This window comes from Gorilla gorilla, chromosome 21 (genome assembly GCF_029281585.2).
Source record: "Gorilla gorilla gorilla isolate KB3781 chromosome 21, NHGRI_mGorGor1-v2.1_pri, whole genome shotgun sequence".
NCBI lineage: Eukaryota > Metazoa > Chordata > Mammalia > Primates > Hominidae > Gorilla > Gorilla gorilla.
The window spans coordinates 16,330,468-16,402,556 of NC_073245.2; the positions used below are offsets into that span (position 1 = coordinate 16,330,468).

Genomic DNA, 72,089 nt, shown 5'->3' on the forward strand with positions numbered 1-72,089 from the left:
TCTAAATCTGTGACTTATTAGTGTCTAATATAAATTATGTACTGATATAAATTACATATAATATGAATTCATATTTTACCACTTCCCTGATCATTTACCACTGTCATGTTTTATATTATTCTCTTTTTTAATACCATGTTTATTGAAGTATACTTTAAGCCAGGTGCAGTGGCTCACGCCTGTAATCCCAGCACTTTGGGAGACCGAGGCAGCTGGATCACTTGAGGCCAGGAGTTGAAGACTGGCCTGACCAACATGGAGAAACCTTGTTTGCACTAAAAATATAAAAAATTAGCTGGGCATGGTAGTGGGCACCTGTAATCCCAGCTACTAGGGAGGATGAGGGAGGAGAATTCCTGGAACCCAGGAGGCGGAGGTTGCAGTGAGCCAAGATTGTGCCACTGCACTCCAGCTCGGGGGATGGAGTGAGACTCTGTCTCAAAAAAAAAAAAAATGGAAATATATTTTACATGCAGTAAAATTTGCTGTTTTTAGGTACATAGTTGTGTAAGTTTGACAAACATAGTCATTTAACCACCCACATCAAGATATAGAATATTGCCATCACCCTGAATACCTCAGGTGTTTTCCGTGTCCTCTTATGATCAACATTCTTTCTCATCCCAGCCTGGCAACTTCTGATATAATTTTTAAGTTTTGCTTTTTTCCAGATTGTCACCTAGGCAGAATCAAACAGTTACAGAAGTTACACAGTAAAATATTTCTTCCACATACATAATGCAGTTTTTGGATTCATGCATGTTGTTGCATGTCTCAGTAGTTCATTCCTTATTAGGACGCAGCAGGATTCCATTGAGTGGGTGCATCTCATTTTGTTTATTCACTCGTTGGTTGATAGACATTGTTTAAAGTTTTTGTTGATTATTAGTAAAGCTGCTATAAACTTTCTGTAGAGACCTTTTATAGACTTTTTTTTTTGAGATGGAGTCTCCCTCCATTGCCCAGGCTAGAATGCAGTGGTACAATCTTGGCTCCTGCAACCTCCACCTCCCAGGTTCAAGTGATTCTCTTGCCTCAGCCTCCTGTGTAGCTAGAATTACAGGCGCCCGCTACCATGCCTGGCTAATTTTTGCATTTTTAGTAGAGACAGGGTTTCATCATGTTGGCCAGGCTGGTCTCAAACTCCTGACCTCAGGAGATCTGCCCACCTCGGCCTCCCAAAGTGCTGGGATTACTGGCATGAACCGTTGTGCCCGGCCAGACCTATGTTTTTGTTTCTCTTGCAAAACACATATCTGATAAAAATGTTATATCCAGAATAAAGAAAGCACTGTCACCATTCAAAAATAAGAAAATAAACAACTCACTTTAAAATGGGCAAATGATTTGAACAGAAACTTCAAAGAAAACATATGGATGGAAATAAGCATGTACAAATAATAATTTTAGTCAATGAAAAATTGCAAATTAAAATCATGCTATATTAGACACTGATATATACATTTGAATGGCTAAAATTAAAAAATAAAAATGACAAGTTTTTATGAGAATATGTAGCAACTGGAACATTCATACATGGTGGGAATGGAAAATGGTACAATTTATTTTCATTTATTTTAATAAAATTATATAGTTTGGTATTCCCACCCACATATCATGTGGAAATGTAGTACCCAGTGTTGGAGGTGGGGCCTGGGGTGGGAGGTGTTTCTGTCATGGGGGCAGATTCCTCATGAATGGCTTGGGTCATCCCCTTGGTGATAAGTGAGCTGTCTGTGTCCATACAAGATCTGATCCTTTAAAAGTGTGTGGCACCTCCCCATTCCCCTTGCTCCTTCTTTTGTCAAGTTAAGTGTCTGTTGCCGCTTTGCCTCCCACCGTGAGTAAAAGCTCTCTGAGGCCTCCTCTGAAGAAGATGCGGCTATGCTTCTTGCACAACCTGTTAGAACCATGATCCAATTAAACTTCTTTTCTTATAGATTACCCCAGTCTCTGGTATTTTTTTTAGCAATGCAAGAACAGCCTAATACAGATACCGTAATACATTATTATTATTTTTTTACAATTCGTATTCATTTGATTTACCCACACATTTACAATTTCTATGGCTCCTCATTCCTTCACATCTTTCTGTGTTTCTGTTTGGGATGATTTTCCTTCTACTTGAACAACTGTCTGCAGTATTTCTATTAGTGCAAGGCTGCTGGTGACAGATTCTGTCTGGTTTTGGTTGCCTTGAAGTCTATTTATTTCACCTTCACTTTTATAGAATATTTTCTCTGTGTGTATAAACCTAGACTTACAGTTATTTTCTTTTAGCATGTCTAATAATTTATTCCATTGTTTTCTGCCTTTGTTTTTAAGAAGTCAGTCAAAATCTCATTGTTTGTATGGATTTCCTTGCCACGGGCTTCTGACTTTAAAAAAGTGTTTAATTCATACCTTAATTGTTCCTCATATTTATTCCTATAAGAAGACAGAATATGCTCAATATGTGTTTTAAGTCTACAAGAGCACATTTGGTGGCTTCATTCTCCCATGAGTGTCTGCCCAGCTTTGTAGAAACCCAATCTTCCTTAGTTTCACAAGATCCCTTGAAGGTAGGGAGTAGCTGATTTTCTAAATGAGAAAGATATAGAGTATAGGGCTTTCCTGAGTCCACCCAAGGTGGTTGAATTGAGAGTAGAACCCCGCAATGGAACTTGCATTCTCAGATGCAAAACCTTTTTCTCTTCTACTATATAATAATAATGAAAGTCTCTATCATTGCCATGGATTACAGAAACTACTCTTTCATTTTTGCACTTATGAGTCTAAATGGAGAACTTAACAGACCTGGGTAGAATGTGGGCGGGCTGCCTTCATGAACACACAAGAATGCATGTGTTAGTCATTAATCCTCCTGGTTGATCAGAGTAAATCTCAACCCAACTGCCTTATCCAGGGCTTCTTTACTTAAAGGTGCCAGGTATACCTTTGGGATTAAACTTGGACTCAGTTTTTGGTACACTATATACATTTGTTTTCTATTCTCAAAAAGAAACCTAACTTAATTCAACTCTCATAATGAAAATATCCTAAGTAAATTAATAATATCCTAAGCAAACCAATTAAGGCGGGAGAGTTGTAGGCATGTATGTGTTAGGGGAGAAGGGTATTGCATGAATGCCTGAAGGAAGTAAGTAAATCAAAGTTTATAAAGTACAGCTAATAAAGTGAAAGGCCTGATCCTTTAAAAGCATTCTTATAAAAAGATTATAGACATTGGAGAGACCTGGGTTGGAAGTGACTCTTCCACCTTCAATGTGTGTGATTCCAGAAAGTTGTTTCACTTATTTGAGTGCCAGTGCCTTTGTTTCCTCATCAGAGAACTGTGGACCATAATAGCTACATGGAGAAGAAGATGAAGGTAAAAAAGTTGGTAGAGAAAATAAAGAAGTAAAGTAAATATGGAGGAGTAAGAAGAAAGAAGAGATAAGAAGAAAGATAAAAACCGGAAGATGGAAAGGATGAGATAGCAAAAGAGTTGTCACAATTAGGGAGGTGATACGAAAATCACTGTACCTGGCATTAAGCAGGCACCTAATAAATTGGTGTTGATATTACTACAATTGGGATTATCCTTCTTTATGTAGCATAGATTAGAACACAAAGTTGATCTGAATTGTGACTGCAACTTTGAGGTATTTGGACCCTAAACTATTCTCAAATTGTTCTTGCAAAGTCATAATTACTTAAATGTTGACATTTAAAGAGATTGCTTGGACTTCCTGCCTACCTTACACATAATTCTATGGCTATCATAAAAAAGTCAAAAAATAATTGGTGGCAAGAATGTGAAGAAAAGGGAACTCACACACTATTGGTTGGAATGTAAATTAGTACAGTCATTATGGAAAACAGTATGGTGCTTCCTCAAAAAACAAAAAATAAAACTACCATATGATCTACCAATCCACTATTGGGTTTGGTAGGTCCTCACTTAATATCATGAATAGGTTCTTGGAAATTGTGAATTTAAGTGAAATGATGTACAGCAAGTTCTCAAATACATTGTTTCATTCAACATCATTTCATTACAACATTGATGGGAAAAAATTGGTTTCATTATACATAGTTTCACTCAAATTCACAACTTTCAAGAACCTATTCATAACACTGAGGATTTACTGTATCTATTCAAGGAAAAGAAATCAGTATGTGAAAGTTATATCTGCATTCCCGTGTTTATTGCAGCACCATTCGCAATAGCCAAGATATGGAATCAACTTAAGTGTACATCAGCAGGTGAGTGAATAAAGAACATGTGGTATATATAAACAAAGAAACATTACTTAGTCGTAAAAGAAGTGAAATCTTGTTCTTCCTGGTAACATGGATGAGCCTAGAGAACATTCTGTTAAGTGAAATAAGCCAGGCACAGAAGGATAAATCCAGTATGTTCTCTCTCATATGTGGAAGCTAAAAAAGTTGATCTCATAGAAGCAGAGAGTAGAGTAGTGGTTATTGGAGGCTGGGAAGGATGGGGCAGGAGGATAAGGAGAGGTTGGTTAATGGATTCAAAATTACAGCTAGATAGGAAGAATAAGTTCTTGTGTTCCATAGCACTGTTCAGTAAATACAGTTAAGAATAATTTATTGTATGTTTTCAGATAGCTAGAAGAAAGCATTCTGGGTGTTCCCAACACAAACAAATCATAATGTTTAAGGTGATGGATGTGTTAATTACCCTGATTTTATCATTATACATTGTATATATGTATTGTAATATCACACTGTAACCCATAAATATGTATAATTATGTATTAAAATAATAAAATATTTTAAGTTAGACGCCATAAATAAATAAATAAAAGTATACTTATCTATAAGAATAAGAGGATTATCATAGAAAACCAAAGCCAAAGTCTTCTTATATTTTTTACCTTTAAAAAAATAGTTTCTGAATCTTTGACGTTATGGAAATCTTCTAGAGGTTGTTTCATCTTCTGACTTAAAAAAATTGACATTTAACATAAGATCCTTTCCTTGTTAATATTTTTATAATTCTACAATATGAGACCACGGTATAATTAAGTTTAAAAAGCCCAAGTAAATAATTAGGAGAGTGTTGTACTTGAGTTAAAGAAAAAATCAGTCTATCATTGAGTAAAACACACTAGAGAGGAAGAAAACAATTAATAAATGAGATGAAGTACCCTAGGAAAAAATTAGCTTACGATGGCTTCTTGAGAAGACAGTCAAAATAGGCAATTGATGCAGTGACAGACTTTACAGGAAACATTAAAAAGCCCAGATGGCTCAAGTTTACATGTTTACAGATAAGCTTGGAAAGCCAGTTAAATCTTGCAAGTGCCACTCAGTTAACTAGAAGATTTTCCATTCTGAGGATGAGAAAAAAGTTGAAAAGGGATGGGACAGGAAGGAAGAGAAGAGAAAGATGTAGGAAGAGAGAATAAGATGAAAAGATGAGGCTGAAATGATGATTGAGAAGAAGTAAAATGAGTATAGAAAAGAAAAAGAGGGAACAAGAAGGAAGAGAAAAGTGGAATATGGAAATAACAATTAAAATCACTGAAAGACTTGTAAAGATGCTCAGGTTTTCTAGTAACTGATACCTGTTTTACTTCTTTAGTGTTATATTAGAAGTAAATAGTTTGGGGGAAAGTGGAAAGGAACTATTTTAGGGAAGTTCAGCTCTGTTCTATTCCATTGGGCAAAGAAGAACCTGGTTTTGTTGGTAAATTGACCTCTGTTTATTATACAATAGTGACTTTCATGGTGTAGTTAGAATAGCTTTGGGATTCACTGGCAATGTGGTTTGCTACAGTTCTCCTACAAAAACAGTGACAAATGCAGGGACAATGAAAAATAAGATGTTTGTGGAGAAATACTTCAGAGTATTGCCACAATGACCTCTCTAGCCAATGGTCGGGGTGAAATTAATTCTCAAAGAATAAAGGAAGCAACCATAAACTCTGAGCAAAAACAATTCTGTTTACAAACCTAATAATGACATAAATCAATTTAATTTTTGGACTTAAAAGCAGGGTTTCCTAACAGTGGCATTATTGACATTTTAGACTGGATAATTCTTTGTTGTGGGAATTTGTTGTCCTCTGTATTATAGGATGTATAGCATCTCTGGCCTCTACCCACTACATGCCACTAGCACCCCCACGTCAGGCTGTCACAATAAAAAATGTTTTCATACATTTCCAAATGTCCCAAGTGGGCAAAATTTTCCCCAGGGGAGAACCACTGCTTTAGAGGCATTGACTAAGTTCACCAATTTGTTACATCAAAAAATATGTTGACGATATTTAAATAAAGATACTACACATCTCTACACCCTTTATTATTATTATTTTTTTAAAGATAGGATCTTGCTGTATTGCCCAGGCTATACTCAAACTCCTGGGCTCAAGAAATCCTCTCGCCTCAGCCTTCTGAGTAGCTGGGACCACAAGTGTGCTTGTGCACTTGACTACTCAGATCTGTGCACCCTTATTTAAGGTTTTTTTTTGAAACACTTTCATAAATTTTGTTCTTTCTTATCATGCACATTCTAGGGAGAAAATCAGGGGAGATTATATTATACCTCTTTCCCCAGGGAAACTGAGACACTGAGGAAAAGTGAAGTCCAAATTATATAGGTCCTAGTTTGGGTTCTCCAAGAATCAGACTCTGGAACAAGTATCTGAGTGCAAGTTTATTTAGGAGTTGGTCCCAGGAAGCTTCAGCTGAGGATGCAGAAAAAGAAAGGGAGGCAACCATTAAACAAATGATACGTACCAAAGAGTTCCTCGCTACCTCAAACTGAAGTTTAACCCTGCTGGAGAACTTTGAGGGCCAGTGCAAAACATGTACCTCAAAGATATTCTAAGGGGCAAGGGAGCTGGATTATTTGTACACTAATTCTTTCCAGTCACTGATTAAGAGCTGATCCCAGGATGAGGCAGAATCATGGCTCCTCCAAAATATCCACATTCTAATTCCTGGAACATGTGAAGAGCTAGCCTTACATAGAAAAAAGGGATTTTGCAGAGGTGATTAAGTTTTGCACCTTGACGTTGGGAGATTGTCTGTGATTATCTGGGTTGGCCCAATATAATCACGAGGGTCTTTATAAGTGAAAGAGGGAGGCTGGAGTGTGAGAGTCAGAGAAGGAGATGTGACAGTGGCATCAGATTGTCACATGTAAGGAAAATTCAACTATCTGTTGCTGGCTTTGAAGATAGAAGGTGGCCATGAGCCAAGAAATGTGAGAAGCCTCTAGAAGGTGGAGAAAGAAAGAAAACAAATTCTTCCTCAGAGCCTCCAGAAAGGAATACAGTCTTACTGGCACCTTGACTTTAACCCAGTGAGACCCATTGCAAACTTCTGACCTCCAGAATTATGGGATAATGATGTATTTACTTAAGCCACTAAATTTATGGCAACTTGTTACACAACCAATAGAAACTAATACTGATTTTGGTACCAGAGTGGAGTGCTGCTGTAAAAAAAAAATGTAAAAATGGTTTTGAAATTGGGCAGTGGGCAAAGGTTGGAAGAATTTTGGCTGGCAGGATAGAAAAAGCTTAGATAGCCTTGAACAGACTTATAGTAGAAATATGGATGTTAATGACTCTGTTGGTGAGGACTTGAAGGATTTGAGGAGCACAATAGAAAAAACATATCATCTCAGAAAATACCTAAATTTTCATGAATAGACTTTTGGCAGAAATACAAATGTTAAAAGTTTTGCTGGAAAGGCTTCAGATAGAAACAGGGAAGCTTTTTTTTTTTTTTGGAAGTGGGAGGGAAGGAGATCCTTGTTATACAGTGACAGAAAACTTAGGTGAATTGTGTTTTGCAGTTATTTGGAAAGCAAAATTTATAAATGATGAATTTGGAGATTTAGCTGAGGAGATTTCTAAGAAAAGGGAAGAAGGTGCAAACTGTTTACTTCTTGTTGCTTATAGTAAAATGTGAGAGAAAAGAGATAGATTGAAAGAAGAACTGTAAAACGAAAAGGAAGATTGTCCTGGATTTTGAGTGGGCTCAATGTTATCAGAGTCCTTATAAGTAAAAGAGAGGGCCAGGAGAATCAGTATCAGAGAAGGAGATACAATGGAGTAGAAGTCAGAGTGGTGTGATATGAGAACAACTGAATATCTTTGAAGGTAGAAGGGAGCCATGAGCCAAAGAATGTGGGAAGCATCTAATAAGGTAGAAAATGCAAGAAAATGAATTATTCACTGGAGCCTCCAGAAAGGAATGCAGCCCTGTTGACCTTTTGGTTTGAGCCCAGCAATACCCATTTTGGACTTCTGACCTCCAGAATTTTGTGTCTATGTAAAAATGTATATATATGTAAATAAAATTATATACACATATATATTATACAATTAATATATGTATTGCACTAATGCAAGGGTAATTATTTCTCTAGGTCTTCTGATCTGCTGTGTGCTCATGTAGAGTGATATGCAGATTTTGTCATTGAAAATTTGGTTTGGCAGACTGCAATAAAAGGGGCCAGAGGGTTACGGAGACAGGTTCTAGTCTGTCTACTAAACAACTTGTGGTAGAAATAAGTCTTGAGTCTATAGTTTTTGATTCCCAATTCAGTGCCCATTATGTTATACTGTGACATAAATGAAGCCTCCAAATCATGAATCTAAAAAAATGCCTATTTTTTAAAAAAATGTTTTATTCCTTGTCCAACGGTAAAATTTTCTCCTATACCTGGTTGTTTATTAAAGGGAATTTAATATGAAAGTGAATTAAGAGGTTGGAAGAACTGAAAGGACAAACAGCAGCAGTTGAGACAGCCCATAGATCAGCAACATCAGGAAGCTGCTGCCACCATTAGGTCTGCAGCAACAAAGGGAGGAGGTGGTGGTGTCAGAACCCAAGGATTGGGGTCACACAAAAGGAAACAGGACAATGCATATGCACTCTATACATTTCTGAAATATTGTATTAAATAATTTTCCACTGATGACCCACTCTGATGGAGAACAGCAATGGCACAATTCATCAAAACATTTTAACAATAGATTAATTTGGGATTAATAAATTAGTTAGTGGAGCACCTCCTTGGTACTTGTTTTTCGAGATAAAGCAGCAAATGAAAGAGATGAGGTCCTTGACCTTTTTGAGGAAAGTACAAAAGCCTGAGATGGGAATGTACTTGGAAGATTCAAGAAAAATCAAGAGGTCTGTTGCTTTCTGAGCTGGGACACATGAAAGGAGAAGATATTAGAAAGGCTTTAGGAACCTACCATTTCTCTATCCAAAGCATCCAGAATGATTCTGTAAATGGGGAACATCTCAAGAGATGAATGAAAGAGGGCAGAGAAGTAAAATCATGGGTGCATTTCTTTTTTTTTTCTCTCAGTTGCATCTTGACTGTGTCAGTTAAGACACTGAGCATCTTTGCATTCCTGGAAGTCTTTGTCAGCATTCTATGTAGCTACTCCATTTCTTTTGAGCTTGTGGGCTGCAAAGAATCTAAGATAACACCTGAGGTTGGTTCTCTTCCAATATTCCAGTATTGCAATACTCAATTCTCACTTTAGTTACACTCCCATAAAGGCAGATAGATCTTGGAGAAAGACATCTTCAGTTAGGCTTGTTTCCTTTAACATCTCAGCAGGAAACAGACACCACACTTAAATGGCATATTGAGGAGAGTTTAATGGTGGGGTTCTTTGTACAAAACTACAATAGGTTGAGGAAAACCAACAGAATGGCAGAGCATCTGGGGCTACTAACATCAGGGTGTGTTACCACTCCTAGACCTGAAGGGGTAAAGGGATGGAGACGTTGTCAAAACAGGAAGGCTCTCTAGTTGTGGTTGTGTTTATGAAGAAGGGATCACTCAACAAAAGTCACGGCTTTTGACAGAGGAATGCAGCCACTGCCTACCAAAGCCTAAAGGGAGAGAGCTGGAAGAAAAATACCTTGATCCCATCGTGCCCTCTTCCTCCTTCACACCATGCTTCTGCTTGTTAGTGCCTCCTACTGGCCAAGCCCAGGGTTCCCAATGTAGCCTTCTGTAGAGGTCAGTCCCTGGGATGCAGAGCAGAGTAGAAAAGGGTGCACAGTGGATCCAGAGGGGCAAAGTAATATATGGGTAATAGTTCTCTTGAAGAAGATTAACTTTATATTAACAATGATTCCTCCAACAATCAAAATCATCTTGAATTTGTGATCCTTCAGAAAGAACCCAGAATTAAGCTAAACTTTGCTCTGTTAAAACAGAAAAAGATTTGCTATGTAATTGTATAGCATAAATAAAATTGCTTTGGGTGGGATTGTATCACTAAATCTTGATATAAAGATATGAAAGCACTTTGAAGGATTTTACCTGCATGTAATTGCTTTGGTAGTTAAATAACCATTATCCTTTTTTTTTTTTAAAGCAAATATACTCCCAAAGACCTGTCAATCCTTATTTACCTTCTCAGAAATGAATGTACCAGAAATCTTGCTTTAAAAAATATTCTTTGAATGCAATTTCCCTGTCCATTTGGTTTCCCCAAACCCAATCTGACTGAGCCGGGATTTTCTGTAGTCACATGTTTACCTCTGGTGTGTCCATTATGGACATGACAACAGCCATTATGTAAGTAAACCATAGAGGGTCTGATTTCTCACTTGATCTTGTATATTATTTCTCTTTCTTTGTGTTAGCTCTTCTGCACCTGTGTTTGAGTTAACTCTTGGCTCTGAGGACATTTAGGGGATGATTAGAATATTTAAAACCAGCGAGTAAACAGATCTCATAATTAGTTGATTGCCTGTGTAGACAAACAGAAGAGATTGTTGTATTGTTACAGGATCTCAAAGCAAGCATCTCTTTTGGGAACTTAATAAACTTCCCCCTTTTCAGGCCTGCCCTGGTCATTTGGCGTCAGAGACCACGAGGTCATGCCCATGACAAAAAGCTTCCTGCAGAACCTTTGTTGGAAGTATTTAGTTTTGAATGGGCAAGTATTAAGCTGGCAGACTTAGTCATTGGGAACAAACTTGAGGAATAGATTGGGCAGGATTGAGAAGGTGGCATTTTATTTTAATTTTCTTTGGGGATGTGGGGCCTACTGCTCCCACCAGCCAGGACAATGAGGAAGGGGAAGGACAAGAAGAGGCAAAGTAAATAGAGAAGATCAGAGAGACAGCCAGAAATTCTAATACAGATGGAGTTGATGGAAGCAACATTTGTGTTTATTCCCTGACATTTATTATCACCTGGAATAACTTTTTTAGTGCTCCAATGGTTGCTGAACTTCCGTATAGCATTATACAACAACTTGCATTGTAATTGCTTAATTTCCTATCTTCCCCTTCTAGATAAATGCTTCCAATAGAACTTTCTGTGACAATGGAAATTTTCTGCATTTGCAGTGTGGCTATTGAGTACTTGAAATGTGGCTAGTGCAATTAAAGACTAAAATTTTAATTTTACATTTAAATAGCGACATGTGGCTAGTTGCTACCATATTGGACCCCAGAGTTCTAGACTATAAGCTTTGCGAACCTAGGGACCACATGGGCCATCATCGTGTGCCTAAATAATAGTAGGCAATCAAGGGATATTCGCTGTATGTAGGAACAAAGGAAGGAGAAGAGAGAGGGAGAGAGAAAAGGGGATGGAATCTCACATGTGGATGAATGTACAGGTAGAAATTTGGAAGGATGGGGAACAGTGGGACTGTGTACTTCTTGTGTTTGGGAAGATATTTCTACCCTATAAGAATCACTTAAAAGCACTAACTCAGATAGTTGAGATTTTGAAAGACTAAATCTCAGTTTAAAGATTTAACTTGCTTTCTTCTCTCCATTCTATTTTCTTTGAGCTTTCAGACCATCATACAGCTGAATGCTTTTTAAGCATTATAGTGTAGAACTCTACATGGATGTTAGAAGTCTTCCCAGCAATTTGGTGGTTTATACAGGGCGTCCCATGTGAAGGAGAATCACCTGGGCTGTGGTGGCGCCTCTGTCCCTCATAAACTGAATGACATTAACACTTAATCTCCTTGCATGTCGTTCTACTTTTGTAAGACTGTGGGGTTAAATGAGCTAGTTTCTATGTTCCCTCCTGGTTCTGACATTGTAAATATGTATCAGGGTACTTGTCAACCTTTAAAAAAGTAGAACCATTTAACTTTATTTATAAAATACATGTGTTTAGCTGCCTACTCACCAGTATGGGGGATTTTTCATCACACTGATGCAGCTTTCAGTTGGATATTACTTACAGACAAACTGGGGACAATGCAATTACTTGAAAAGAGAATTTACGATGACCAAAACTTGCAGTAGCATTTTTTTTTTTTTTTAAAAACAGCAGCTAAAACTATTTTAGAAGCATTGGCTTGACTGTGTAAACAAACACTGACTCATTTAAGTAATTGTAACTACTGAATTCAATATTTACAATGCTAAATTTAAAGACATTCATTAGTAATGTGTAGCCTTAAAAGAAGTATGAGTCATTTACTTTATCTCTTAAAAGACAAAACTTCTCCTATTAAAAGATAAGAAAACATGCAAATCAAATTTTATAGTTAAATTCATACATTCTTAAAATGTAAAAGTAATATATGCACAGTAAACAATATTTGGACATGAAAGGAAATAGGAGAAAGATTCGCCAACGGCTTTGGTGCTTCACTGATATCACTATGTTTAATATTTTGGGGTTTTTTTGTGCATGTTTCTTTTTATATATTATAATTTTAATTATACATATATGTAACATGTATATGTTGCTTAAATTATAAATTATGAAATGTTTCAGACCTCTAGAACAATATAGAAAATAATATAGGCCACATCATATGCTTATTACCTAGATTTCAGAGGTAAGTTTTGACATGTTCGTGTCAGATCTCTTTCTTGTTTCAGATCTTTTTATTTTTAAATAATAAAATACTGTGGATACTGCGCCACATTCATCCTATTCCTTTCTTCTCTTCCCTCCTGAAATTGGTCTCCATTCTCATTCATTCTTTTCTAGTTTTCTTACAAATATATGAATCCACAAATAATTTATAATATTATCTTACATGTTTCAAATGTGCATAGATGTTATTATATACAACACATGGTTTTCTTTCATTATAAAGGTTTTGATATTTATATGTGTTGGTACATATACATCTAGTTCATCCATTTTAGCTGCTATGTGACATTCCATTTATGAATAACCCACAATGACTTAACCTGTTTGTGATATGTAAGTTGTTTCCATAATTTTTACTATAGTGAAAATTTTGTAAGAAACATCCTTTACAAATTTCTTTGTGAATACATGTGAGGAATTTTTTTTAGGGTATAAACCCAGATTGATAGATTGACTGGTAGAACATCTTCAAATGTGCTAGGTATTGTCAAATTGCTCTTTCAAGTAATTGAACTAATTTGCACCCCATGTCAGTTGTGTAAAAGTCTCATTTTACCTTATTTTTACCAACAATTGGTACTTTCAGACTTTTGGCTTTCAAAGTTGGTTAATTTGATGAGTATAAAGTCATATTTTACCATTGTTTTCATTTGTATTTTGTTATTTCACTGATTTCTGCTGAGGCTGAAAAATCTTCATATTTGTATTGGTCATTTGGATTTCTCCTTCTGTGAGCTGCCCTGGAATCCTTCACCTTTGGTTGTTTCTTTTCCTTACTGATTTGAAGAAGCACTCTTTGGACCAATTTATTACAATTTTGTGAAATGAGTACTTAACAAAAAGTATATTTATTTACTCATGTGAGCTTCATTCGTGTTTAACAACCATTTATAAACAAATATGATAAAAATTTATCAAAAGTTTAAGATTTTAAGGTGACTCAAAGGTCATATTTCATGGGTATGAAATCTAAACTGTGAAAAGTAACTTTCAAAAAGCATTTTTTTTGAAGAATGTAGAGAAGACTACACATAGCTGTTACAGTGTTGGAAACAATTCTATAGGATATTGCAAAAGACCAGCTGATGTCATCATTTTACCTTCCTGGAACATCTATTTGTTACACCCTGAAACCGAACTGATCCTTCAGAAAACATTTTCACTGTATTTTTTTTTCTTCAGCTGAGGTCCTCTTTGGGCCCAAAGACTACAAAATCTAATTTCTAGAGAAGTATAGAGGCTGGTCTAGACTTCTTGCATAAAAAACTAAATCATCTTATGTATTAGACAGTTTACAAAGGCATAGATATTTGTGATTAAAGTCCTTTTTACTTGAAAATCAAAGCTTATCTACCTATGGTTATTTGTCTGTCCTTTTTGCTGTCCCTCCTCCCATTCGGTTCATGCTTCCTTTTCCCCTTGGCAGCCCACAGTAAACACCCTCCTGGTTACTTCCAGGGAGGCAGAGTGAAGTGATGGAAGTAGTGTTAGGTTGAGGCAAAGACTCCTGGTGTTCTTGGAATCATTTAGGCTTGGAATAAATTCTCATGCCCTCTGTAGCTTTCTATCTAGATGGGCTTGTAACTGACCTCCAAAGTTCTGTTTCTTCATCCATAAAATGAGAATTATCATAACTTGTTGTAAGCCTAGTGATGTCACAGAGGGTGCCTCATTAAATTAGGGTTCCTAGGGCAATCAGTAAGGAACAGGAAAAGGAGTGGGCAGGATTTAAGTGGTGGCAGACACAGAGGCAAGAGGCCAGTGGGAGACTTGGAAATTGAAAGGGATATGAAATAGGCAAGCAACCCAGAGGAAATCCATGGTGGAAAATGAGACCAATGACTTGCAGAGGCCAAAAGCCTCTTCTACCTGTGCAATTGTTAAGGCAGACTTGTATTTCTGAGGGAGGTGTTGGTATTTTACAGCTCAAATACCACCAAGGGTAATATGGTGGTTTGCTTGAAGGAGTTAAAATCTTATTAACGGGGGAAAAAAACGCTTTTCTGGAACTGGCCATTCCATCATAATGGTGGGTAACTGAGATCTTGTGATGCAGAAAGATTTCAACTGTTTCCACCACGTTCAAAGAGGGCATTGTTCATAGCATTCGAGTATTCCAAGCAGTTCAGGGTTTAATACCTTCAGGCATAAACACCTCTTTAAAAAATTTACCCATTATATATGGAAATCATTCTAAAATATATGTTTTATTACTTTGTCTTTTTAAGCAAAACCTACTTATGCTTATGTAATTTAATCTTTTCTTCCTGCATCAAGAGAATCGTTATACCTTTCAGTTTTTATGTCGTGTCATAATAGTGATGCTCTCGGGATCTATTAACAAATAAACGTCTGTTTGAGCTCGTCTGTTTGAATCCCGCGTATGCCTTTAAAGTTTTATTCTGTTTTCCCTCTTGCTTTTATTTGTCTTCTGATATACTGTCAAACAAGTCACAAATGTTTATAAAGTAAAAGTAACTACCCTCTGAATAAAGGCCCATAGAGCTCTCCTTATAGTTCAAACAACTTCACTCCAAACGTGTTGAGTGCCTAATATGTGACAGGCACTATGCTAAGTGCTCAGGATATAAAGATGAATAAAACCTCCATCCCCAAGGGCTGCACATGCTGATGAATTATAAACTTCCCTGTGGATAATAGGCCTATAATTTCTTCGTAAACTTTGAGACACCTGTTTTCATTTTTTGCCAAGTGCTCTTTCTCAATTCCTGATTCTCAGCTGTATTTGTGCTACTTGAAGTTGATGAATATTTAAACTTCCAAGAGTTGAGAAATTCCTTTTGCATGTTAAATGGTGTTGCATGATACGAATGAGCAGAGATAATACTGAGAGGAATCAGTGGCCATATAGAGATTCGAAAGACTCTACAAGGCTTTCAACTGGCATGGTGTTTAAATGTCTGACTTTTATGATAGAGGTTTTTGGAGAAAATGGTTTTGTGAAACTCAACTTTACCTTTAATTCTACCTTTTTTTTTTTTTTTCAAACGAAGATATAATAGACAATAATTTTTAACTATTTAAAAGATGTGGGTATACTGAGAGATAGAAAGAGAGCAGGGAATCAGTGGTAAGGTGAGCCTGACTGAAGCTATAGGCCCACTGTTCTCTCAATCTGGAAATAAGCGTGGATAGTCAGGAGTCTGGCTCTGGAGGGTGAGTGGTTATAGCACCAACTTATGTTTGGGGATTGAGTTAGCCTCCTTACATAAAATTGCGGTGGCATTGGCATTCCTCTGTCATGAAAAAGGCTCAGAAGAGACAGGATCAATGCTTAAAGCTCAGGGTTGGAGAGAGAGCCTTGCAACCAGGGCTGGACTAAGCCTTTTGCTGGTTCAGAAAATGTATTGTTTTGTGGGATAAGAGCCTTCAGCTGCCAATAGAAGGCTTAGTTCTAGATGTACCAGTCCTTCTTACAGAAGACGGGAGGGAGGCAAATTAAAAACCATTAGCCAGAGAGAAGGAAGCAAGCATCCTCTAAGAACACCAACTCTTGTTAGTTTGGCTGGGGCTTTTCCAGTTTTACCATGGGGAGTTCTACGCTCCAGGAACACTATTAGTCCTGAGCAAATCGGGATGACCGGTAATCGTAACCTCCCCCAACCTTCAAAATAAATCTGAAAACTAAAATGCTGAAGCACACAAGAGTAACCAGTGCCAAGACAGACACAGCCACAGCAATCAGAACTCAGATTAACTCCTGATAAGATGAAAATTGACTTCATAATAAACAAGTTTAAGGAAAGTAACAAAAGTTATAAAACAAAGGCAGTCAGCTGTGTATTAAGGCGGATAAGTACAGAAAAATATGTTAGAAATCCTGGATATGAAATAAACACACAGTCATTGAAATTTAAAAAAATTCTAGCTGGTTATTCACAGTAAAAGTAGGATTTGTGAATTGAATGATGTTACTGAGGAATTCACCCATAATGCTGCTTAGACTGGGTAAAGAGAATAAAATCTTGGAAGAGAAATTAGGGTAATGAACAATAAATTGAAAGACCCCTAAATATATATAATTTTTTGTAAGGAGAGAAAAGAGGAATGGTTAAAAAATACATTAAAATGAATTATTACTGATGCTTTCAATAATGCCAGAAAGACATGAGTTTTCAGATGGAAAGTGCATACCAAGTATTGAGAAAATTACATCAAGTAAATTCAGAAAGATTAATTGAAGTTGCTGAGCATCAAGGATATGTGGAACACTTGAAAAGTTGCCAAAGAGGAAAAAAAAGACAGATTACCTACAATGGAATGACAATTAGGCTGATGGCTGACATCTCAGCTTCAAAACTAGATGCTTAACAACAAAGGAATAGTATTGTCAAAATGCAAAGAAAAAGAAACTAGAATTCCATATTGAGCTAAACTGTCATTTAAAAGTGAGTATGAAATGAGAACATTTTCAGATGTGCAAAAACCCAACAGAGTTTGCCAAGAACATTCCCTCATTAAAGTTACTCCCTAGGAATTCGGTATCAGCTAAACTACCATTTGAAAGTGAGCATCAAATATGCAAAAACCAAGAAAGTGTACCAGTCACACTCTTCAATGAAGATACCATCTAAGAAGATGACCTTTTAAAGAAGCAACTGTGAATAAGCAAATTCATAAATTGGATTGGTAAATGTTATTTTTAGAAGTTTTTGTTTATGACTTTTTTTTTTTTTTGAGATGGAGTCTTGCTCTTGTCGCTCAGGCTGGAGTACAGTGGCGCAATCTTGACTCACTGCAACCTCTGCCTCCTGGGTTCAAGCAATTCTCCTGCCTCAGCCTCCTGAGTAGCTGGGATTACAGGTGCCCACCAGCATGCCCGGCTAATTTTTTGTATTTTTAGTAGAGATGGGGTTTTACCATGTTGAGCAGGCTGTTCTTGGACTCCTGACCTCAGATGATCCTCCTCCCTTGGCCTCCCAAAGTGCTGGGATTACAGGCTTGAGCCACCACGTCCAGCCGTATTGGTAAATATTATTAATATTTTTTAAAGGTGGAACTAAAATTCTGGATAAAAATGACAAGGAGAGGGCAGGGAGGGTTACAGAGAAGGGCTCCACAGGTGATTGCACCTATGGATTCTACCTATTGCACAGGCTATTGCACCTATGTCAACAATTGTAATATTGTTGACATCGCAAATATTTACTTGTTTTGCATTCAGAAAAGACCTTTGAAAAATGCTTGACTGTCTTCACTTTCTTTTAAGTGAGGGAGATTTGAGAGAAGACAAATCTTTTATCAGATTATTTCCAGTCAGGCTGGGAGAGGAAAGTGGAAAAAGGGTAAGAAATGGCAAGTATGAAAGATTTTGGGCCAGGTGCAGTGGCTCACACCCATAATCCCAGCACTTGGGAGGTCAAGGCAGGTGGATCACCTGAGGTCAGGAGTTCGAGACCAGCCTGGCCAACAGGGGGAAACCCTCTCTCTAATAAAAATACAAAAATTAGCTGGGCGTGGTGGCACGTGCCTGTAGTTCCAGCTACATGGGAGGCTGAGGCAGGAGAATCACTTGAACCCAGGAGGCAGAGGTTGCAGTGAGATCATGCGCCACTACACTCCAGCCTGGGTGACAGAGCAAGACTCTGTCTCAAAAAAAAAAAAAAAAAAAAAAAAAGAGAGAGAAAAGACAAGAAATATTTTGGACAACCTCTAAACTTGTCTAGGTCTTCGTGATCTGGTGTCAGGGTTCTATTTGACATAGAATTCCTGAAAAGCTTGGCACACACATATTAAAATGTTAGAACATATTTGAATATCAAATTTAAATAATTGTTGCTTATTTATTACTTGGGGTTATTCAAATTTTGTTTTTTTTTAAAATATAAATGCTTGAGAATTGACAGTAGTGTTTTTTTTCCAAAGGACTTAAGAATGAAAAGTTTAGAAGAAGTATGTCAACATTGTGACAGAAGGCATTAATTGATGCCCAAGCGTGACCCTAACGTGATTTCATATGTTTTGATGTCATCTCTTTCTTTAAGCTGCACAATATGTTAAAGTAAAAGCTTCTGTTTGAATTAAGTGAACACAGAGCTTCAGTTTTTCTTTTTTACCATATACGTATAGTTGAATACTGATATAGTCTTTCATTCATTTTTGTACTGTTTCTCAATATCTGATTGCCAAAAGAAATAGATTTCTTATAAAATAGGCTTCAGACCACAGAGCTTGGATTTTAAGATTACATTTTTTTAAATGAGGAGAGAGTGGTAGTTCTGTGAATAAAGTAGCAAGAATAAAAAGGAAGAGACCAAAGATGACATTTTGAAGGAAGTAATTGCCTTGGCATGGCGGTTTTGAGCCCACATTGCTAAGTGGTTTCTGGCATGATATGTGATTTTCCTATATGATATCCTGAATGTTTACCAGAAAAATTAAAGACACATGCTAAGAAGTCAAGGCAAACCTGTGAGAATGAAGCAGACTTTTTCATTTGCTCGTTCATTAAATGTGGATTTATGTGCACACACAGGCACTCATATATGTATATATAATACGTACACTTATAATGTGTATATATACTCCTTAAATATGTGTATGTACACATGTGTATATATTTATATGTGTATATATATACACACACACCCCCTCTTTCTCTCTCCTCTCTTTTCCTCTCCCCTCTCCCTTCCTCTCTCCTCTCTTTTTTCTCTACCCCCATCTCCAGTCTTTCCCCCTTCTCTCTCTCTCCTCTTTCTTCCCTCCTTTCTCCCTCTCTCCCTGACTTGCTCCCCTCCTCCTCCTCTCCCACTCCCTTCTTTTTCTCTCTGCCTCTTCTTCCACTTTTCCTCTCCCCTTCTCTTTCTTCTCTCTCTTCTCTCCCTTTCTCTTTCCCTCTGTCTCTCTCTCCCCATCCTCCCTCTCTCTCCCTCCCCTTCTCCCTCTCTCTCTTTCTGTCTCTGTAGTATTATGTTGTCCTAAATTCTGTGAGGTGCTAAAGGAAGTAATACAAAATATCTACTCTTAAGAGCTTATTTTATGTCAGGAAAGAAAAAGATATGTTAACATATTGCTATTTAAGCAAAAACCATTTATTATAATACTAATATTTATGATGATGATAATATAAGGGATGACAGGAAGAGTATATGATTCAGACCCAAAAGAACAATATAAATAAGCACATTTTCAAAAGTTATTAAAAAGAAGAGGCAATGAGAGTTAGAGACATTTGAGGAAGTTGTAGAGGAAGAAAAGGAACAATCAGTGGGGGAAGTGGTGAGACCAAATGTGCTGAGGCTGAAATGGCCTTGGTGTGCTTGGGAGACAGTGAGTACATGAATCTGCCTGCAGAAGTTGGGAGTGGGGGGAATATTATTAGGATTATTAGGAAGGTAAGCTGAGAACATAATGTCAAGAGTCTTAAATGCTGGCTAATAAGTATCTTGAAAGTTACTTGAGCAGGAAAGTGATGCAATAAGGTCCTATTTAATTGACAGCTGATTATAGAATGGACTGGCAGGGGAGTGCCTAGAAGTAATATCAATTGTAAATCATCCAAACAAGAGCTTAAAAGAGCCTGGCCTGTAGGTGTCATGGCATATATGAAAAAAAAAGAGACACACAGAGAGAAGTAAGGAGATAATAGTTGACAGTTCCGAGTTAAGGCCAAGTTGGTGCAAAAGTAATCGTGGTTTTGGACTGTGAATTTTAAATCACTATAAACCAGACTCAAACACATCTTTATTAATCAAAATAGGAACCATTACAATCAACATATTTTTGCCAATGATAAATACGTTTGTTTATTCCTGTAGCATAAAAATCTGTGCTTTGGGATTTGATGAACTCTTGGAAAGCATTTTCTGCATTTTGCTGGTTGTGGACACATTTTCCCTGCAAAAAGTTGCTGAGATGCTTGAAGAACTGGTAGTTGGTTGGCAAAAGGTCAGGTGAATACGGTGGATGAGGCAAAACTTTGTAGCCCAATTCGTTCAACTTTTGAAGCATTTGTTGTGCAATGTGCAGTCGGGCATTGTTGCGAAGAACTGGGCCCTTCCTGTTGATCAATGCCAGCTGCAGGCCTTGCAGTTTTTGTTGCATCTCATTAATTTGCTGAGCATAACTTATCAGATGTAATGGTTTCACCAGGATTCAGAAAGCTGTAGTGGGTCAGACTGGCAGCAGACCATCAAATAGTGGCCATGACCTTTTTTTAGTGTGAGTTTGGCTTTGGGAAGTGCTTTGGAGCTTCTTCTAGATCCAGCCACTGAGCTGGTTGTTGCGGGTTGTCCTATAAAATCCACTTTTCATCACATGTTACAATTCCTACTAAGAAATGGCTAATGAGGCCAGGTGCGGTGGCTCACGCCTGTAATCCCAGCACTTTGGGAGGCCAAGGCGGGTGGATCAACTGAGGTCAGGAGTTCGAGACCAGCCTGGCCAACATGGTGAAACCCTGTCTCTACTAAAAATATGAAAATTAGCCAGGCGTGGTGGTGGGCACCTGTAATCCCAGCTACTCGGGAGGCTGAGGCAGGAGAATTTCTTGAACTGAAGAAGCAGAATTTGCAGTGAGCCGAGAGCATGCCACTGCACTCCAGCCTGGGCAACAGAGTGAGACTCTCTCTCAAAAAAAAAAAAAAAAAAAAGAAATAGTTCATTGTTGTTGCATAGAGTGAGAGAAGATGACACTTCAAAATGACTTTTTTTATTTTTTATTTTCGCTTAGCTCATGAGGCACCCACTTATCACGCTTTTTCACCTTTCCAATTTGCTTCAAATGCCGAACGACCACGGAATGGGTGATGTTGAGTTCTTCGGCAGCTTCTCATGTAGTTGTAAAAGGATCAGCTTTGATGATTGCTCTCAACTGGTCCTTGTCAACTTCTGATGGCTGGCCACTATGCTCCTCATCTTCAAGGCTCTCTTCTTTGCAAAATGTTTTGAACCACCACTGCACTATACATTTGTTAGCAGTTCCTGGGCCAAATGTGTTGTTGGTGTTGTGAGTTGTCTCCTCTGCCTTACGACCCATTTTGAACTTGAATAAGAAAATCGCTCAAATTTGCTTTCTGTCTTAAACATAATTTCCATAGTCTAAAATAAACATAAAATAAAAAGCAAGTAATGTCATTATCAAAAAAAATGAAGTGAGAAATCCTCATTAAAATGATGTATAACATAACCACATTTTTTAAAGAATGTATTCCCATATCAAACAGTAAATTTCAACAATGCAAAAACTGTAATTACTTTTGTACCAACCTAATATAATGGGCAAAAAAGGAGAGAGAATCATAGATAACTCTGTGGAGTTTGCAAACCTGGCTGAGCTGATTTTAGTAATGGCAGATGATGAGTCAGACTTAGTAAACTAGAACATCCTTTTTGTCAACATTATTGGAAAATACTTTTTTTTTATACTTTAAGTTTTAGGGTACATGTGCACAGCGTGCAGATTTGTTACATATATATATACATGTGCCATGTTGGTGTGCTGCACCCATTAACTTGTCATTTAACATTAGGTATATCTCCTAATGCTATCCCTCCCCCCTCTCCCCACCCCACAACAGGCCCCAGTTTGTGATGTTCCCCTTCCTGTGTCCATGGAAATGTAAAATTATTTGGTTTAATTACAAATACTTCTTAAGGAGTTGTGTGCCAGGCAAGAGTGCTTCAAACATGATGAATCAGAGTCTCAAGGTTTATAAACAGATTTTTACAAATAAGATGTTTTGGGAAGCTTCACACTATTTTAGAATACCTTAACAGAAGAGAATTTGATTATGTATTTGAATGATTCCTCCAAAGCATTCCAACAGAATGGGATAACTGTCAAAAAAAACTTTCTGCAATGATGGAAATGTTCTTTATCTACGCTGTCAAATATGATCTCCACTAGTCCCATGTGGCTTTTGAGCACTGGAAATGTGTCTAGTGCAACTGAGAAACTGGATTTTACATTTAACTTAAATGCAAATTTAAATATCCTCTCATGACCAGTGGCTACGATATTGGACAGTGCAATTCTAAAGGATCTCTAAGTCATCATGTTTGACAATATGTGGTTGCCCTTTTAGTTCAGGGAAGATGTTTGCTTTAGCATGTGTGATTGAAATTCAAATTTAACTTGGCAACAAAAATTGCCATTTGAAAATAAATTGTCCATTTACTGACTCAACAAATATTTATTTATTGTCTATCCGCTTCTAAGGTTAATGTTTGCTGCAGTGGTGGAAACATGGTTGTGGTCCAGCCCTCATGTGGCTCACAACGAGGGAAGGCATTAAAACAAAATCACACACTTACAAATTGAGATGAGCACCATATAGCAGAATAAAACTCCAGTAAAAGACTATAATGGTGTTCTTAAGTTGGAGATGGTGGGAAAAGGCAGAATTTCAGCAGAAATAAGGAATTAGCTGGGAAAGAGTAAAGGTAGGAACATTTCTAGCAAAGGGCAGTCTTAACCTGTCCGAAAGCATGTTATGTCTAAGGAACTGGAAGAAGGGCTTTAGGGCATACATGACTTATATTTATCCTAGGGAAAGAAAGTAGAGTCTATCTAGGTTAAAATGTGGTATCTGTGAACTATTTCTTCAAAATGTGCAGCTTTGCACATTTCTAACTATGCTTAGATATACTACAGCATTTTATTCTCTCCTTTCTCTTGCAAAAACAGGAAAGTTCTGAGTAATGCCCTGAGTATTGTTCTCAATCTTCACTACCTGTCTGTTATGGAATTACGTGCTCATTCTCTATGCCATGGGACATTGTACTATTTCCCCCTAGAATATCTGGAGTGTATTTCTCCACTCCATTGTTACAGGGCTTGACCACATGACTTGTTTTTACTAAAGGAGTGGGACTCAGCATGATGTAAGCCTAGGGTAAAAATGTGCTTACAATATTTGGCTTGACCTCTTCCACTTCTTTCATCCTCCATGAAGGGAACCTGTCCTGTTTATATGCTGGTTAACCATGAGGTAAAAACTTAAACTCAGCTGGCAGCCAAAGCTAAATACAGTGAATCTGAGATGAGATCAGATTAGCCCCTGCCATCCTACAGACATTAAAGTGAAACAAAAGAAAGGTTTGTTATGAACCACTGAGTTCATTGGATTATTTGTTATGCAGCATAATTACAACAGAAAGCTGACTAATACAGAGAGATGTTCTTTATCTTCACTGGTTCATTGGCTAATTATGTACCAAAATACAACAGTGCTTGAAGTTTTAGTTTTTCTTTCTTTTTGTTAAAAGAATTTTAGTCATAGAATGAAGAACTTGAGGCTGAGTGTTTTTTGAGGGTTATTTGAAGCAATGAGTGTCTCATACTAGTTTTACTTAGGTGGCCTTGATGATTACTTTGATGTAATTATTTTAGAGTGACTTGTGGATAATGAGGGAGGCAGAATACATGTGACATGTCTTCCCCATCCTGCAAATGTTATTCATTTAACAAAGTCAGCGGATACACTGGGGAAATATGAATGATATAGCTCTCCTCAGATAATTCTCACAGCCTAGCAGGGGAAATGAACAATTAAGTAAATTATTAAGATAAAACATGAGAAATATAAAGGTGTAAGGGTGCCCTGAGGATCACTCAAAAGTCATTCCTTCGAGACATTTTTGCTTTTCTTAAATACGTCAACGTAACTGAATAGTATATCATAAGTGTTTGCAATTATTTTTTCTAATTATTTTCTTCCTGAACACAGTTTAGCCCCTTTCTTCAGCTCTCAGAAGCTTCAGTATCTTGGTCCTCACTTCCCCACCCTTGTACCCACACATGTATTTTCAAGTTGGCTGAAACATTTGATGCTACTTCAGTTTGTACCTAATAATTTTCATCCATAATTCCCCTTAACTCAAGTCTCATAATGGGATTTTAGGGTTTCTACCTCTAGTTATTATTTCTGACAAAGAAATGTGGAACCCATCTTCTTCATTTATAAAAACATCACTGTGATTATATTCCACGGAATGGATAATTCTTTAATTTGATATGATATAATTGATCAAGTGTGTCTGTGACTCTTTCACATGAGGTTTGTAAGTCTTTGCTAATTTACTTTTCTTGTGTCAGCTATTCATAGACTATTCCTTAAGGTTTAGGAGTTTGCACAAAATGTTTTTTTAAAAGATCTTACATAAACCATTTATAAACTTTGACATAAATTCTGTTGAAATGAAATGAAATAAAAGCCTAGTAATATCCTACTGAATTGTAGGCTAATGATGGAAGAGGGAAAGCATGTGAGGCAAAGTAATTTCTTAACTATTTTTAGTTTTTGACAAGATCCCCTTAGGGGATCTCTTTTGTCTTGTTACCTACATAATTTGGGTGGAACACATAGATCTGGAGAAGCTAGGAAGAAATACCAAAGGCTTGGATCAGTGATCAGCTTCTTATATGACACCATCTGATTTCCCTGTCTTCTTTAATCATGATGGGCCCATTCTTTGTTGGAAGCAGCATAAAGTTGAATTTTGCTTTTATATTCAGTCTGCCAGTGTCTCTCTTTTGACTGGGAGTTTAGATCATCCACACTCAAAGTGATTACCAGTATGATTGTATTAAAATCTACTATCTTCTTGTTTCTATTTTTCCATATGCTGTTTTTTAGTTTCATTTTTTTCTTTCTCTTAAGTTAATTAAATCTTCTTATGATTTCATTTTATGTCCTCTATTGACTTGTTATTTATATCTCCTGTTACCTTTCTTTATTTTGTGATTGCCCTGGGGTTAACAACATCCATTTTAATTAATCTGAGCCTACCTTCAAGCAATATTATACCACTTCATATGTAGTATGAAGAACACTATATTCCCAATTCATCTTTCTCATGGAGAAATGAAGACATGCTAATACTGCCATATCTTTTACTTTTACATATGCTATAAATGTACATAAATTGTCACTATTTTTGCGTTAGTTTTCTCATATAGCAATTACAAGTAAGAAAAAATTATTTTACCTTCATTTATTCCATTTCAAGTGCTTTTTCTTTCTTTGTTTAGAGCTGTTTTAACTGTTATTATATTACTTTCTGTAATATTTCTTGTAGAGTATTTCGATAACAATGAATTCTCTTAGTATTTGTCTAAGAAAGTTTTTCTTCCTTCTTCACTTTTGAAAGGTATTTTTTCTGGGTTTGGAATTCTAATCAGACAGCATTTTTGTTTCAGCACTTTACAGATGCCACTCCTTTGTCTTCTTGCTTGCATGGTTTATGATGAGAAATCTTATCTTTATTCTACTGCAGACAATGTGTCTTTTTCCTCTGGCTGCCTTTAATATTTTCTCTTTATATGCGATTTTCAGCAGTTTGAATATGATTTGTGTTTGTGTATAGGTGTGTGAGCGTATGTTGGTATTTATCTTGCTAGATGTTCTCTGAGCTTATTGAGTCTGTTTTTTGGTGTCTTATATCAGTTTTGGAAAATACTCAGGGAATAGTTACTCAAAACATTTTAAAAAATCTAAAATTTATGGTGACCTCAGATTGGCATTCCTCCCAAGTATCTCATGTTAGCAAACTCAAATATTCTCTGGAAAAAGGACATTTTATCAGGCCCGTCAGATAAATACTTCCCATTATGAAGTTCCTAGAAGCATGAATTTAACACCAAAAATCGCCAAATGGATGAGAGAAAAAGCTACCATCAGGGAGGCCAGAGGATCATAAGGATAAGAATGAGAACAAGAGACTGTCAAAATGACCAGGCAACATTTTTCAACTGAATTCAACTGAAATATATAATAATTGAAACTGTAAACTTAATGAAATGCTAAACAATATCATGTATTGTTGTAGAAAAAATAAACTAGAATGTAAAAATAAATAAGTGACACATAAAATGATAGAAAATATACAAAAGATAGAAGAAAAGGATTAAAGAATGAAAATATCTAATATGCTTATAAATGGATTTCTAGAATAATAAAACAGGAATAATGGAACAAAGGCAATATTTGAAGAGATAATGACTATTTTCCACAATCGATGTAAGGCATGAATTATCAGTTTCACAAAGCCGAGTGAATCTCAAGTAGAATAAATAGAAGGCAACCTATACTTAGACACATTATTATAAAACTGCAAGACCAAAGACAAGAAAATTATTTTAAAAGCAACCAAGGAAAAAGGGGAAACTACTTACAAATGCCAAAAATAAGGTTACAAACTGACTTTTGACAGCAACAATACGAAACAGAAAACCATAGAATGATATCTTCAACTTTCTGAGAAAAAATTACTGCCAATCTAAAACTGAATATCCTATAAACCCATCTGTGTAGGACAAAGAAAAAATCAACATAAAAATATATTACTTATAAATTTCAATTAAAATTTCTAAGATATGCATTTCTGGAAAAGTAAAAATCTCAAGTAGAAGCTATTTTGATGCAAACAACTGCATGCCAGAAATATGGTACATGTTTATCTAAATAAACATTTACTACATAAATAAATATCTAATTTATAGGTTAGAAAAATAAGATAAAGCTAAAATGTTGAATAAGAAATGTGAAAAGAGAAATAAGTGGCAAATAATTCTAAGGCACTGTTTTGGTCTCATGGAAAAATATATTGATTTACTATATTATATTGAATTACATTTTCTTATTCAGTATTTTAGGGCAATCCCTAAAGAGAAAAAGTAATAGGGGAAAAAATCCAATGGTGAAAAATTAATAGTAAAGAAGGTAAGAAAAGAAAGGGGGAAATGAAAACATAAAAGCACAAAATGAGATAGTAGTAATAAATCCAAATACACCAACAATTAAATAAATGGTTTTAGCCAATTCAAAAATAATAGTCTGAACTGGGCATGTTGTCACATGTCTGTAGTCTCAGCTATTCAGAAGGCTGAGATGGGAGAATTGCTTGAGCCAAGGCATTCACCTGGGCAACATAGCAAGACCTAGTCTCTCTAAAAAAATATGTGTAGAAAACAGAAACCAGCAATATATTGCCTCTGTATGATGTAATTACAATTTAAGAGCATAGGAAGTTTAAAAAAGTGGATGGAAGATGTACTAGACAATCACTAAGCAAAATCAACTGTGAATATGGCAACGGAAGAAAAATAAATAAGTGGTGCAAAGATTGGAAAGGAAGAACCAAATATATCATTGTCCATAGATGCTATGATTTTCTACTGGAAAAGCCAAAAGAAACAATAGAAAAATGATTAGAATTAATAAGAGCTTAACAAAGATGCTGGATGCCAAATTAATACATAAAGTAATTGACATTTCTATATATTAACAGAAAATAAAAAATAAAATTCAAAAGGTGACTTTTAACATAGTAATTCTGTCTATGTATGTGAGTATATATCTCTTTATCCCTTAATCATTCTGTCTATCTCTACTATCTATTCTGGATGATAGATGATATCATATAGGATAGTTGGAATTAAATGTAAATTCAGTAAGGAACCTTTTGAAGAAAAGTATACAATTTTATTGAAAGACATTAAAGAAAAACTATGTAGAGAATATACTATGTTTGTGGAAGGGAAGTTTTGATATTTTAAAGATATCAAGTCTCCCCCAAATAATCTACAGATCCTGTACTGTTCTGATGAAAACACAGCAAGCTATTTTGCAGAACTTTACAAGCTGTTTCTAAACTTTGTATGGAAGAGCAAAGGGTTAAGAATAGCCAAGAGACTCCTAAAGAATATAAATAAGGTGTGCGTGGACGGGTGTGGTGGGGTGGAGTGAGGACTTACCCTTTAAAATATCAAGATTTATTGTAGAACTACTTAATTTAGACACAGTGGTATGTTACAAGGATAAACAAGGAGAAAAACATGAAGAGAATGTGGAAGAACTCATATAAAGTCCTATATATAACAGAGCTGTCAATGGATATCAGTGAGAATGGAATGAATTATTCACTGAGACGATCAGCTATCCATAAGGAAAAAGAAAAACAAGTTGTATCCTTAACCTCACACCATGAAAAATTGCTTATTTTGTAGCTTCTACTACTTCTGAGAGGCTTTCTCCTTCACAATGACCAATGGGAAAATGACATATGTCTTTACTTTTATTCAAGATAAGAGGTTTTCCTAGAGAGTCATAGTGGAAGCACGCTAAATAAACTGAAGCTACTAAAGAGTAGTAAGCTTTTTAGTAGACAGCAGTTGGTTGTCACATAAAGGGCATTTACAAATACAGGATTCAATTCCCTGGTGATTGTAATATTTTGGAACGCTGGTCACTTCTAAGTACATGGCCTTTCCTTTAAGGAAAGCTTAAGCGGTAATGTTGCTGGTTTACCAAGTGAATTCTGGCAAGTCTTACAAGTATATTTGTAAACTGTAATTATATTATTAAATGTGAAGCTGTACAATTCGCTGCTTTGAAAATAATACTTAGGTAAAAAGCTATCCTCTCTTCTTCTACTAAGTATTGGCTGGAATTGGAGGAGTGATTTTTTTCTTGCCTGGTTGGTGAATTCAAGTGCAAGTTTTGTTTTGTTGGAGGCTGACATTTTCTCAGAGGAGGTAAGAAATGTTTAATCTCTGTAAGGTACATATAAGACCTCAGAAGCTTCTCTTGACTATATAACAAGCCATTTATAGTGTGGGAGAAGGAGACAATTTGTCAGAGATATTGGAAACACTCAAAGGAAGGAAGAACCAAAACCTGACCAAGATAAATGTTGGACAAACCCAGTTTTGAGTTCCACCTGGCTGAGGTAAGGAGATTTTTAATAAGTGGTCTAGTCAAGAGTGAAATAATGAATAGGAGATGTCTAGTCTTTTTAGGAATTAAAAAAAGTTCATTCAAATACAGTACACAACACAAATCATAAAAATTCAATTCAACTTTTACCATAAGCCTAATAGACATGGTATGCAAATATACTTCTCAGCTACATGTATTTATGATATATTTATGCATCACCTCTGGGGATAGCCTACAACAGAACCATCTGGGGTGTTTTTTATTGCATCCATATTTTAGTCATAATTAGAAAAACTTTTGTTATCACCAAGTTATAAAAGAATTTACACATTAAAAAGACTTTTTAATAGTAGATCCCTGATTTAATAGTAGTCTATTCTTATGTATGGTGTGAGATAGGGATTTGGTCTTATCTATTTTCAGTTAGTAAACCTGTTGGCCCAGCACCATTTATTAAAAGTTCATCTTTAACCTAATTATTTAAGATGTCATTGTCACCATGTACTAAAGTTCTGTGGTTAGTTTGTTCTATTTTTGGACTATTCTATTCCATTGTCCATGATATTGCTGTAAAAATGCACCAAAACTTTCCCATATAAGAAACTTTATAAGTAGGTATGAAAATTAGCATTTTAGATAAATTGCCCAGGTGATTTTCATGTCCACACAGTTGTTCGTTTCCATCTTCTTCAGAAATTTTAACAAATTTTCTTATTACCTTAAGAAAGTAGATTGTTAAAAGATAGCAAATTGTTCTACCAAAAGACATATGCACTTGCATGTTCATTGCAGCACTATTCATAATAGCAAAGATGTGGAATCAATCTAGGTGCCTATCAACAGTGGATTGGATAAAGAAAATATGGTACATATACATTATGGAATACTATGCAGCCATAAAAAGAATGAAACCATGTCCTTTGTAGCAACATGGATGCAGCTGAAAGCCATTATCCTAAGTGAATTAATGCAGGAACAGAAAACTGAGTACCACATGTTCTCACTTATAAGTAGGAGCTAAACATTGGGTATTCTCAGACATAAATATGGCAACAATAGACACTGGGGACTGCTAGAGAAGGGAGGGAGAAAGACAGGAAAGGGGGCACTGGTTGAAAACCTAACTGATGGCTACTATGCTCAGTACTTGGGTGATGTGATCCTTCATACCCCAAACTTACGCCTCATGCAATATATCTGGGTAAAAACAAACCCTAAATATGTATCCCCTAAATGTAAAATAAAGGGGAAAAAGAAAAAAAAAGAAAGTAGGTCATCAGTAGGTACAAAGGATAGATTGTGACCAACAACTTTGTGTAGATAAAGTGGTTCTCCCAGCAGTTGATGTTGAGATTTCATTAAGGAAAGTGCATCATTTAAACAAAAATAGTCTGAGGTCTGTCTGGTTCGAGATAATGGACAACGTGGAAATATTCTCATCTCCTTCTCTGAACCTATTAAAATGGCAGTGAAATATTAAACTAATAAATTTATAAAGCTGAAAGTGGATGGGGAGGGAGGTTGGAAGACACAAGCAAAACAAAGATTCCGTTAATTTCTGGAAGACAGAAGACTACCTAGTGTCTGTATTTATCTATTGCTGCATAAATAATTATCCAAACTTAAGTGACTAAAGAAACAAACACTTATTATCTCACCTGATTTCTGTGGGTCAGGAATTTGAGAGCTGCTTAGATGGGTGGCTCTACTCAGAGCATCTCATAAAGTTATTGTCAAGATGTTACCTGGAAATTAACCAGGGCTGGAAGATCTGTTTTCTAGAAGGCTCATTTACGTGGCTGGCAGATTAGTTCTACCTATTGGCAGGAAGCCTTAGTTCTCCAACAGCCTGGAAAAAAGAAACGTAGCTTGACATTGTACTCTAGAGTGACAAAGTTGATAAATAATGACAACTGAGAGAGGGAGAAGGAAAGCACTATAGTAGAAATAAAAATGTTGTTAAAAATGAATATTAATAAAAATTATAATAACATCTGGAAGGTGAATGGATAGACAAAATGCCATAAATATACAATGGCATACTATTAAATGAAAAGGAATAAATTGTCATATATTACATTAAGGATGAACCTCAAAAGCATTATATGAAATGAAAGCAACCAGACAACATCATGATATTTTATGATTTCATATTTATGAAATGTTCAGAAAAGGCAAACAGAATGGTGGCTGCTTGAGGCTGCATTGGGAGAAGGTATTAACTGTAAATGGTAATGAGGCATCCTGTTGGGGATATAAAATATTCCAAAACTGATTTCTGGTGATGGTTGCATCATTTGGTAAATTTAGTAAAAGTCATTGAATTGTGCATTTAAAATGGATGAATTATAAAAATATGTAAAATGTATCTCAACAAAGTTGTTTAAAAATAAATGAATGCAAAAAGTAACTGCAAATAATACCCTTATAGTACCATTAATCATAATAGTGCAGATAAATATAAAATACCAAGTGCTCTGAGAAGAGAGAATTTGAGTGATAGTGTGATTTATGGCATTGTTTAAAACAGACCTTTAAAATGTACTATTTATTTTTCTTGGTTACACATAAAATACATGTTAATTATGAAAATTTTAGAAAGTTTAGATGTGTACAATGAAGAACATACAAATTACCAGTATTCGTCATGCCCAGGATAACCATCATTAATATTAATGTCTATATTTTCAGGTTTTCTTTTCCATTTGTAAAGCAAAATTTAAATGTGCAGAAGCTCTTGTAATTTTGATAAAGCTAACTGGAAGCTTTTTTATGATGTCTTGAGAAAATCATTATGGTATGTGATTTTAAGGATGAAAGTGTTAACTAACAATAAGGGTTGAACCTGAACTTTGAAAGAAGTATTGAATAAATATAAAAATGGCTGGTTTGACAATGTCAAAGCAAATTTAATTGGTAAATATTAGTTGGATAATTGAATTCTCCCGCATGTGACATTGAAATGAACCTTAGAGTCTCCAATCCAAGGCAATCATTTCACAGATGGGGAGAGCGAGGCCCAGAAGGCTTGTGAGTTTTCAAAGCTCTCCCAACAATGGGATCAGAGTGAGAACACACACCTCCTCACGCTCTGCCTATGTTCATAACCTTGAACTTGTGGTAGGTCCGGAATTGTGGGAAAAATGTGAAGACCACTTGATGGAATTTCCTGCTGTTCTTGCACAGGGTGCCCCATTGTGAACTCCTCCAGCATTTATAGATGCTACTACTTGTGGAGAGTAAATTTAGACCTTCGCAGAGATGGGGTCACTTTAGCTTGTGGTTTATTTTTGTCTTACTGTAGGTTTTCTCTCTCAGTAGACCAGGCTGTCTTCTTTACCTTTCTTCATTGTCCTTGATTTAGAATCAATGGTCAGTAGGATCAGATGTGGGAGAGCTGTTTGTTAATAAAGCTTTAGAAGTCATGCAAATGACATCATAACTTTTCTTCATGGGTGAGATATCCTGAGATTGCCATTAGAGAAAATAACGATACTTGTCATATATTTCCTCTAAATAAATCTGGCTTAAATAGCAAAAGTCCATGTTTTCTTCACTTCTGTTTATTTGCAGTCACTCAAACTGACACGTGCTGTCAATATCTCCTCACTGTAAGTGTAAGCAGAAGTATTTAAAGAAAGCGGTATTGTTTTATTTTGGGGTTAGCAATTTTCCAGGGCCCACTGGAAGAAGTGCTTAGTTCTAAAGAATCACATGTGTTTGCTTTGTTCTAAATATAGGCTAAACAGAATGCAGTACAGCCTGAAGGCTTCAGACCAAAGCATTTGGAATATTAAAAAAAAAAAAATCAAGGGGAGCAATATCTCCTGCCCAGAGCTAAACAAATAAGCAGGTTTCTGCTAAATGCAGGAAACAAACTGATGGAGATCAGATTTTCTTCTCAAATCTTTTAGTGGCTTTTTGAAATGTTTCCTTTAAGACTGCAAATCCAGTGTCAGCCTCCAATGCTGCAGTAACTCATTCCTATATTGGCAAATGGTAACCAGTGTGTGGTCTTGCTGGACCGTGGGGAAGGGCTGCAATGTAATGGATGTGACTGCTTTAAAAAAGCAGATTATTAGGATTTTTTCTTTGAACTCTGCCCTTTAGAATATTTGGTACATGAATCTGGCATAATGCCAAAGAGCTTCTAATATAAGTCATTTTGCCTGTGGACTACATTTCCAGGAGAAGGGGAGGGACACATGTAACATGTGGTATTAATATTATTAAGTTCTGTTTTACAGTGTTTCTCAAACTGGAAGCTATAGATCCTTGTGGCCTATAGACATATTGTCATAGATATGCAAGTACTCTAATATATATCTCAAATTTTAAGAATGGTATAAGAAAAATTAGCATGAACATATTAAAAAACCTTATACAAAATCAACGTCTGTATTAGTTTATTAGTGCTGCTGTAACAAAGTACCACAAATTGAGTGGATTGAGCAACTATTTATTGTCTCACAGTTGTGGAGGCTAGAAGTCCAAGATCAAGGTGCTGGCAAGGTTGGTGCCATCCCAGCGCTGCAAGGGAGAGCTTATTCCATGCCTCTTTCCTGGCTTCTGGTTGTTTGCTGGCAATCTTTGGCATTCCTTTGCTTGTAGATGCCAAGGGCCTCTGCCATCATCTTCACATGGCATTCTCTTTGGGTGCATGTCTTTCTTTGTGTCTAAATGTCCCCTTGTCATAGGGACATCAGTCATATTAGATTAGGGCCCACCCTAATGACCTCATCTTAACTTGATTATCTGCAAAAGTACCTTTCCAAATAAGGTCACATTCATAGTTACTGGCAGTTTGGATTTCAGTATCTTCTTGAGGGACGCAATTCAACCCAGAACATCTAGAAAGCACTGCCAGTCTGACTTCATAATTGGGATAAAGGAAAGTAGCACTATTTTAGTTGTCCTGTTCTCAAGAGAAAAAGAAGAGATGACTTAATATTCACATAATATATTGGTGCCAAGACAAGGCCAGACAGTGTCATGTCAAGATACACCATAGGAAACTTATTTCATAGAGATGGCAATAAAAAACGGTGGTGGTGTGTGGTAGAACAGACATAATGAGTCCAAAGGAATCTACATCATAAAAGACATATTTATAAAATCTCTTAAAGTAGCAATTCGTATGTATTTCTACCTAGAATATGACTTATGACTGAGTTTTGAATCCAGGTAACTGGCAGCTAATTTGGCATAATTATATAAGAGGGAGGAGCTTATGTTGTTCTTTTTCTTTTTTTTTTTTTTGAGACAGAGTCTTGCTCTGTCACCCAGGCTGGAGTGCAGTGGTGCGATCTCGGCTCACTGCAACCTCCACCTCCCGGGTTCAAGCGATTCTCCTGCCTCAGTCTCCCGAGTAGCTGGGACTACAGGTGCCTGCCACCACTCCCGGCTAATTTTTTTTATTCTTTTTTTAGTGGAGACGGGGTTTCACTGTGTTAGCCAGGATGGTCTCGATCTCCTGACCTCGTGATCCACCTGCCTCGGCCTCCCAAAGTGCTGGAATTACAGGCGTTAGCTACCGTGTCTGGCCTACGTTTTTCTTAAAGCAAAAGTTAGATGCAGAGAAAATAGTTGAATTTCACACTTTAATAATTGTAGTAACAATGATAGCTGTCATTCGTTAAAGGCCTTCTTTATGTCAGGCATTATATAAACTGCTAACCCTCCTCAGAACCCATCCAAGTTATTATAATCCCTATTTGATAGATGGAAAATTTGATAGGACTGGTATTTGAATCATTTCTATCTAAACTCAAGATTTGTATTCTTTCCATTACATTTTCACATTTTTTCTGACTTTACCTAAAATTCATGCAAATAAGATGAGCATCTCTCAGTGAGCATATCCTAGACCTTGGCTTTGAATATCCAGAGTTCTTTTTCTCTTTAAACTGTGTGTCATGTCTCCTAATCAGATAAAATCAAAGGACCGTGAAGTGTATAAGGTGATGCTTGGGCCCATGAATCTAGTTGGAAATGTAAACCAGCTACGTTTACAAATGTCTGGTCAGCTAGGTCTGCAGGTCTTAATAGGCTCTGTTTCCTGGGGGTAGCCTCATTGAGAAACTCAAGGGAGCAGTGGCTTACCCCAAGGAGATTAAGTCACATTATAATTCATAAATTTAACAAAACAACAGTATTAATATTGGCACCTCCCACCATAGGAGAGACATCAAGTGCAGTCTCTTGTTTCTGCCTCTGAAGTTAGTTATTGGGAAATTGTTTCTAGATCTTTAATGGAAAGTTGTGTTTTCTTTCAAAGTTCTCCATTGTGACACTATGGTTCCTTGGACACAGGGGTGAACTTATATAATTAGGGAGGGCCTTGAGATTTATTTAGCTAGAGTTGCTTCCAGGAATACTGAAGATGAGTCTAACAGAAAAGCCAGTCATTTTTAAAGAAGCTATTTTCTTTGAGGATTCGGCACTTACTATTGTTCATTGAACTATCCAGCTCCCTCATACTTAATTCCAATCTTGTGCCATATAATATTCCAAACTTTCAGGCAGGCTAGATATAAATCAGAAGTGAAATTGTAGTTAAATGGTACAGCCAGCTTGTTTCCATTTGGAGATAGTCCCTGACTGAAAAATGGGCTTCACAGTGTCATTTCAAAGATTTTGTTTCATTTTTTGCTTTGACAAGTAAGTGCAGAGATCAGAAATTGCATATGCCATCCAGTATTTCAGCTGTACCACTCCCAACCTGGCGAGTACACCAAAGCTGTTTTATATTGCTGTTGGGGGTGTCTAGGAACAAGCATCTCAAAGGACATAATTTGTTATAACTAAACAATTGTCTTTTCCTAGCAATGATTCCAGAATAGGAAATCTAAGAAGAAGTTTTGATCATGTCAAAAATTGGCTCAAATAAAAGTATCATACAGGATATCAATAAAATGGAATGTTGAGTTTGCTTTCCTTTCCTTTTTTTTCCTCTCTCTTCCTCCCTTCCTTCCTTCTGGTTTGCTTGTTATTTATTTTAGAATTGAACACAAGTGTTTATTTGATAATAATTTGGTAGTATATTGACTATTTTTTGATGTAATATTTTGTTGATTTTGAACTTTCAAAGCCAGGAAAGCAAATATTTCTTGGTTTTGCCTTCTAAAAGTTCCTTCTGCTGGCAGGAGTGAGGTATTGTTTAGATGAGCTCAAACATACATTTGACATACATGGTGGGAAACACATTTCAACTGTTTATAACCTCATGATGTGAAACTTGACTACCTAAACAATGAAAGGAAATTTGACTGGAGTTCTAACATACTAGCATGGCTTGGTGATCCCTACATATTGAAGAGTTTAAGTCAAGACTATGCGAGTTGTCATTATGAGCATTATTCATCCTAGAGTCCAAGTATTTTCCTTCCAGTTTCATTGATATTTCTTTCTGCTATAATATGTTTCCCAAATTTTCATGTAAATAATTCTTTATGACCTCAATTGTGTTTTTTTCTAAATAGTCTTTATTATTGTTTTAAATATTGTACAATATATACCTGTTTTGGCAAATTCAAATGAGTCATAAGTACATACATTAAAAATACTATTTTTGGTTCCGTTCTATCATCACTCTTGCACAAACCCAGATAACCTGTTCTAATAGTTTGGTATATGCCCCTTGGAGTATTTTAAAAATGCTCCCCCCTTTTAAAATAAATACCTACACGCAGTGTTTTTTTTTTTAATGAAAACATCATATTTTCCTATTGTATTTTTCCATCAATTTGCCTTTTATACTTTCCATCTTTTGGATTTTATTCCAAATCAACATGTATAGATTTTTCTCTCTCTCTTAACCAATAGTTGAATTATCCAAATTAAAATATATATTTTTAATTTTTAATTTATTTCATATATTTCTTGTTTTTTAGCACAACGCTGTGTGTCTGTGTGTGTGTGTGTGTGTGTGTGTGTGTGTGTGTGTACCTGTGAGCATGCACTTCTATGTAGTTTATCCTGTCGTCTCTTAAGATAAGGGGGGAGGTTGAAATGTATTTTTAGTCTTCTATACTGAAACAAAAAAATTGAATCTCTTTTTAAAAGAAATTTCTAGATGCAGAGCCTATAGGAATGGTAACATGAATTACTCTGGCTTTGCATAAGTATTTAAAAAAAATAAATATATACACTTTGATAGTAGGTTGACTGGACTATACAGTCCATGTTTACAAACTAACTTAAATCTTAATTCCAAGTGTTCTGGAATATAAGAACCATGGGAAGAGCATTGGTTTTAAGTTATTTCAAGAGGCAACTTTTCTTTCAGTTTGAGGAAACTGATTTACTAATCTATGTCAAGAAATTCTGAACTATTCAATAAGCCTTATTGCTGTAATTTTGCCTACGGTAATACAGTAGTAAATTAGACATTAATGGCAAAAGTAGACTAAATGCCCCACTAGAAGACACTGTTAGGAATATCAAAACTTTACAAATGTTGAAGGACATAAATCATGGTGAAAGTGTAACATAAACAGTTACAGGGAGGTTTATAGTAATATCCTGGAACTAGAAACTTGGAATAATAATATTAGTCCAAATATATACTAGGATGCCTTTGACAGTATACAATAATTTTATTTTGCTGTATTCATGTGAATACAGTAAGTCTTCACTTAATATCATCAATAGATTCCTGAAACTGCAAATTTAAGCAAAATGCTCTATAATGAAACCAATTTTTTCCTCATCAATGTTATATGACAAAACAACATTGAATTAAACGATGTCATTTGAAGGCCTGCTGTACATTGTTTTGCCTACTGTAACAGTTTTCAGGAACCTGTTGATGACATTAAGTGAGGATTTACTGCATATATTTATAGGAACATTTCTGTCATTAAAATAATCCACAATTGAATTGATATTTACTAGTGCTTTAATATCAGATTGGAATAGCTTCAAGTCAGTGAATTCTATTTCCACCATTTGAAATCTTCTTTTGGGAAGTGAATAGCAAGTCTATGTCTCTAGAATAGGGGTTCCCAAGTCCCTGGGCTGTGGACTAGTACCAGTCCGTGGCCTGTTAGGAACTGGGCTGCACAGCAGGATGTGAGCTGCAGGCGAGCAAGCATTACTGCCTGAGCTCCGCCTCCTTTCAGATCAGGGACATTAGATTCTTATAGGAGCCTGAACCCTATTGTGAAATGCACGCACGAGGGATCTAGGTTGCACACCCCATATGAGACTCTAACTAATGCCTGATGATCTGAGGTGGAAGAGTTTCATCCTGAAACCATCACCCTCCACCCCCATCTGTGAAAAAATTGTCTTCTACAAAACCAGTCCCTGGTGCCGAAAAGTTGGGGACTGCTGCTCTAGAATGTAACTGATTTACAACTTTGGTTGCATTAGAATCACCCAGGGAAGTTTAAGAACCCAGTACCCAGGTCACAGTCCAGGTCAGCTATATCAGCATCTCTGAGAATGAGACCCAGTCACCAGTAGTTTTAAAAATTATTTCCTAATTTCCTTTAGCTATGGCTCACGTTGGAATCAATATCAATCACATTGATTCCAATGTGAACCAAAAGTAAAGAACCACTGCTTTCTAGTTTCTTGCTACTAGCGTTATCAGATATTTTTTCAAAATATTATTTGAGAGATAGTTTACTAGGGTAAAAAACATCTTGGAGAGAGGTTTCGGTGCAGGAGCAGACCCCACAGTTGCTACTTGTGAAATGGTTAACTTAATCTTTAGGTGCTTTAGTTTTTCTCATCTGTAAAATAATTTGGTAAACATTTTCTTAGTACCTGCTATAGGCCAAGAATTTCATGATCTAGGTCATAAGGGCATTCCCAACCCCCTACAAAATAGATGCTGTTATTATGCCTGTAACATGCAGCTTCAGCATAGCCAGGATCTTTAAAATGCAAACCTGTAGGCTGCACACCAGACCTACTTCAGAAACTCTGGGAGTAGGGCCCAAAGATCCGTTTTTAAACGGTACTTTAGATGCTTCTGTTGTATGCTCATGTTTAAAAACCCACTACACTACACTGTACCATGATAGTCTCTGCCCTGTAGGGATGTTGTGAGGATTAAAAAGATAATCCATAGAAAGTATTTAGTGCTGTGTCTAACACACAATAAGTGATCAATAGCTGTTAGCTAATAATATATTATTTTAGGTTACCTGAATTAGAACTAAATCTCCTCTTGCAAAGACACAACCAAGTCATCTCTTCTTCAGCTTCACATGTTTTAAGAAATAATAATAATAATAAAAAATATGAATGCCATGGACTTAACTCACAATCTCCTTCTTTTCTTTTTCAAACATCAATCATAATTCACTGTGACTTGCCACCCTGGCTATATTTGCAGTGTTGGAATTAGAACCTTGAACTTTGGTGTTTTTTTATTGTTTTGATGACAGTTTGGCAAAAATATTAACCATTTTATAATTCATGCCAGACTGTATTACTATCTCCCTCTTCCTCCCCAAAAATCGCATGTCACACATTACCTTGTGTAAATAGGCATTTGAGATTCCTCACTTTGACAGTATGTTTGCAGTAACATTCTCTTCAATTGCCTCTGTACCTGTAGGGCAAAGTTCAGCATCATCCTCTCTGCTGAAATAACCAACATGGTGCTCATTAATTGGTCATGTGAACACTAAGGATAACCACCCTCCCCTCCTCAATCAGGTAACCCTAATTATTTTCTCTTGGTAAAAGCACACTTTGCTATGTTACTTTCATTGTGACAAACACAGACTTGTGCTGAGGGAAATGCCTTTTATGTGGGAACCATTAAAACCGTTGGGTGCAGAAATTCCAGCAATTTAGCTTTTAATAATAAAGCTAGCCAAAATGTGTTTGCATGGTTTTTGTTCACCAAGAAAAAGAGAAGTTACACAAAGTCAGTGACCACGGCTATAGGCTTACATTCTGAGCCATCATTTTCCTAATAAGCTGAGTTAAAAAAAAATCCCACAACAAATTTTGTTTTAGGTGTGTTCAGACTATTCTCAAAGAGCTACTGGAAATCTCGGGGATTAGAGAAGAAAGAGAAGTGGACCAAAAAGATCAAACCAGCTCCTGGGTGGTCACTGAATTACTGGGTTACTTTCTTCTGATAATAGATTTTCTACTGTCTTTATGATACATAGTTTCTCCATCTTTGAAGTTAAAGATTAATTTTAATTGGTATTGCACATATCTATGATAAACTAGTAAAGTATGTTCAAGAATGCTCAGTATTCTCCAGAGGGAGAGAAAATGTTTGTAGTTGTTTTCCATTGTTATTTGTCCAAGAGGCATGGGCTGTGATGTCTATGTGGATGATGTCTTTGCAATGTAATTAAATGTCATTGCAATGACTACAATGTCTACATGGCTGAGTTAGGCAGAGTGGATGAACATGGAGCATTTAGACCCCTCCACAGAGATGAGAAAGATGCAGAAAAGTGAGCTTGGCAGAAAAGAAGGTATCCAGACAGTCAAAGCATTGCATTCTGGCCAGGTTCTGCAGGACCTGAGATGGAGATTCTTATATAAGTGATTTAATGAGGAAAAAACTCTCAGGAGAAATCTGTAAAAAAGTAAAGAAAGCAGGACAGGTAGCCAAGCAAAGATGTGGGTTCAGCTAATGTCTAGTTTGAGCCAATGGAAAACTCTAGAACATAAATGGCATCTCACAGTTTTCCTGCTTTGGGGCAAAAGGGCTAAGCATTTGTTACCTTATATGAGTCAATTACTGGCTGCAGGATACCCCCAGGGGTGGGGATCATAGCCTCCCAGGCATCCTCTAGAGATTTTTCTCCTGGCCAAGGGCAATTCTCTAAAACGGGACCATCTGCTACTCATAGCATACACCACTCACAGAACTGGGATAAAGGGGATCTGGGTGGGCCACCAACAGTGTCTAGTACCCATGGTGTCTGGGGTATGCTGTTGGTACAGAGCATTGGCTTCTAAAGGGAAAATGGAGTCCAACAGGTCTGTAACATAGGAGGTATCCCTGAAGAAGGCAAGACCACAGAAGTAAAAATATCAACTTGGAGCAATGCTCAGGAGCCTTGGCAAGAGACCAGTGAGGTCAAATACAAAATGGCTGTGTGAGTTGTTGGAACAGGAGCTCAGAATAGGAGATAAATCTTTTTCAGTAGACTGTGGAAAGCAGGACATGACAACTTATTATCAGAATATTGCTCTGGATGTCCAGCTATGGGGAGAGAATTAAAGGATATATCATGAGGATAATTCCGAATTATCCTGCAGGGTGGATGACCTGATTCTGAGCTCCACTGAGTGGAGATACTGAATTTACTTTCTACCTCCTATCTTTAATGTCATCTGAGAACTGATGCTTGTTGAGTGGATGTCAGTGGTCCAACTAGTGATGAATAGAGTAGAACATGAGAATAAGGGAATTAAGCAGGAGTCCATGGGTTATATGTACAATAAAAAGGCAACATATTCTAATTCATTATGTATATATTAGATAAATGTTTTCTTTGGTTCATTTTCTAGGATCACTTTCTATTTTTATTGATGCCCAGAAAGGCTTTCTTTTGTGCCTAGCCCAAGATCTGTAAGTTTGCCAATTCATTGGTATGATTCCAAGCATAAGAATGTTTAGTAATGTTACTGGTGACCCAACCAATGGTCTTTACTTTTCTTTCTTCCTAGTATGTTCGTTATTGTAAAATCTTATAGTCTTTATAACCCCTTATTCTCCCTAGGGATTTTTAAAAATTCAGGGTATCACTAATATTACAACCTTTATATCTCGATAAAATTTCCTTTAACTGCAGGTATTTGTGGAAAATGTCATATACACAAGAAATTAAGAACATCATTCACAACAAAGGGAAAATAATAGTCAACTGTATATATAAGCATTTATACTCTGTTGTAATAAATTATCTTAGTCTGTTTTCTGCTGCTATAACAGAATACCACATGCTGGGTAATTTATAAAGAAAAGAAGTTTATTTGACTCATGGTTCTGGAGGCTGGGAATTCTAAGATTGAGGGGTGCCATTGGGTGAGGGCCTTCTTGCAATGTCATAACATGGCAGAGGCCATGACGGGTTGAGAGATGGTGAGAGAGATGACAAGGGAAAGAGGTAAAGGGGGCAAACTCCTGTGATAATTAACTGACTCCTCTGATCATGGCATTAATTAACTCATGAGGGCAGAGCCTTCATAACCTGATCACCTCTTAAAGGTCTCACCTCTCAATGCTGTTACGTGGTAATTAAGTTTCAGTGTGAATTTTGGAGAGGACATTCAAACCATAGCAGGACTCTCTTACATTAATATTCAGTCTTACTCTGGAATTGTCATCCAGGAAAGATTTGACAATGTCAACTGCTAGTGGTCAATTGCACCAGTCTCTCAGCCGATGTGTAGGTTCAGATCCCAACTCCACCATTTATTAGTTGTACGACCGCTGTGTTTCAGCTTCTCTCCTGTGTAAAGTGGTAATGATAGTACTTTCCTTGTAGTGTTAACATGTAGCTTATAGGGACTCAAAACCTTAATGAAGATGGACTACCTCAATTCGTAAATTTGGTAATAATGTTCCTTTACTACAAATATTAGGCAGAATTTGAGTCACTGGTTAGTTCTGAGTGGGGGATTAGGTATAATTTTCTTTTTTTTTCAGGTAATATTTAATTTTTTTTAAGTTCTGGGATACATGTGCAGAATGTGCAGGTTACATAGGTATACGTGTGCCATGGTGGTTTGCTGCACCTATCAACCCGTCATCTAGGTTTTAAGCCCCACATGCATTAGGCATTTGTCCTAATGCTCTCCCTCCCCTTGCCCCACACCCTCCAACAGGATCCAGCGTGTGATGTTCCCCTCCCTGTGTCCACATGTTCTCATTGTTCAACTCCCACTTATGAGTGAGAACATGTGGTGTTTGGTTTCTCTTCCTATGTTAGTTTGCTGAGAATGATGGCTTCCAGCTTCATCCATGTCCCTGCAAACGACATGAACTCATTCTTTTTTTATGGCTACATAGTATTCCATGGTGTATATGTGCCATATTTTTCTTTATCCAGTCTATCATTGATAGGCATTTGAGTTCCAAGTCTTGGCTATTGTGAACAGTGCTGCAATAAACATATGTGTGCATGTGTCTTTATAGTAGAATGATTTATAATCCTTTGGGTATATCCCCCAGTAATGGGATGGCTGGGTCAAATGGTGTTTCTGGTTCTAGATCCTTGAGTAATCGCCACACTGTCTTCCACAATGGTTGAACTAATTTACACTCCCACCAAGAGTGTAAAAGCATTCTTATTTCTCCACATCCTCACCAGCATCTGTTGTTTCCTGGGACTAGGTATAATTTTCTTATCAGCAATTGTGAAGAAACTTCTGAAAGACGTGAGCCTGTCATGTTAAGACACACAGAGTATGCCATGTTGTTTGGGAGAAAATTGTTGAAAGTTAGTGGTAACAATGTTTCCATGCTCATCATTCTCAGGGTTAAGGGAGGAGTTATTAAAAATCTACTCAATTCTGAAATAAGGCTCATTCTAGGTGTAATGCATATGATTTGATGAATGTGGAAGCCCAAAAACTTGGCTTCCGTGAAAACTTAAATGAGAAGAAATGAACTTCATTTCATACACGGTTTTCTTCCATCATTACTCATAAAAGAGAATTTCAAGGTTGGATGATTTCTTCTATCTGTTCACCTTCTATCCATAATATTCCCGTCAGGTGGTTAGATGCCTGTGTCTTGACTACCTGCAGCAATGAGGAACTTCAGATACTTTAGACAGTCTGGGGATGATTTAATAGCTAAAGAAGTTTTTATTTTGAACCTAGATCTGTCTTATCATGTCTTCCATAATTATTATAGTTATTTCCTTTGTAGCCAGTTGAAACAAGTCTAATCTCTCTGACTCCTATGACAACCCTGTAAGTATTTGAAGATAGCTTTGTTCCAAGACCTCTTTGCATTTGACTGAAATCACTAGGTTCCTCATATTCTTCATTACTCTTATGGTGACTGTATGATGGATATGCTTCTGTTTCTTTAAATCTTGAGACAGGGTCTTACTCTGTTGCCCAGGCTGGAGTGCAGGGGTGCAATCATGGCTCACTGCAGCCTGTATCTTCCAGGCTCAAGTGATCCTTTCACCTCAGCCTCCTGAATAGCTGGGACTACAGGCATGTACCACCATGCCTAGCTAATTGTTTTATTTTTTACAGAGGTCGGGTAATCCCTATTTTGACCAGGCTGATCTTGAACTCCTGAGCTCAAGTGATCCTCCTGCTTTGGCCTCCTAAAGTGCTTGGATTACGGGAATGAGCCACTGTGCCTGGCATGTTTCTTTTAAAAGAACTAAACTTCATACTCAGTGTATGAGCAACACGGAATGGGACAGGGCTCAAGCGGATGTGACAACCATCTCTGTTTTGGACATATTACTTTCAGTGCAGTCCAAGATTCAAAGACTTTGGCAGCCACAAAATTGACTGACTCTTTATGAGTTTACAGAAGTCTATGATCTTTCAGTCTTTGTCACCTATACTACTGTTAACATGTGTGTCTTAAACTTGTTTTTTGGGACCAGTTTCAGGACTAATACTGTTAATATGAAATTTTATCTTCTTAGATTTGACCCAATATTCTACCTTATTGATGACTTTTTTTCCTTCTAACCAATCTATTTTTCTACTAATATTAGTTGGACAGTAATAATTGTGTCATGGATCAGTATGAGTTATCAGTATTAGTTATCATAAGCTAGTACATGGATCAGACTAGTTATCACTAGTCTTGGCTACAGAAGAGCCAAGACTAACACTACATTGCCAATCACTTGGTAAGTCATCTACTAATTTGGAAACCATGCTGCTTTATAGGCATTATACATAGTGTCTTTGTGATATATTTCACTTCAGTGTTTCCATTTCAAACCAATATGAAAGTCACACTTTTTCAAAATAAGTATAAGAAAAAAATTAGACAATATTCCAAGGATATGCTTGATATGTTGTGTGGAGAGTTCAGACAACATGTGACCTGTGAGCCTAGAAGTGGGTGGCCTTTTAACTCATCACAGAAGTGGTGGAATGTGAGCCAGATAGGTGTCGAAGGTTAACTAGAGTTGGGTTAGAGGGAAGAGGTGCATGCATTTGGGAGTTAAAACGTTCAGGTTGATGAGGCAGAAATAGCAGAGTAACATCAGATGATGGTATGCAGATGACTTTCCAGGGACAAAGGTTGTGTAGAGAACTGTGTGGATGGTGAGTTCAGAAAGGTGGATCAGTGTGCTTGTAGGATGCTAATATTAGAGTCAGAGTTCTTAAAAGGAGCAGCTCTTCTCTGGTCAAGCCATTCTCTAGTGCTTATAAGTGAAGAAGCTGAAGTCTCCCGACTACTAGCTGTTTCCAGACTTACTTTCATTGGTTTCAATTACGCTAAGTATCCATCACAAAGGTGAATTTTGCAAGCAGTCATGACTGCTAGGGTACTGAAAGGAAAATATCTGATTTTCTTTTATATTAAGATAGTCTTAGGATTTCTTTAGGGAGGCATGCTCATCTCATTGAATATGGTTTATTCTAGGTTCATTCTAACATGGCCCACCTAGTTATTGGCCATTCTCGGGGAATACTTCTTTGAAGTTCATGTGCTTTAATACGCTTTAAACCTACATTCAAGCATATGGTTTATTTTGAGACATGAACTTGACATTCACTTTCTTGTCCTGCCTTTTGTGGCATGTGTAGCAAAAACATCTGCTCTGACAATGGAAGAAATCATAAAGTAGTAACTCCTCATTAAAGTACCAGTGCAACAATGTAATCCTCTTGGGAGTATGGCTGATTTGCCATGATCTGTGAGTTTCTCTGGCTATTGTTTCCTCACTCCTTCATAGTAGATTCTCAGCCAAAAGCAATTTCTTTTGGACTTGTATTTTACTAATGATATATTTAATAAGGGAAAGGGAGAAAAACATAGGGCATCAATAATCACAAATATATACATCTGGTAGAGGACTGAAAGGAAAACAGATCACAGCTGGCTTTGACAGTTAATGTTATGAAAATGTTCAGGGTGGAATGTCTATTTTAAATAAGAAACACTTGAAAGAAATGGTCAAGATTAACAGGAGCTTAAATTGAAACCACGTTGGTTTGTAGGTAATAGAATGCTAGAGACAAACACTGCCTTTAATATAAAAGCATTCCTCCCCCAGCCCCACAGCCCCCCAAACTATCCATGTGGCCCTGTTCGTGCCACTGGAATTTGATTGGGTTTGGCTTTTCCAGGAAACCGGGAGGTAAGAAGAACCTATTTAATCTCCTGTTAAATGGCTTATTCCCCCTGCCCAAGCCTTTGGGTAACTCAGTTTATTAAAATGTTCTGGAGTTCATGTCTGTTAACTCAGTGCTATGCCACCCATATGCCTGCCTTTTGGTCTGTGCTGCAGTCTAACATCTGATTTGCTCAAGTCCAGGAGTAAGAGTCAGTATGCAATGGGAGACCTTGTTAAGAACCCAGAATGGTGGGTATCAGTTCATTGTTTGGCCCACAGATTGTTAGCTGAAGCTCAGATGCTTGCTCCCATCTGGCAGTTGGTATTTGTTGTATCAACACAGCTATAACTTACCCACTGAAACAAAGTTGCTGGATCTAATTCTCCAAAGGTACCCAAGAACCTCAAGGCCACTTACAAATAGACATACTGTGCATCATTTTAAGGGAGCTTTGACTTACAGCTCTTCTATTCATTGACTTACAGCTCTTCTATTCTCTGTTTCACATGTGTTTTTGTTATTCAACTCAGCAAAAAAGAAAAAAAAATCCTAGGAAACTTCCAGCAAGTAAGACTTGAGTATTTATAGGAAGAATCCATTCGGCATTACCACCATCAAAAATTCCAGGGAGCTGTTAGGGGAAGACAGATGAGCAAGAAGCAAAAGTCTACTAAAGGGCTCTTAAGAGGAGAACAATGAAAACGCCTTGGTCAGTGTTAATCCTGCCAGAAAAAGATGTAGTCTCCACAAAGCTGTTACTCTTGAGAACAGAAATTCTTATTTGCTTTTCTTTTGCATATTGCCCAGTGTCCAGGACATAGCGTCTTGTTTTCCTTCCTACGGTTCTATCCACTTGTAATACTTCCCAGCAAGTACCTAGTCTATTGTCAATATCTGTTTCATCAATGAAGTAAATGAAATTGAGTTCAGGTCTTTATTATCTGTCATCCTCAGGCTATTTCAATAGCCTCCTGACAGGATTTTCCTTTCAGTAGCACACACGAGTCTGTCAGAATAGTCTTCAAATGTTTCCCTTTTGTTTCACTAATTCTCAAACTGTTGGCACTGCCAAATTGCCCACAGGATAATTTCAAAACTCCTTAGTCTTACAGCATTTAAGACCATCCAAATACCAGTCCAGGCAATCCTCTCACCTTATCTCCTACAAAGTTCCCCAATCAAATAGTTGTTTCTGGCCGAAGTGACTCTTGGTCTTTCTGAATGTGAATTAGCCAGCAGCAGTATATTGACCAATGTCATTCCACTGCCTCTTTGTTCTGTCCTACTTCTGCCAGCACTCTCTGCCCAAGGATCTCCTCCTAATTTGTTGTTTTTTTGTGTGTGTTTTTTGTTTTTTGATACAGGTCCTCACTCTGTCACCCAGGCTGGAGTGCAGTGGTGCAATCTTGGCTCACTGCAACCTCCATCTCCTGAGCTCAAGTGGTCCTCCTGCCTCAGCCTCCCAAGTATCTGGGACAACAGGTGTGTGCCACAACGCCTGGCCTCCTCCTGACCCTTTAGAACCTATCTGGAGCTTGACGTTCTTCATGAGGCCTTTTCTGGAATGTCCAGTTAGAACCAATGTAGAAATAAGTATAAGAAAAAAATTTTGTTTTTTTGGCAGCGGGGCAAGCGTGGGGACAGTGTGCTAGCAGTAGCCCCAGGCGAGAAAACTCCAGTGTCAAGCCAATCCTATTTTCTTACCTTTTAGTACCTTGCTGGACTCAAGTTGTTGGGTTGGAGAGTCACCATTTGTCACCTCTGATGTTTCTCTGGATCCACTTGAATGCCCTAAGATTATTAGCTGAGCCTGCTCTGTGTTTGGTTTCCTGCTCGTCTGTGTGCCCTGGATGTTTTCCTCTTTGCACATCCTTTGGTCAAGCCAATCATGACATGATTCTGCCAAACCTTCCCCACTTTCAGGAAACACAGTAGAAGAGTGTAAAGTATTTTCCTTCCCTGCTTACTGAACATTCATACCTGTGTCAGGAACTAGCTCTAAGATGCCAGGATGAAAACCAAGCCCTCAGTAGTAGGTAATACACACCACTCTTACCGACTCTAGCTGTGAATGCTCCCATTGATTAAACTTTACTGGGGATCCTTGTTCAGTTGGCTGTTTACACCAGTGCTTCTCAAAGAGTGGTCCCCAGAAGAGGAGCATTGGATTCACCTGGGACTTGTTACTAATGCAAATTCCCACTGCAGATTTACAGAATCAGAAATTCTGAAGGGGGGGCTCAGCAATCATCCTTTAATAAGCCCCATAGGTGATTCTGATGTCAATTAAATTTGGAAAATAATGGGTTACATGAAGGCCAGCAGTCTCCATATTAATTCCTAATTAACTTCTTGTTAAGTAGAGTAGGCAGCACTTTATATACATGAACACAGCTTCCTACCTGAGCAGTGGGAGAACATTTGGTGTAACATTCCATGGACATTTGGCAACCTCACAATGAAGGTAACAGACAACCTAAATGTTTAAAATCAGCAATGAGAAAGAGCCTTGTTTCAAATATACCACCATATTCTAGTAAGAGTGTAGCAAGATTGCTAGATATAAAAGAAAAATCAATTAAAATAAAAAAGAAATTAGACAATACATTTAAAACATGAAGTAACTAGGATCAGATCTAACAAAAGATGTGAAAGATCTGGGTGGATAAAGTCACAAAAATTAGTTCAGAGACATTAAAGACTAAATAAAGGGATGTACTACATTCACAAATTGGATGACAGAATAGGTAAATGCATAAATTCTTCCAAATTAAAAATTAATTGCAGTTCAATATAGAAAACCCTAAAGATCCCACCGAAAGAACTGTCAGGACTAATAAACAAATTCAGTAGAGTGCACACTGCAAAATCAATATAGAAAAATCAGTATCATTTCTATATGCTAATAGTGAGCTATCTGAAAGATAAATCAAGAAAATAATTCCACTTACAATAGCTACAAAAATTAAGATACCTAGGAGTAAATTGAACTAAAGAGGTGAAAGATCTCTGTACTGAGAACTATAAAATATTGATGAAAGAAACTGAAGAGAATAAAAATAAATGGAAAGACATCCAATTTTCATGGATTGGAAGAATTAGTATTGTTAAAATTCCCACACTACCCAAAGTGATCTACCAATTTAATGTAATCCCTATCAAAATAAGAATGACATTCTTCACAGAAATAGAGTACACAATCCTAAAATTCATATGGAACCACAAAAGACCCCCAATAGCTAAAGAAATCCCAAACAGAAGGAATAAAGCTGGAGGCATCTCACTACCTGACTTCAAAATCTACTATAAAGCGATAATAATCTGAACAGCCTGGTATTGGTATAATAGCAGAAACATATTCCAATGGAACAGAATAGAAAGACCAGAAATAAATTCATGCATCTACAATCAATTGACTTATGACAAAGGCATCAAGAATGCACATTGGAGAAAAGATGATCTCTTCAATCAATGGCGCTGGGATAATTGGATATCCATACACGAAGAATGAGACTAAATCATTACCTCTCACCATATTAAAAAATGAATTCAAAATGGATTAAAGACTTAAATGTAAAACTAAAAACTAGAATACTACTAGAAGAAATCAGGAAAACACTTTATGACATTTAACTGGGCAATGATTTTTAAAACAAGACCTTAAAAGTACAGTCAACAAGGCAAAAATAGACAAATGAGATTACATTAAACTAAAACATTTTTGCACAGCAAAGAAAACTATTAACAGAATGAAAAGACAATCTATGGAATGGGAGAAAAATTTGCAAATTATAAATTATGCATCTGAAAAGTGGTTAATATCCAGGATATATAAGGAACTTAAGTCAAAAGCAAAACAACAACAACAACAACAACAACAACAACAACGTAAGCCCCACAAGAAAACGCAGAAAAACAAATAAAAACAAAAAACACAAGCAAAAAAACCCCCAAATAACCAGATTAAAAATGACAAAAAACTTTAATAGACATTTTTCAAAAGAAGACATATAAATGGCCAACAGATATATAAAAAATGCTCAAAATTATTTATCAGAGAAGTGCAAATCAAAACCACAGTGAGTTGGAATGGATAAGCCTCACTCCAGCTAGAATGGATATTATCAACAAGACAAAAACAAACAAACAAACAAAAATCCCCAAGTGTTGTCAAGGATGTGAAGAAAAGAAAACACACACTGTTGGTGGGATTGTAAACTAATACAGCCACTGTGGAAAACAGTGTAGAGGTTCCTCAAAAAATTAAAAATAGATCCATAAACTTTAATACTCCACTGACAGCACTAGACAGGCCATCTAGACAGAAAGTTAACAAAGAAACAATGGACTTGAACTATACCCCAGAACAAACGGATTTAACAGACATTTACAGAACATTCTACTCAACAACTGCAGAGTATGCATTCTATTCATCAGCACATAGAACATTTTTCAAGATAGTGCATATGATAAGCCACAAAACAGGCCTCACTAAATTTAAGAAAATTGAAATTATATAGAGTACTTTCTCAGACCACAGTGGAAGAAAACTAGAAATCAACTCCAAAAGGAACCCTCAAAACCATGCAAATACATGGAAGTTAAATAACCTGTTCCTGAATGATTGTTGGGTCAGCAATGAAATCAAGTAGGAAATTAAAAATTTCTTTGAACTGAACTATAATATTGACACAACCTGTCAAAACCTCTGGGATCCAGCAAAGGTGGTGCTAAGATTAAAGTTCGTAGCATTAAATGCCTACATCAAAAAGTCTGAAAGAGCACAAATAGACAATATAAGGTCACACCTCAAGGAACTAGAGAAACAAGAACAATTGAAACTCAAACCCAGCAGAAGAAAAGAAATAGAGATCAGAGCAGAACTAAATGAAATTGGAACAAAATATACAAAAGATAAATGAAACAAAAAGTTGGTTCTTTGAAACGATAAATAAAATTGATAGACCATTAGTGAGATTAACCAAGAAAAGAACCAAATAAGCTAAATTAGAAACGAAACAGGAAGTATTACAACAGATAACACAGAAATACAGAAGATCATTCAAGGCTACTATTAACACTTTTATGCACATAAACTAGATAACTTAGAGGAGATGGACAAAATCTTAGAAATATACAACCCTCCTAGATTAAACCAGGGAGAAATAGAAACTCTGAACCAACCAGTAACAAGCAGAGAGATTGAAATGGTAATAAAAAATATTGCCAACAAAGAGAAGTCCAGGGCCAGATGGATTCACAGCTGAATTTCACAAAACATTGAAAGAAGGGTTGGTACCAATCCTGTTGACACTATTCCACAAGATAGAGAAAGAGAGAATCTTCCCTAATCATTCTATGAAGCCAGTATCACCTTTATACTAAAATCAGGAAAGGACATAACCCAAGAAGAAAACTACAGACCAATATCCCTGATGAACATAGATGCAAAAATCCTCAACAAAATTCATATGGAACCAAAAAGAGCCTGCATAGCCAAAGCAAGACTAAGCAAAAAGAACAAATCTGGAGGTATCACATTACCTGACTTCAAACTGTACTATAAGGCTATAGTCACCAAAACAACACGGTACTGGTATAAAAATGTCACATAGACCAGTGGAACAGAATAGATAACCCATAAATAAAGCCAAATACTTAACAGCCAATTGATCTTCGACAAAGCAAACTAAAACATAAAGTGGGGAAAGGACGCTGTATTCAACAAATGGGATAACTGGCAAGCCACATGTAGAAGAATGAAACTGGATCCTCCTCTCTCACCTTATAGAAAAATCAACTCAGGATGGATCAAAGACTTAAATCTGTTACCTGAAACCATAAAATTTCTAGAAGATAACATCAGAAAAGCCCTTTTAGACACTGGCTTAGGCAAAGACTTCATGACCAAGAACCCAAAAGCAAACGCAGCAAAAACAAAGATAAACAGATGGGACTTAATTAAACTAAAAAGCTTCTGCACAGCAAAAGAAACTATCAGCAGAGTTAACAGACAAATCAAATCTTTGCAGTCTGTACATCTGACAAAGCACTAATATCCAGAATCTACAATGAACTCAAATCAGCAAGAAAAAAAACCAAACAATCCCATCAAAAAGTGGGCTAAGGACATGAATAGGAAATTATCAAAAGAAGATATACAAATGGCCAACAAACATGAAAAAAATGCTCAAATCACTAATGATTAGGGAAATGCAAATCAAAACCACAATGTTGATACCACCTCACTCCTGCAAGAATGACCATAATCAAAAATTCAAAAAAATAATAGATATTGGTGTGGATTTGGTGAAAATGAAACACTTTTACACTGCAGGTGGGAAGGTAACTAGTACAGCCGCTATGGAAAACAGTGCAGAAATTCCTTAAAGAACTAAAAGTAGTCTACCGTTTGATCCAGCAATCCCACTACTGGGTATCTACCCAGAGGAAAAGAAGTCATTATACAAAAATGATACTTGCACACACGTTTATAGCGGCAGAATTTGCAATTGCAAAAATACGGAGCCAGCCAAATGCCCATCAATCAATGAGTGGATAAAGAAAATGTGGTATATATACACCATGGAATACTACTCAGCCATAAAAATGAATGAAATAAAGTCATTTGCAATAACCTGGATGGAATTGGAAACCACTATTCTAAGTGAAGTAACTCGGGAATGGAAAACCAAACATCATATGTTCTCGCTTATAAGTGGGAGCTAACCTATAAGGATGCAAAGGCACAAGAATGATACAATAGTCTTTGGGGGCTCGGAGGAAAGCATGAGAGGAGGGTGGGGGATACAAGACTACACATTGTGCACTGCTCAGGTGATGGGTGCACCAAAATCTCAGAAATTACCACTAAAGAACTTATTCATGTAACCAAACACCACCTGTTCCCCCCAAAATTATTGAAATAAAACAAAATAGAACTACCATATAAACCAGCAACCCCATGACTGGGTATATATATCAAAAGGAAATAAAATCTGTATGTCAAAGAGATACCCGCATTCCCATGTTTATCGTAGTACTGTTTACCATAGCCAAGATAAAGAATAAGCCTAAGTATCCAACAACAGATGAATGGTTAAAGAAAATGTGGTATAGAATACAATAGAATACTATCCAGCCTTATAAAAAGAAGAAAATCTTGTCATTTGCAAAAATGTGGATGAACCTGGAAGACATTATGCTAAGTAAAATAAGCCAGACACAAAAAGACAAATGCTGCATAATCTCACTCATGTGTGGAATCTAAAAAAATAACGATGTCACAGAAGCAGAGAGTAGAACAGTGGTTACCAGAGACTGGGAGAGGGGGAGAATAGGAAAAAGTTGGTTAATAATTCTGCTGTGCAATATAGAACACCAGAATTGATTCCTCCTACCTTAGGTTCTATATTGCACAGCAGAGTGTCTATGGTTAACAGCAAAATGTTGTATATTACAAAACGGCTAGGAGAGAGACTTTTGTATATTCTTGCCACAAAGAAATGATAAATGGATGAGGTGATGGATATACTAACTACTCTGATTGGGACATTAAACAACATAGATGTGTATCAAAACATCAAATCATAACCCATAAATATGTATAGTGAGTCCTCATTTAACATTGTTGGTAAGTTTTTGAATATTGAGACTTTCAGCAAAACAAAGCACAGGAAAACAAAACTCATTTTACCATAGACTGATATAAACAAGAATTAAGTCCCCACAGCATATAGTAAGTTGTTTCATTTAAAGTCACTTTTTCCAAGAACCTATCGAAGATGTTAAATGAAGACTTACTGTGCAATTAAAATGTATTGATTAAAAATTAAATACTTTTTTTAAAAAAAGGTAAAAGTATCTGATGTACTCTTCAGGAAAACAGCAAAGGATAAAGGCTCATAAAGCTATAGAAATTCAGGAAGCGTGGTTTGGTTTGGAGATAAACAAATACATCTGATGCAGCAAGTATATCATGGATAGAAAACACTCCAACAGACCCATACTTGCATGGATATTTAAAATGTGGCAGAGGTGGATTATGGATTAGTGGTGAATCAACAAACTTTTCAATAAATTGTGCTAGGGAAACTGGATATTCATATGGAGAAAAAGAAATAAAATTTTTCCAATTATTGGAAATATTTACTTCCAATTTGCACTATCCACAAAAAATAAACTCCAGGTGGGTAGATTAAATATGCAATATGAAAGACACACAGTAATGTTTTCAGATGATAACATGGAAAATATCTTTATTGCTAGTGGCTAAGGAAGAGTTTTTAAAGCAAGATAAAATGACACTAATTATATTAATTAGGGTAAGATTGTATAGTCACAAATAGCCAAATTTTGGTGGCTTACAGATAAAAAAGTTTCTTTCTTTCTTTGTAACAATGAGGGAATGGTGTTTGGGTCAATTGTTAATGGGTATAAGCTGAAGACCATGCTTCTTTCTTCATCAGGTAGCTTTCCAAGGATAATCTGGGTGTGGCTGTTTCAGGCCACTAGACAAATAAAAAAGAGCATCGCAGAGCCCAAATATAATAGAAGTTTTCTAAGGACCAGACTTGAGAAAGGCTCATGTTACTTCTGTTCACATCCCACTGGAGAGAACTTAGGTACATGGTCTTGCCTAATGGCAAGGTGTTCTGGGAAACTGTAGTGTAGCTCTGCTTCCATGAATAACAGAGAGATTTTGGTGGTCAGTGATCTACTCCACATTAATCATAAAATGAATACATATGCCTATATTAAAGTAACCAGAAAATAAAGAGAGCAAAAGACTAGCCAGCATGTGAGATAAGTTAAATAAATAATATAAAGAACATATCTGGAATATATGAAAAACTGAGAAATCAATTTAAAAACCAGAAAAACTAACGGAAAAGTGGGCATAAGACTTGAACAAGCACTTCAGAAAAGAAAAAAATCCACCTCATTAGTATTCAGGAAGATACTATTGAATATCACAATGGGTTACCTATTTTTTCTTTCTCTCCCTCTTTCTATTGCTCTATCAATTAGAATAAGAGTATATATACTCAAGCGGATATATATATATACATATATAAAACAGTTTTTTATATATATATACACACATATATAAAACAGTTTTTTATATATAAATATACATATATATAAAACAGTTATATATTTTATATATATATATATATATATATATACTCTCAGATAATATGAAGGGCTGTGAAGAGCGGGGCAGTGATAACTCTTACACTGCTAGTGGGAGTGGGAGTTTTTTATACCCACATTGGAAAACAGTTTGACATCATGTAATGTAGTCCAAAATGGGCACACATTATGATCTAGCCATTCTCTTGCTAGGTCTAGATGCTAGGGGAGCTTTTGCACATTTACTGCAAGAGATAATATGAATGTTCACAGTAACATTGTATTGTTTTGGCTACCAAAGAAAAACATCCCTCTTGTCTATTAATAGTAGAATGGATAAATCAATATTGGAATACTATAGAACATAAAAATGAATAAATTCTAGCTACTTAGAGCAATATAAATAAACCTTTCAAACTAATGAATAAAATAGGTAAATCACAAGAAATACAATGTAATTCAGGAGAATAAAGCCTACAAAGTTTTCAAAGAAAATAAGTTTAATTCAGGAATTTTATACTTATTTATATCCATTTTGAGTATAAAAAATTGGAAACGTAACTTTGAACATGGAAAGACTTATAATTTCCTTTATTATTATAAGGAACCCTGGCCATCAAAGAATTTGGAATACAACTCTCCATGATGTACTGGACTAGGGGTACTCTTAGTTATGCAAACAAAACACCTAGTTCTCTTTTTCTTAATTTCGGGTTACATGTATGCAAAAATTAAAAAGTAGAAATGCGTAGCATATTGCTGGTTTTTAGAGTACCACATCTCACCTCAGGATAAATTACCTAAATTGGTGCTTCCAACTGAGAATGACGCAATGTTATAATGGTAGATTCCTTAGAATATGAATGATACGTATTTAACAGATTTAAGATTGTCTGATTGCTAATGTTTAATTTCCCAGTTTTGGTGGTGGCAGTCTTTTTTACAGACCTCCTTCAAAAAGACTGGTAATTCTAGTAATTTCTGAGAGCTAGAAAATCTTCGAGGGAATTAAATGCCCAAACATTCAGGAGCTGACATACAAGGATGCCTATCTAAAGTGAAGAAGGGTACAGCCACCAAGTCCTTGTTTGTCTCAAGAAAACCCTTAACTTGATCCTTACTCCTGAGCATGTGGTTTTTCCCTTGGAAATTATACTGTGCTTGGATGTTTGTTATTTGGGGTGGTATCTGATTTGTATGCAGCGAGCAGGAGCAAAGATGCTAGCCTAACTTAGGGGACTTAAGGAATAATGGCCCAGGAAGATCAGTGTGGAATAAATTTTGTACTCCGAAATAGCAAAGATCTATTTAGGGAAACCGGGCTTACTCAACATATCCAGGGGGCATGAGCAAATCTAGAATTAGGAGGTGAAATTCAGAGCTGAGTGGAAGCCAAGAGGCCAGGAACAAAGTTGAGAATAAATTGAAGAAGGCCCCAAGTGATGCTGCAAACACAGTTTGTGCCTCTATTGAAGAACAGCTATGCAGAATCGTGACCTTTCAGCCTGTCATAAAGTTAAAGGCCAGAGAAGACTTCCAGGAAATTGATATTGGTGGGATATAATTATCCTGATGGGAATAGGAGAAAGCTGTTGCATAAATTGAGACTCGCAATGATGGTGTCTTGGAATGGAGAGCTGAGAGCCTCGATGAGGAGAAGTGGTTTGACTTCAGCTATAGTTTGAAGCAGGCGATGACAGGATTTACTGATGGGTATGAGAAAGGAGAGTCCAGGAGAATTCCATTAGCTGAGACAGGAAAGATTGAGGGAAGAATATTTGAAGTGTCTGGTGGAAATTAGGGGTTTGGTTTTGAATACGTTAAGTTTAGCATGTCTGAAAAACATCTATGTGGAGATGTTTCTTTCAGCAGGAGGCTTAACAAACAACAGCTGTGGTAGCTGTTACTTTTCATCACCTTGACATTCAGTGACATAAATCCCTGAAAGTTGGAACCTGCTAACATGTCTCAGAAGACAGAATCTTTACCCACCAAAAGCTGCTCACATTCAGGTTTCCCTTTCCATATAAACTCTAATATTCATTCTATTTGGTTCCTTTTTTTGGCTTTGCTTCTCATCCTGAACTCAAACAAGTGACTAATCAGGAAGCTCAAAGACCCTCTATCTCCATTGCTAACTCTATTGGCTCATTCAGTCATTAAACATGTTTACTACACACTTATTATAAGTGTAAAAAACAGGTCTCAATTGCCCATATAGGTGACCTCAATAATACCCCTTATATTGGCATGTCCTCCTTCTCTTTCTCGGTCTCCCAAACTCCTCACTCCCCTTTGGGGATGTAGGTCTCAGGCTCTACTTTTGTAAGCAGATAATCTGTGCCATTCAAGCAACAGTCAACAATGAACTATAATGAACTATCAAAGCCATAATGGACAGTCCCCTTCACCTGGACATGTGGCATTAATGGCAGCCACATGGTGTGTGTCCTTGTCAATCAGATTATTGCTTGCTTTGCGTAGAGCCTCCACTGGCTTCACGTTGTACCCAGGGTTAGATCCATGACCTCCCTCCCAACAACTGCCACTCTCCCATCCACTACAATCTAGCAACACGGACCTGCCTTTGCTTTCTGCTCCTTTAATATGCCCCTCGCTCCCATCTCAGGGCCTCTAGACTTGCTCTTCCCTCTGCCTGCAATGTTCTTCCCCTACATCTTTGCATAGCTGATTCATGCTTATCAAAGTCAGCTAAAATGTCAGAATTTTAGAGAAATCTTCTCTGATGTCCTTTACTGAAGGCAGTGGCCTTGTTTTTCTTGTCTGTTGCTGTGTGTTCATTGCTCATCCCAGTGCCTAGGTAAGTGTATGTCACCAGATGGCCCTTGTAGCAGGTGCATTTAGAGCTCTGCTCACATCCTCTCAGCACTCACCTCTACATGCTGGGGGTGACTTTGCTGACACCTGCCACTCTCCTTGGGGCTTTTTTGACTGAAGTTACCCACTAGACTCAAGAACAGGGCAAGTCAGAAATGCCAAAGAGTTAATGCTGGAGAAGCAACTCTCAAGCATGGGGGGTTGTGTATAAATACCCTGGTTTCCTTGCCCCTTGGGCAGAGTAACTGAGGAATGTATTATGCACTGTCTCCAGGAGTTTTCCAGTTAGATTAAGCTCCAGGTGCCCACAGAGGTAACTTGCCTAAGAACATAATATTTATTCACTTCCTTTTTTTTTTACTACCTCATTTTCCCATTCTGCCCAGTGCTTCTTGGGATTGCCTCCCAGTGAATCAACTTGCACTTGGACCCTTTCTCACATCCCTTTGCTTCTGGGAAATCTAGCCTCAGACAACCCTCAATAAATGAATAAATGTCCAAGTATTTATATTCAAATAGTACTTACTGCCTGGAAGTCACCAGGAGTTTGATTCATAATGTCACAGTTTTTTCCCCCACATTGTACATTCAGTCAGTATGCTTTTTAATTCTGGCTCTCACAGGGAAAGCATACAATAACATATGTTGGGTATGTTATTTAACGTTCACAGCAAAGACTTACTATGTGCTTTTTGGTTTGAGGATTTTTGAGTAAGTGGTGGAGACATTTTTGATGTCACCCCAAGTTCTGCTGAGCAGAAGTGATAAGAATGTCTCTCTATGAAGCTCCACCAATAGAATACATCGAGTCAGAATATTTCATAACCTTCCATAAACAAAGAACAAGGTCCTAAGTGAAGGGAAAACAGGAAGCGATATGAGGAGGAATTTGTTTACCATGATTTCAACCACACTGGAATTTATTTTTATCAAAATGAAACCATGGGTAAGTCAACAAGGCTGGGCAAAGCCCAGAGACTGTGAGGTCCTAGATTCCCAACCGGGAGACTATGAACTCAAGGAATTCAAATACATTTTGATTTTTTAGAAATTGCTCAATGTTTCTCAGATGAGTCTCGGTTTCTTTTACTTTTCTTTTTGAATTTCAAAATATTTTCTTTTTGAAAACATAACATATCAAAGAGAGTTTTCAAGAACTCAGATTTAAACTTTAAAGCCAAGTTTCTGTAAGGTCACCCAACATTTTATCTTACAATGACCAACACCTGGAGTATAAATGATCCCCATCATTGTGCCTCCTTTTGTTAGCCTTGTTAGAGAAGGCAGCAGAGTTCTGAACTAGTTTCTTATTTCCTTAATGTTTAGACAGGGGACAAAGCCCTCCGTATCTATAGAGGCCAGTGGTCTGGAGACCATGGACAACAAGACATTGTATCTTGGTGTCTTGTGGGAAGGAGGGAGGGTGGAGCAGTGTTGCTGACTTTTTAGGACAAGCTAAAAACCTGGATTTTCCTATAAAATTTCCCCAGTTTGAATGTTTTAAAACCATTGTGTAGGCTGGGCATGGTGGTTCACACCTGTAGTCCCAGTACTTTGAGAGGTTCAAAACCAGCCTGGGCAACATAGTGAGACCTCATCTCTACAAAAAATGAACAATTTAGCTGGGTGTGGTGGCATGCACCTGTAGTCCTAGCTACTCAGGAAGCTGGGGGGAGGATCACCTTGAGCACAGGAGGTTGAGGCTGCAGAAAGCCAATATCATGCCACTGTATTCCAGCCTGTGCAACAGAGTAAGACTGTATCTCAAAATAATAAAATAAAATAAAATCACTGTGTAAAAAAAAGTCTCAATTTTAAAGCTTGATTTTACACTTCTATTTGAAGGACTTGAGGCTACTTTGGCACTATAATAAATGAAAGGGTTCCCCTGTAATGGAAGCACCACCAGAGATCCTGTGCTGAGATTTATTGCCTTGCTATTTAAAGAGTGGTCTCTGGCCAGCTGTATCAGTATCAGCTGGGAACTCATTAGTGACACAGACTCTCAGGCCTATGCAGATCCACTGAATCGGACCCTGCTGTCTAACAAGCTCCCCAGAGGATTCATGTGCACGTTAAAATTTGAGAAACATTGATTGAGTTTGCCTCTTCAGGAAAAAAGAAAAAAATCAGACTCTAAATGCAGAAGTTACAATTTATGTCTCACATGGAGAGAGAGGAAAAAGAATACTATGGAAGTCATAGACACTTATAATAGTAACAGCTAGCTAAATATTTAAAAAGTGGCCTATTAATAAGGAGGTGCATATTCTCTGTTTGGATATCCAGTTGGTTGTCTATATTCATGGCTTCTGGCATCCATGGATTCAAGGAACCGCTGACTGAAAATATTTGGAAAATAAAAAGTATTTGTACTGAACATGTACAGACTTTTTTTGGTTATTATTCCCTAAACAATATAGTACGACAATTATTTATATAGGATTTGCATTGTATTATGTATTGTAAATATCTAGAAATTATTTAAAGTAGGGAGGATGTGTGTAGGTTATATGCAAATACTGTTGCATTTTATGTAAGGGATTTGAGCATATGCAGGTTTTATTATCTGCAGTGGGTCTAGAGTCAATGCCCCTACAGGTAGTGAGGAACGACTATATTTAGTCAATTTGTTGAGGCATGCAATTGATTAGGGCAGCCTCTTTCAATATTTTCAGCCAAAGTCTGTATTTCCAGTAATAACAGGATTTTTATATTTGGGTTATGCTGTCAATTACGTGTATTAAGAATCTATTTTGTGCATGCTACTGTTCTGAGCACTGGGCCCAGGGATGAATAAGGCACAGCTTCTATCTCAAAGCACTTAGTATCTTGATGACAAGACATGCCCAGAGCAGCCACAGAGGCATAAATAGCGGGGGGAATGCATTACTAGGAGGCTGAGTTGGCCAAGTGCCCAATAATTGATCTTTGTCATGATCATTCAACACAATATTGTACTTACTTTTTTTGATTTGAATATTTATTTGCTTAACATCTGTCTACAATTCCACACTGAAAGCATTATGCCTGCAAGGACCAATATTAATTGAATGATTTGCCCATTGCTTACTTCCATATTTACATACAGCTCTCTACACAGGGAAGGGGAATGTAAAAGAAAAATTATAGGCAACTTTGCATGACATGCTTGAGTCATTTCCTGTTAATGTTTTCTTTCTCTATAAATAATATATGCAAATAAAACTAACTGAATTATTTTACAGAACCCCTGCACTTCTGAGGTTTTACACACTACTCCTTACTTCCTCCAATTCCTCTATCCCTTAACCCCAGCCCTAGGCAACTTCGAATCTATTTCCTGACCCTAGGGATGTGCCGATTCTAAACATTTAAAATAAATGGAATGATAAAATATGTGGTTCCTTGCGACTGGCTCTTTTCACTTAGCACAATGTTTTGGAAGCTCACTAAATTTTGTTTTCATTCTGCATTTCTTTGAAATAGAAAAAAAGAAACTTAGGCTAAGGAAGATATTAAAATATTACAGAAGTACAAGTGACTCCCAAAGCTTGAGCTACATCATGCTTTTGTTTATAAATGTAGAAACACACGTGTTCCTTCTGTTTCTCTTTCAGCTGTCTTGAACCTAGTTTTTATTGGGTGTTTGGTGGGGCTTATGTGAGAACTGGATGGCCCTAGGAAAAACTGAGAAATGAATGTTTATTTTCCATGCCTCTTCTTTCCAATTTTTATATCCTCCTCTTCTCCTTAGATATCCAATATTCTAATGGTACATCTTTACCCTACAGTATTACATTCTGAAAATGAATGGCAAAGTTAGTTAAACTTGTTAAATAATGTTTTAATTCCCATAGCGGGCTTCTATTTTCCCACCTAAAGGAGAGACTAATGGTAAACATTTCAGGAAGACGGGGAAATGGGCAACTATTTTTGGTTAAGAACAATTTTCTAGACATTTGTTGAGAGCTTGTCAGGTGTTAGGCAAGTGCCATATCAAAGAGGTAAAGTAATGCCCAAGACTACACAGCTATTAAGCGGTGAAAGCAGAATTTGAACGGTTCTTCCTGATTACAGAACCTCAGTGCTTAATTATTGTGGTATACAGCCTCCTCAATGCTTGTTAGTCACCCTATAAATTCCTCAGCCAACAACCATTCCATCTTGCCCTTCCTAAAGCAAACACAGTATGTATCATTTGATATTTATTCCATCTTTTGGCATTCTTTCTAGAGAGGATGTTATCAATTCTGTAAGTTGTAGTTTCTGTTGGTCATTTAAAAATATGAAAGTCAACATTTTGTTTGTAAATTCCCTTTTCTACTTACTAGAAAACTCTAGATCTGAGTTTTCAAGATGTAGTAACCTGTATCTGTATTATATTGCATGGAGAACATAACTACTATCACTAGAGAGGGTTCAGTTCTTTAATTTGATGAAAATGTCAGGCTAAAGTGGAATGAGAACTTATTCAACTCAACAAGCATCCATTGACTTTCTAATCAAGAAATGCTAAAGGGAGTTCTTCAACTTGAAATGTAAACAGGAACATGAAGCATGACAAAGTATAAAACTCATTGCTAATGGTAAATACATAGACAAATGTAGAATATTCTATTAGCGTAACAGTGGTGGGCAAATCACTTTTAATTCTAGTATACTAATTAAAAGATAAAAGTATTAAATATAGTACTGTTAAGAGATACACAATACAAGTAGATGTAAATTGTGCCATCAATAATGAAGTGTAAAGAGGGCATAATAAGAAGTGTAGAGTTGGATGTGATTGAACTTAAGTTGCTATCAGCTTAAAATAAACTCAACAGGGAAGACAACGGCATGGGAAACCTTTCAGTGTCTCGCTAAGTGGGTGCTAGAAAGGACTTATGGGATTTTAGCTTGTGCTGGGTGATCTTAGGAAGGGTTTAAGGAAGGAGAGCTTTGCTTTTTAAGTAGAGGCTGTTGGGAAGCAATTTTATGATTTGGTACAGAGATAATTCTATGATTGGGTATCTTCATGATCCTATTTAGAAGGCAAAAGAAATGATACGAGGCTAACACTGTTAATTGGTGAAGAATCAGCAGACATTCGTATTAGCCAGGATATAGGAGTATTTAGTCATTATGCTGGCTTGGACAGTATTTATGCTTTTATCTGTGCTTACATGTGTTTATGGAGTGGTCTTGTTTTTTTCTTGATCCATCATGGTCACAGAGTGGATTTGTCTGATCTTGGTGTTCTGGGAAATTTTGTATGTGTGACAGGACAGAATAATGACATAGCTGGGAACACAAGGCCAGTTCCTCAACACCAAGGCTGGCTGGCAGGGGCTTTTTCTCTTTCTCACCATGCACTCACTTTTGCAATGTCAAGAGTTGAGGAGAACTGAGTTTTATTTTAGTCCTTCAGTTTATTTGCTACTAGCTGTTTAACTTGAGAAAACTCACACAGTATCAGAGCTTTAGTTTCCTTATACCCATAAGCTTTAGCTTCCTGATAATATGTTTCCTTAAATGGGAATAATAAAAACCACCTTGATGGTTTATTGAAAAGATACAAGAAAATGTGGGTAAATCTCCCAGCTCTTCACCTTTCAGAAAATATTCCAATTTGATAAATGATTGAGGGAAGATTGTCTCCATTTTTGTACTATTAAGATGTCATTCAATGAAATTGCGTATTTATTGAGGACTTCTGACATAGCAATCTGGGTGTCATGTGGCCGTGCGATAGTTACAGTCCCCAAGGTGGCCTTAGCCATGAGAGTGTATCATGGGTTCATACTGTGCATTCTTCTCATATGGGAGTCTGGGGCCTACCTACTTCATAGGAAGTGTGCCTCAAAAGTCTCATTTCTCAAATTTCTCCCTTCAGTTCTGTACTGCCCATCTCCACCACCTAAAGGTATAAATCTATGGGTTGTCGTCTTTGTACCTTACATGTCGGTTCTGACATTCGGATGCATATTAGAATCACCTGGAGGGTTTTAAGAACCACTGATGTCTAGATTCCACTCCCAGGGACTCTAACTCACTGATTTTGGCTGAGGGTATTTAGTCATTGAGATTTTAAAGAGTTTTTCAGATAATTCTAACAGGCAGCAGAGTTTGAGAGCCATTGCTATAAACAGTGTTTCTCAAACTTTAATGTACTTATGAGTCATTTAGGGAATCTTGTTAAAATGCAGATTTTTTATTAAATTTAAAATGCAAAATAAAAATTCAGATTCGTAATACATTTAAAAGTTAAAATGCAGGCCTAGGAGTCTGCATTTCTGGCCAACTCCCAGATGACGTCAATGCTGCTGGTCCAAGGACCACACTTTGATTAATAAGGCTAGATACATCTGTTCTCACTTAGCCTTGTAGAACAGTCTATAAAATTTGTAATGGTGTGTCAGGTGGGATCTTTTAATGGAATAAGCTAGAGGGAAGGAGGGAGGAATATAGTCATACGGACCTGCACTTCCACTGTCAAAAGAACACATTCAACAGTTGGAATTTGCTATATGTATGTTGAGGATTTGTTACTATAGGTGACAAGGCTGTGTGTCTGTACCTATGAAGATCAAATTCTTATATTCCTTGTTGTAATAAGCCTCCTAAAACAACTTCAGTTTCAAAAACAGAAAATATAGTGGGGAGGGAGATGGACAAGATAAGTTTTTATATTACGTCCTATGTTTCACATTTCTGCACTTCAACCTAACTATGTTGTAAAAATCCAGAGCTTGACATCCTATTCCCTGCTAAGCTCACCTAACAGGGTTTTAACCAGCAAAATGATGCCCTCACTACCTGGATAGACATGCAAAGGAAGCACTAGTGCTGTGTGGTGTCTCCTACTCCCTTTGTAGAGTCTTTGTAAAAGAAGTGTGGGGTAAGAGCTTTGTAATGTTTAGGTGCTGTCTGTAAGAAAGGACTTGTTTTACTTTTTAATGGAACTTGGAAGGAAATATAGAGTTGTAGGTGGCTGGATCCATTTCTAGGCTTTGCCAGTCCCCATTCTTACAAAAAAGCATTGACCCATGATGAAGAGCCTTAAGGCACTTAGTTGGAGATGCACATGATGATACTAGCTGTGCCCGGGTCATCTTAAGGCCAACTGCACCTTCCTCCAGCTTAAGGAATTTATAAGATGCTTCTTTGGGCATGCCTAGGAAAAGCACAGGCCTTGATTGACCAGGTTAAATGGAGGGGCCTAAGCATTACAGATAATTATGGAAGGAGCTTTAAGGAAAATACGCTTAGTTGGTGATAAAACAATGATAAATAGAGACTACTAGCTATAAGACTGTCTCTTATGACTGAGAGTTCTAGGAGGACCAGGTAAATTCAGACTTGATATGGTGAAAGGGATTGGATTTGGTTTTCCTAATAGATTCTGGAAATAAAATTAGTGACTTGGTCTTTTTTACTATCTCCTCATCTTAGTTCCTCTCCAGAAAGAAATAGGTGGGACAGAGATGTTAAAGAAGAAGAAACTGTGCTACAGAGAAGGTGGAAACTAAGACATAAGTGGAGATTAGAACTTGGCTGTTTGGCCCCAGGGCTTTTCTCACTAGACTATGATGTAGTATTTCAAGACAGCGTGAGTAATGGGCAATGAACATGGCAGACTTATGTTGTGCAAGGAGTAACATTTGAGAAGCTTAGGTTCCAGCTGGGCACGGCTTTACTGCCTGCTAATTTTCCCTAGCTAAAAGCACAGCAATTTGTAATAGTTGAATCAGCCCTCTAATCTGAGTCAAACATCAGTTGCTTTCTTTGTATATCTGCTCCCTAGGATCACAAATGCTAGCTTTCATATGGATTTCAAGCTGGGTGAAATGACTTTTTTTGCTTGTAAAGAAGAAATGATGATGGAGGTCTCATCAGGAAGTGATGCAGAAGACTGGGACAGGTGAGTAAGCACCACTGGCAGAGTTAATTCTGGCTGCCATGCAACTCCGTAGTAAGTGTCAGTAGCAAAGCTGAAGTCAAACATTGTTTACTCCTCTGCTAACGCTCTGCAAATCAGTAAAGATACCCAAATGCACATTCCCTGCATGGTCATCAGAAACATATATTTTTTATTGACAAGGCTTAGCAGATCTTAGCCACTGACTGAAGTGTAATTTAGATGGATGAGCTATTCTACTGAAGAGTGCTACTAGTCTTCTCTAAGCAGTAGTGCAAAACTGCAGGGGCTAGGAAAGGGCTAGATCCGTGCAAAGAAGAAAGGAAACACCTGAAGCCTCGTGATGCAAAAAGTAATTACTATGCTTAACAGGGAGTATCACCCCACTTATTTACAGTCAGGGTAATTGAAATTTCATGTTTGGCATTTCCCAAGATTTCACAGTGCAGAATCAATCTACCAAAAGCCTTCATGTATACCATATCATTTAATCAGTCAGTATCAGCTTGGTACCTAATATACACTCAATGGTTCAGTCAGACGGACTATATGGACACATACTGAAATCGCTATGAAGATGAAAATTAAAACTTTGGTCCTTTAAAAATAATACAAAGTGCTTTTTTCAGGACCCAAAATAAAATAAATAAAAACCAAAGAAAATAAAATGTTCTAAGGAGTTAAAATGGAATGGCAAAGCCTAATTCAATAATCATTAATCCCAGTGAGTTTTAGGCATCTTTAGAATCAGAATATGGTTTTCAAGAGAAATATTGGAAGGAAGGCTAATATTTGAAAAGTGAGATGATTGAAGTAGCCCTGGCAGAGGCAGGGATGGGACTATATCCTAGCATCTTCTCCCCTTCATCTTCACCTTCTTCTCCTAAGTACTCTGTTTCCTTTCGTGCATATAGTTCAGCACCATAAGGACCTCTTGATTCTGTGTATGACTTGCAAAGCAGTTTGGGAATGTCTATTTTGGCTTGATTCTTCCATTTAACAAATTGGTAAACTGAGACACAGACTTTGTTTAAAATGACAGGACAAGTTAACAATAGAACCAAGAACAGAGCTCAGGTCTTTAACGCCCAGCCCTGAGAGTCCACGCCCCATGCCAGGTGACTTCCCCTGAAAAAATAGACCAAGGAATAAGAAGCTATATTCCTGGCTGGGCGCAGTGGCTCACGCCTGTATTCCCAGCACTTTGGGAGGCCAAGGTGGGTGGATCACCTGAGGTCAGGAGTTCAAGACTGGCCTGGCCAACGTGGTGAAACCCCGTCTCTACTAAAAATATAAAAATTAGCCAGGCTTAGTGCTGAGTGCCTGTAATCCCAGTTACTTGGGAAGCTGAGGCAGGAGAATCACTTGAACCCAGGAGGCGGAGGTTGCAGTGAGCCGAGATTGCACCATTGCACTCCAGCCTGGGCAACAAGAGTAAAACTCTGTCTCAAAAAAAAAAAAAAAAAAAAAAAAAAAAGGGAATAACTCTTAAGGACTAACCAAATCCTTAAGTTCACTTTGTGTATGGCTCTACATTGATTTCGCCTTGTTAGATGTCTATCTGATTCAAGGACTGCTCTTGATCATGTACCTAATACTTCTCCTCACTCGGAAGTTGATAGAGTACATGATTGTTCTTTGATGTTGTGATTTAACATTTTCTTCCTCTGTCATCTGACTGTCCAAAGTCTCCATTTTAGATTGTAACTCTTGGATGGTTGGCAGAGTGTCTAGCCGTCTAGCAGTTTCTCTTTGTCTCATATACATTTTGGAGTCAGGGTGCTTTTTGAGCATGATGGTAATGATTCTAACCTGACATGCCATCCACTGGGTCTGACTCATGAAGACACAGGAGCTGGGCTGTAACATTTCACCAGGTTTTGTGATGTGGGGTAAAGGAAAGAAGGGATGGGAGGATGACTACTGGAATGCAAACTTTACTCCTCTCCTACCTCATCTTGTTGATGTCACAGCCTGGAAAATGCTGTGCCTTGCATTATTTTTGAACATATAATTTGTATGCCTTTCATGTGTATATTGATGAAAAAAAGTTTGCCCTCCATCCTTGCACTGGAGGTTTTTTGCTATGGCCCACTGGTGTTTAGCTGGGAAATGAAGTATACAAAGAACCTAATGCATTTGGGCAATTCCTTTTATAGGAGACATAAAAACAAGGTGAGTATATCTGGGCAGTAAATCCTAAAGTTTCATTTAGCCCCCTGCCACCGACTTAAATCAATTCCTCTATCCAAACAGGCATAATTTCCTATTATTTTAGCCTTTATCTTCTCATAGTCTTTTTCATACCCATTGCCAATATCCTGATTCTTACTCAATGCAGTAAGTCTCATAACTGGTTTCCCCATGTTTAATATTTTGAATCTAATCTATTTTTCAATTTGTTATTTGAATATTGTTATAAATACAAATTGAATTCCAAGTATGAATAACCAGAGAATATAATAAAGAATGATCTCTAATTAGAGATTCTGAATTATTATAATCTAAGCCCCTAAAGTAAACCATAGATTTAAAATGATTTTTATAGTACTCATATTTTCTCTATTTTGTTATGTGTAAATGTAATAAAAATTTGTATTGAAAATAATAACCCAAGTTCTTATGAAGAACACATGACGGTGAAGAAAGGACCCAACAATGATGTCATTTTTTTAACATTATCAACACTTTGTGGCCGTTTTAAAGCCATGTTTGCAAGTAAATAAGTGTATGCCCCATGGACTCCATTCTTTTCCCAAAAGAGCCTGTGGACTGGGTGAGAACCTCTCATGCCATGGGGAAGAAGCCTTCTTTCATTTCTCTGTCATGCAGGAATGAAAGATGTGAGCCTTGGACTTACAAATGAGGCTGCTCTGTGTGTGGTGGGGGGATGGGTGGTTCGCAGTGATTCTTTCATTTTTCATCAAGTCCTAGACCTCAGTCTTCACCTCTGGTCCCAGGCCCTTTGTTCCCCTCACCTCAGTCTCAGAAATGGTCACATTCTACAGTTCTTGATGATAAGCTTTCTCTGGAGCAATGGGGGTACCTGCCAAACCCTTTCTTCTCCAATGAAACTTGTGTGTCCAAGACAAGGAAACCTCACACACTGCTTTGTGAACTAGGCAAGAAGGGACTAGGTGAGCAGACGCTGCAGCAAAGTGACTCTGCCCTGGTGTGAGATGGTGGGAAAGGGGGTAGTCTGAGCCTGGGCTTAGCTTTAACTCTGAGGGTAAGGGCCTGCACCCCAGGCACACACAGCAGTCATCTGTTCTCTCTTCTGTGTATTTACTTCTTGGAGTATGGTTGGATTTTAATGAATGTGAAAATCTGGTGATTATTAATTTGAAGAAATCTTCGGCTTAGACCAGCAAAAGAGATGTGAGATATGAGTATTACAAATCAAATGTTTAATGCTTAGCCTGAAGTTTTCTGTGAGAACTATGAGAACTTTGACATGTACAAAGTATCCACAAAGGGGGGAAGAAGCTAAGTCCAAGTGGAGCTATGGAAGTTTCTGTTTCTAGCCTCCAGCTGGCTTCTGTAGACGATAAGATGTGAGACATCATTTCTTTCTCCCAATGTAGGCCTTAGCTATAGAGTTCATTTATCTTATATTTATTTTTAATTTCCCACTCCATGTAGCATGCAGTGTATACATATTCTCCTCAACTTAAGATGGGGTTACATCCTGATAAACTCATCATAAATTGAAAATGTGGTAAGTAAAAAATGCATGCTGGGTTCAGTGGCTCACACCTGTAATCTGACTTTTGGAGGCTGAGGCTGGAGGATTGCTTGAGCCCAGGAATTTGAGACTGCAATGAGCTAACTTTGTGCCACTGCACTCCAGCCTGGGCAACAGAGAAAGGCTGTCTCTTAAAAAAATAGAAATGAAAAACAAAAATTAAAAAGAATGCATTTGATGTATCATAGCCTAACCTACCTTAAACATGCTCAGAACACTTACATTAGCCTATAGCTGGGCAAAATAATCTAGCACACAGCCTATTGTATAATAAAGTGTTGGACATCTTATGTCAGGGGTCCCCAAGTCCTCAGGCCATGGAGGTACTGGTCCATGGCCTTTTAGGAATGGGCCACAAAACAGGAGGTGAGTGGCAGGCGAGAGAGTGAAGTTTCATCTGTATTTACAGAGGCTTCCCATAGCTCACATTACTGCCTGAGTCAGCCTTCTGTCAGATCAGCGGCTGGCAGGACTGATTTTCATCGCGGCACAAACCCTATTGTGAACTGCACATGCCAGGGAACTCTATTAGATTCTCATAGAAGCACAAACCTTATTGTGAACTGCTCATGTGAGGAATCCAGGCTGTGCAGTCCTTATGAGAATCTAATGCCTGATGATCTGTCACTGTCTCCCCTAAAATAAATCATAGATTTAAAATGGTGGAACCATCTGGTTGCAGGAAAACAAGATCAGGGCTCCCACAGATTCTACATTATGGTGAATTATATAATTATATAATTACATATTATTTTACAATGTAACAATAATAGTAATAAAGTGCACAATAAATGTAATGTGCTTGAATCATACCCCAAACTACCCCCCGCCCCCCCCATCACGCCCCCTGGTTCATGGAAAAATTGTCTTCTACAAAACCTGTCCCTGGTGTCAGAAAGGTTGGGGCCTGCTGTCTTATGTAATTTATTGAGTACTCTGCTGAAAATGAAAGACAGATTGGTTGTATGGGCATAATTGTGAAGTTGAAAAATCATAAGTCAAATCATCGTAAGGTGGGGGCCGTCTGCATTCTGGTAGAAATAAGTAAATGCTAATTATACTTGACTTTTCAGAGGGGGCTGGCATGAGAGAAAAAGCAAAAGAGAAAGAGAGACAGGAGTTAATGTAATACCTGTTATTTGAACAAACTAATTTATCATAAGAAATAGTAATTAAGGTAAAATGGAACAAAGTTACTCAACTTCAAAAAAAAACAGTTTTAATTACAGGTATTAGTTCCTAAAATTATCCTATCAGAAAAAAAAAACAGATATGAAAAATGTGAAGTGTTTGGAGTTTTAGAGTTTTCATTAATTTTAAACTAATATTTTAATTTGAGAATCCATTGACTACCTACCACAAAATATTAAAAGAATATCCTACTGATACTTCCTCTGATTCCATTTCCCTTCATCATCTAAATTCTTGTGAATTATATTTTAGAGTCAAGGTTTTGAACACTAATATTCTCCTCTTTATAAATTCTCATTCTACTTTTTTTTGTTTGTTTGGTTTTTGTTCCTATGCGTTAACTTCCTAGGCTGTAAATTTAGTTTGGAATGGTACAAATCTCATATGGAAGTTTGTAAGGGTAAAATCAATTATTCTCTATAAATCACTCACAACAGTACCTGGCACTGTTAGCCATTTTTACTCTTTCTGGTATAAATTACCAAACTC

The 72,089-nt window shown here is 37.0% G+C and overlaps 1 pseudogene; it reads right to left on the reverse strand.

Moving 5' to 3' along the window:
- Positions 1-20,569: 20,569 nt before the first annotated feature.
- On the reverse strand, positions 20,570-48,679 carry LOC129529213 (histone-lysine N-methyltransferase SETMAR-like; annotated as a pseudogene).
- Between the last annotated feature and the right edge of the window lie 23,410 nt (positions 48,680-72,089).